Raw genomic sequence first — 69799 nt, 5'->3', positions numbered from 1 at the left:
TGCTACCTGGATGTTACTGCTCTACTTTCCATCCCCTTATAGCATTACAGTAACCATGATCTATGTCCCTTGTGGCTTGAGTTCCCTGGGTTTATCAATGTGTCTTACATTTGGGATTGGAAAGAGATTGTGTTGGTGTTAAGAAATAGTTTGGACATTTGGATTTTTGTGTCTGATTATTTTCTGCATCAAATCTTGTAATGAGTGCCTAGCTGGTGGGGGCACAGAGCTAGGCAAGGTAAGTTTTGATATGCTGCAACCCCGTGTGAGTGCACCTTCATGTAAGCAATGTCTCTGAAATCACTGCCTACCTTATTGCTGACATCAATACTCAGATGGCATGGGAAGAATAGAGATGTCATGTCTCAACTTCTGGACGTGGAGGTCTTCTGAGAGCAATGGCTCAGGTGAAGCTGAGTTTGGTGATGGGAAGGGTTGAAGCCCCAGGTCCCCAGTCCTTATGCTCTAGCAGAGGCACAAAGTCTACAGTTGTTCTTCTCTTCGTGGGGATTTGGTTAGGAGCTCAGGTGGTGGCTTGGAGTCCTCAAGTGAGCATCCTCCTCTGGGCTTCTTTCTATTGCATCCCTGCACCAATGGATTTCCCTAAGGTAATTCTATAGTTTTCACTGGCACTGCTGCCCAGAGGATTGTGGATACCCCATCCACGGGTGGGATGGGGTCCTGGGCAGCCTGAGCTATTGGGGGTACCCAGCCCATGGCAGGGAGTTGGAACTTGATGATTTTTAATGCCCCTTCCAACCTAAGCCGTCCTATGATTCTGTGATGTGCTCTGTGGGTTCTTCTCATTTCTGCTTTCCATAATGATCGGACTAAGCATGATTAGGCACAAGTTTTACACAGTAGTCATTAAGATTTGTGCATATGCATTGTCGGATAACATCTGCTGGAAAGTAAATTACCATCATTTACCATACTGTACACTAGATTCTGAAGTTATAAACTAACAAGCAAAAGAATGGATCATAACTCTTGTCTTAACACTTTGTTTTGCAAATGCAATGGAAAATGCAGTGAATAACTTTGATTCCAAATGGTTAGAAGTGCTCGATCCTCAAGCCATATGCTCCTGCTCCTAACTGCTTCTTAATTACTCCCTTAGGGAGCAATCCATGTCTTTGCTGCACCTTCATGCAGTGGTCTTCTGCATGCCAGGTCTATTCCCAGTTTGGTTTTCTTTTGGTGTGGGTTTTTAGCACCCACCTTGTGTCATGCTGTACCACGTCAGTGCGAATCGTAGTAGAAATGGCTCACGTCACAACCAGACCACTTCACCACTGTTTCTGAATCACCTCAAAGTGAATTAACACTTGGCATGGGAAGAATAGAGATGTCATGTCTCAATTTCTGGACGTGGAGGTCTTCTGAGAGTAAGAATAAGTGCTTGGGGCCACTAAGGTAAAAGGAAAGTTGCATCTTTGGTTCATTCATGACAAACTTTCCCCTCTCTCATTCCCCTTTTTGGGGTGAATGAGCGTCTTTCAAAATTAAGTTACAGTGAAGAATGGCCCAGAAATATTTGTTCCTGTCTCTTACAAAGAAGCCACTGGGCAGTATCACCTTTCTCATGTGTGCCTTAGTGGATTCATTGTTCTCGTGGGGTTTTGAAGCAAAAGGAGAAATGGAGCCAGAAAAGCAAGCTGACGTAAAGAAATGAGCTAATGAAGTGAGATCACAAAGTGTGCAACCCCAGCCAGCGTTATCTTTCTCTCTAGTTACCTTGGTAACTGTGTAATGATATAATGTTGCTTGGTTTTGTATCCTTCAAGTGAAAGAAGCTCAAAGTACTCACCAGTGGCAAAAATATTGGTATGATATCGTATTCATCTACAAAACATCACAATTAACTTATGGATTCACTAGATACTGCATTGAAGGGGAAAATGTATCTTCCCTAAAGCCTGGATAAAATGACTTCTATTTTCCTATGAGCCAGCAATTTAGCACATCTTTTGATGGGATTTCTCAGGGCTGAATCAAAGGGATCACAACAGGACTACTTTTCTCAGTGGCATGGTTAGTTGAATCTCTGCATCCTTTCAGTGTCAGGCCTTACTGTTGATGATAATGTTGGTTGAAGGGAGATACGGACTCTGGTTCAATAGAAACTAGACTTCAACTAGATTTGCATGGGGATGGACTTCTGTGATGACGAGCTGAACAAAATACCAGTTCACAGTGGTGTAGAAGCAGCTCTGATGGATGATAAGCATTGACTGATGATGGATGTGAGTGTGGGCAGATTTGTCTCACCAGCTTTATGCCACTGGGGTGTTGTAGACTCACCAGAGGAGTCTTGAAATGGTGGGAGATGTGGCCACAGTGTCTTGAAATGGTGGGGGATGTGGCCACAGTGTCTTACTCTTCCCCCTGGTATTAAATATTGAGGAATTTCTTCTTGCAGAGGGTGAAGGAGAGTTCTACTGCATCCCAGTTACCTTCCTCATCGCTCCTCCAGCTCAATGGCTATTCAACACCTTTGGAAATGGTATCATGCCTATGGCTATGATATACACCCTCATTCATCCTTATGTGTAGGAAGCAGCCTAATTTGCTGCAGGAGGCTTTCTCAGAGGAGCTTTGTTCACAGGTACATAATACTAAATTGGAGGAAGGGGCTATCAGATCCCTTGTGCTAAAGGGATGAAGATGCGTGAGCCAGAGATGTGAATTAGCATTGGTAGATGTTAGCTACCTGCCCCTCAGCTTGCACTGAGTTCTGGAGGCCAGTGAGTGATAAACCCACCATTGAATGATGTTGAAAAGTCCCATGGGCATCTTTTGTAGATAAGCTCTGCAAGGAGTCATTCAAATTCCCATCATCCCTGGGACGCTGAAGTTGTAAGATGGTCCCAGAGCCATGGCAAAAGGGAAGTTTCCTTGGTCTCTTTATGTTACCTGCAGTGAACTATTAAAATGAAAGGTGCTACTTAAGCTGTGGCTTTTGCAGGGATGTCTACCAGCTGCTGGGATATCATCTTCCTCAACTTGCTGCACCTTCCTTTGCTCCTTCACACCTCATTTGGGGACTTTTTCATGCCACCCAATTCTAACTATTCTTCTCCCATGGTACTGGATTCACCCAGTGCTGGCTCCAGATTTGGCTACCTTGCTAAAAAGTGGAAGACAGTGTGACATCTGGGTCCTGCTGCCCATCTAAGTGGAGAGTAGGGTTTAAAAACAAACCACGTGGGTTAAAATAGCACTGGCAAGGTCAGATTGGAAGCATTGCCAGAATTTCATGAGCAAACCCTGAGAACTAGGTGCCAAACGCTGGGGTCATATGTGCCAAAGTTAAGTTTGCTGAGAGTTCTGGCTCACCAAACTCATGGAAATTTAACAGAACAAGTCCTAGCGCTACTAAACTGTCTACTCACTTGGACTTCTTGCATCAACTGTTATCTGCCTTTTAAAGCAGGAAATATAGCCATGTTATTGCAGGTAGAAGTATGTGGGTAGAGGCAGTAGCACTGATTCTGTGAAGTTTGCCAAGTCCCCTTCCCACTGCTCAGACACAGCCCTTTTTGCAGATAAGAGCCCATGGAAAGCAGTGAATGTGGATTAGACATCAGCAGAGTGCCTAAAGATGGTCTGTCTCTTTCAGATGAGAGCTGGGAGGGGAAAACAGGTGAATGGGCAGACGGGAGCAGGAGGATGCTCTGATGAGCAGGTTTTGCAGAGGTCCAGTTGTGTGCTCAGGGCTGTCCTATTGACAGTACGGCCCAACATGTCAATAAAAGGGAGGGAAGATGAAAAGCAATGCTGCATCTGAAATGGGCGAGAAAAGCTAAGACTGAGAATGTAAAGTGTTGGCTAGTCTGTGTCAGAAGTGAATGAAAGAGCCTACGTAGGGATGTGTGTATGCTACGGAACACACGTGTGTGCCTCCACCCTCTGCCTCTGTGCCATCTCCTTGAAACCTCAAAGCAGGTCTATGGAGGGAAAGTGCAGAAGATTCCTGCAGACTGTGACACGATTCCACTTACTGTCAATATCAGAGCCAGTCATTGCCGCAGGGTGAGGATCCGGGCCAGGACTGGGGCTGAGGACCATCAATGAGTTTCTGCTGCCATCCTGTGGCTGTCATCCGCGCTGCTTTATCTGAGCCTGGAACAACCTTACCAGTGCAGACGTCAAAGCAGGAGGATGGCCTCAAGTTGTGCCGGGGGAGGATCAGGTTGGATGTCAGGAAGCATTTCTTCCCAGAAAGAGCAGTGAGGCACTGCAGAGCTGCACGGGGAGGTGGGGAATCACCATCCCTGGAGGTGTTCAGAGCTGTGGAGATGTGGCACTGAGGGATGTGGGCATGGTGGGGTGGGCTGGGGTTGAACTCCGGGATCTGAGGGGTCCTTTCCAACCTTAATGATGCTCTCAAAACCCAACAAAATCACTCTGACAAATTATTAATTGCTATGTATTCAGGTCCCAGCACAGAAGTTTGCTCTGTTCTTCAGTATCAACACGTTTAAAGCCAGTCTCATTCAGGCACTGCTTGCAGGGTCCACATGTTCTCAGGTTGATGCAAGGACAGGGAGGCTCAGAGTCTGCAGGATTAAAAAAACAAGCTATATTTATGAATGGGAAAAGCTGGGGGGGGAACCTGGAATTTTGTTCTGGTTTGCCAAATGAAGAGGAGGAAGGTAGGAGAAGTGTTACCTGGAAGAGAACATGAACTTTGCCCTCTCAGGACATTTCCAGCCTTCCCGAGGGCTTCACCACCTTTCCAAGCCCTCTACAAGACTTCAGTCTTTGGCTCTACTGCTTCCTTTGAGTTGGGATGCTGCTCTCATAGCAGGCAGCTGATGCAACACTTTAGTGTCTGCTCTTAAAGCTTCTCTTGCATTTTAGCATCCTCGTTAGACACCCTGTAACTCTGAAATGGAGGAGCATTGCACAGGAGAATCTGTACTCTGCATCCCAGAATTATGCACTAGCTCCATTTCTGTTGCTTTTCAGGCAAAATTTATTAAAAAAATGGGCCTGGAAAAAATATTCAGGTAGAAAACAGTGCCTTTTCTTTATAAGGTGAGAGAAAGGGAGACGGGGGAGAGAAAAACAATAGGCAGCAGCAAAGGATGCTAGGAAGACAAAAAGCTGACAGAGTGTGTTTTTCTGAGTGAAACTGTTTCTCTGTGACTTTATTATCCAGATACATGTAAGGCCAATGGATAGACCTGAATTTTGCTGGTGAGTTTAAAATACGGATGCTAAGACACTGCAGGCACATCCCATAATAAGCTGGAGGATGCTTCTCCTCCCTTGCAAGAAGCTCCTTGTGGCACATGCATCTCTCTCAAACTCCTGGGTGGTGAAGAAACCTGCTTTAAAGGTGAAAAACAATTTGTGAGTCCTAATGGCAATGCAGAGGATGGCACGAGAGTTTGCTCCTTGCTCCCAGTGCTGGGTAGACTTTGCTGGAGCCATGCAGGGACAACAACCCTCATTCCTCACATGTTGTTTTCTTTCTTTCATTCCTTCCAAAATCAGTGAAATCCTCTTTTTTCTTTTTTTTTCTTCTTCTTTTTTTTTTCCCCCTATCCAAGGCAATGCAATACAGGACTGAAAGGCACCTTGAGATAGGTCTTCCAATCTGGCTAGCAAAGGCTTTCTTGGAATTAAGAAATAAGCGTTAGAAAAATCAAATTAAAAAGAGGACAATTTAGAAGAGTGTCCTAGATGCTTTCTGCCCACCAATGCCGAGGAACACTGCCAAAGCAAATTCTGTCTATCCAAAGAAAAAGGAGGCAGACACAATTGTTCTCTTCAGTGCCAGGCTTTAGGTCTTGAGAAAGCTGAGGCTGTATCAATTGCAAGCACAATTCCTGCATTTCTGGAGGGAATCTGTTGGTGTCAAAGCAATAAGAAGAAAACAAAGGTTTGGAGAAGAAAGCTTTGAAATGTTGTTTGTGAAAGATGCATCTGAGCCTTTAGATTCTGGCCACAAAAACTGAAGCAGAAATTTACCATCTGTTTGGGCTTTAGATGTTAAAAATCAGCCTCTTCCTGCTGGTAGAGTAGGTGTCCTCGTCTGTAAGGATGATGGGGTTGGCAAAAGCACAGATGGTATCTCAGTAATTCATCCACTTGCACCAGGGGACCTCCTCACATCCTGGTGACAACCGATGTCTCAAAATGGGAAGAAACTATAGGACCATAGGGCTGCAGAATCACTGAGGTTGGGAAAGACCTCTAATATCATCTAGCAATAAATCATTGTGGATTTGTCATGGATTATTTTTGGTGCAGAAATAAAAGCAGGCAGCGGGCTTCAGTATGCTGTATTGACTTGAATTGTTTGGGGAGGGGCATGCATCATCACTTCTAAAGTCCTTATGCACATCAAACACAGTGACCTCCTAAAGGAGCACTCTTCAGCTGAAGATTGTAGGGTCTGAGTGGGTGCCACAATATGCATATGTGATATCACAGCTTTCTCCTACTTTTAACCTCACTTTCTTCGTTTCCTTGCTTTTAAGTAGAAGAATATGCAACCTGATTGTGTCAGTGCAAGGTCAAGGCTTCGTATCGAGTTACAAAGATAAATACATTGGAGGAGGTTGGAGTTGTGCAACAAATATGATATGAGATTAGAGAGTGTGATTCATGTCGTGAGAGGAAAGGCTAATTCCTGTGCCATGGAGAAGAAAGATAACAAAAGTGGTATGTGTTGTATTTGTAAACAAATCTGTTCAACAAATTACTTAAGGTGGGAAAAGGTATATTGACCCAAACATGGGAAAGAAAGGACATGTAGGCTGGCTGTCAGCTGGAGCATTGATTTATGGCCAAGTGCATTATGAAAAGGCACTATGTGCTTGTAGAAGCTCATCTTTGGGGATGCTCCCACCTGTGCTCCAGAATACCTGCACAGCTTGGCTCGCATCACTTCACAGTGACAAGTTCCTGTTGTAACTCAAAGCCATCAAATGAAAGGTAACCAAGTTTGTTGTTTCTGGCAGCACCAAGATCCTCCCTGCAATGCTTTGTGCTCAAGAGAATGTCACTGTTCAGGAATGTATTTATCTGCACGTTTGGTTGCATCCATGCTTAGCATTTGTTGGTGTTAGTGAGACAAGATGCTGTAACTGTAATCTGTTTCTTGTCTTTTCTTGCCTGCAAAGGCCTCGGTCTGGGGTCCCAAAAGAGCTCATCTTCCTCCAGGGAACTGAGTTAAGTCTAACTCCAAACACACAGAGAAGAAGCATCAGCAATGGACTGGACAGATTTGTTCCTGAAGGTCTATCATGCCTTTCCTCCTCTTGTGAGCTGGCAGAAGCATTGTTTCTCTGTTGTGGGAATGGGAATGGGATGTGGCATGATGTTCACTCTTCTTGAGAGCTGATCTTGGCTGGTCCTGCACCAGAAGATGTGATGGTGGAGCTGGTGAGCCTGCAGGGGGATTTGTTCTTTGTTGTTCTCAACCTGGAGACCTTGAGAGTGTGAAGCAGTGGCTGCTGCTCTGACTGTTGGGAAAAGCAGAAATCATAGACTCACAGAATCACTGAAGTTGAAAAAGACTCCTGAGGTCACTAAGTCTAACCCCAACTCATCTCACCGCATCCCTCAGTGCCACATCTCCATGGTTCTTGAACATCACCAGGGAAGGTGATTTCTCTACCTTTCTGGGCAGCCTGTGCTGGTGCCTCACTGCTCTTTATAAGAACAAATGCTTTCTGATACCCAGCCTGAACCTTCTCAGTGTGAGACCATCACCTCTCATCCCATTGCTGTTACCTGGCAGAAGAGTCCAACCCCCACCTTGCCACAATCTCCTTTCTGAGAGTTGCAGTGAGCGATGAGGTCTCCCCTGAGATGTACCTCTGTCCTCCTGGGCTACAAACTCTTTCTTATCCTTTTTCTCTGAGTCACAACCCCTCCACCCATCCCTCCCTGTCTTCTTGCAAAATGCAGTCTAAATCAATTTCCTGGTGTGCCTGGTGCTTTGGGGTGAAGGTTGCTGTGGTGTCCCCAGTTGGAGGCAGCACAAGGAGCGATGTTTTGGTGTGGCATGTCTCCTCTGCTGGTGGCTGCCTTTCTCTCCTGCTAACACTCCTGAATCAAACTTACCCATGACTTCTATGGCTAAGTAACACCAGTAGAGTGTTTATATAGGTAAAGAAATGGAAAAGTCAAGTTTTGGACGTGTGTAACTAAAAAATAACAGGGAGATATGTTCGGCTGGACCAATGCATTTTACCTCAACCTCTTTCTTCCATCCTTTCCTTTGTCTTTCCTTTTCTCCTTTAAATCTATTTATGTTCCCATAAGTAAAGTTAGAAAGATTAATGCCATCTTGAAAAGAAAAGCAGAAAAGCTTTCACTTAGCAAAATGCAAATATGAAAGTTTGTCTTCCCTCTCCCAGATTACTTTTTAAAACCAGACTTTCAAGAAACACATTCCAAGCTAACCTGCAGTGGCAGTTCCAGTTCTGCTTTTCTAAGTAAGTTCATTTCTTGCGAAAATATGGAAGGATGGAGTCCCCCCACCTTGCTCCCCAGACCCGAGCCTTTTCCAAATAAGTTATACTACTGTGTGCATAGCCCTGAAAATGGTTCACTTACGTTCTATTTGGCCATACCTTGTTTCATAGAAGCATCCAAGGCCCATACCTCTTTCCCAGTTCATTTTTCGACCTCTCGCAGGTACTGCAAGTGCTGTCTCTGGCAGTTAATCTCATTTGCCATGTAGTTCAACAGGGCCAGAAAGGAGGGATGCACACAAAAGCATTATTAGCATCTTATTTGGCTCTTAATGGATAGAAACGATGCAAGATTCTTTTGGCACAGTGGTACTTTTTTTCCTCAAAAAAAAAAAAAAAGAAGAGGAAAAAGGACTTTAATTGAAGCCTGCAATGTTGTATAAATGGAAGATCTAAGTTTTAATTGAAAAATAATTATAACCACTTAATCATTTTAAATGAGGGCTGTAATTGCAGTCAGTTCATAATAGCCAAATACAGACACTTAGATTCCCGCAATAAAGCAGGGATGGTACAGCTTGATTTGCTAATAGCTCTTCCACTTCTCTCCTCTTTTGTCTCAAAGATTAATTCAGGCAAGGGCTATTAGTGCCGTTAATTGGTTCTGCAATTTAGACCTTGTGCTTGTGAATGAGTGACTGATGCAGACCTATCAGCCAATAATGTGAACACTTTGTCAATGTGTTTCTCATTGTCCAGCTGAACATCGCTTCCCCAGCAGCTCCTCTGCCACCCAGCCTCAGCTCCCCAGGGGGATCAAGAAGAGTGAGTCTCCTCTGGGGTGAGGGATTCACTTAGCTTTAGATAGGTCACCGAGATGTCTTTGAAGCTACGGCCGACTTATGAATAAAATAATTAAGCAGACAAGGCGTCCTCCTTGGCGGGGACGAATCCCGTATTCAGGAGAAATCTTGACTGCCGTGCTGGAGGAAGGAGATTCAATGGGACTGTGAAGTTGAAAGATGGAGAGCAGATGCTGGTGGTGAGAGAGGGCCATTAGCTCTGGGCAGGATCCAGGATTCTCCTTCTTCAGGGCAATAGTGATGGCTGAAGCCAGACTAACTTACTGTGGTCACAGTCGGAAGAACGAACTCTGCTCTGAAATGGGTGTTATTTTTCACCTGGGCATTGAGGGTGGTGAGGAAACTTGGTCTAACTGGAGAGGCAGCAGTCCCAGCATAAGCCCTTGGAAGAACACCTTCGAAAGCCTTTGAGCTCACGTATCCATTCTATGGGAGACAATGGATTGAGAAGAGAATGTGCTGCTTAGTCTGTACCAGAATTAAATGCAGCTTTAGGCCCAGAACAATTTTAACTGTGGGCCACCTTCTGGTCCTGACAGTTCTCCAGTGTGCAGGACCTTTGGGTCTATTTGGAGATGTAAGGTGGGGGAAAAAATCAAACAGCCACTTAATTTTCGTGGTGCACAACAAGGACATGAATATTCCTAGGCACATCTTTGTGCTTTCATATCTTTTGTAGCATCAGAAAACATTTACAAGTGGTGTGCTTCTGCAGAGTTCAGCTCTAGAGCACTTCTTTTTATTTGGAGAGGAGTTGCTGGGGGATCTTTGACCTTACGGAGATATTTTTATCTCTTGCAGTTTTTCATACTGGAGGTGACAATTATTCTGAAGTGGTTTAGATCATCATCCTTCTATTTTTTAGAAATAAACTTGTTGGTTTTACAGCTGAAATCTGAACAGACCCAGGGAAAAAACTGGGGCAAGCTTGGTTTTTCTGTCTCTTCTGTTAAGAGAATTACAAAAAGTGGAGAAAATCCACCCTTCATCCTTCTTTTGTTTTTCTTTTTCTGCTGGTGTTTTGATTCTGCTCCCTTAAAGTGATGAGAAGTGCCTGCCTTTCGTACCAAGCCGCCTCCTCCCTCTGTTCACTGGAAAATGGCTCAGCCCTCGCTAGGGTTTGGGAAAAAAATGCCTTCTAGAAATAGGATTTTATGGGAAACCCAAGTAGGGCAGGGCGTGCTTGATTTCAGTGCTGGGAATTCAAGGAGGAAGGGCTCAGATGAGAGGTGCAAGGAAAGGTGGGCAGGGATGGGGAAGCGGCAGCAGCAAGAGCCCAGAATGGTGGTGGATTCTGCTGATGATCTGGGAGAGAGTTGTGGATGGCACTTCAGAGCAAGAAACAGCCATTAAAGGTGCTGGTGAGCTTTGAGCAGGAAAATAAGTGGTACTCTCACATCAAGTCAGTAGGCTTAAGTTGGCTGAAGGAGTTCAGTCCTTCACTATTCTCATGGTGAAATAGATTTCATCACGGTCAGTAGATAAAGCTGTCCTTCTGCTTGCAGCGTTGTTCATTGTTTGTGAATGGTACTATCCACGCAGCTGCTATAAAGTGGCAGAGGCATTGAAACAGATGGAAGGATGGCTTAGCTAAGATCTACCCTTTTGCCTACGTTCAGGTTTTCTGTGAGTACACATTCTCCATCCGCACAGGTAGGTCAGATGCAAGGCAAATCTAGCTTTTATCCAATTTATTCAAAGCAATCTCCATCTGCCATGGGCCTTTCCTGTAGCCAGGCAATGTGGTTGTGACAAACACAGTGAGTGTATTTGCGCTCCAGTTTTAGGTTCTATATTTGGCTATGTGATACCAGAAAAGCTTTCTGTGATTAAGTCTGTTGACTGATACCAAGAGTAACTACAGCCACGACACGCAGCAGTTGAGGTGTGTCACCAGGGCTGGGTATTGCTAAGTCCAAAAAGGGCCTGGGAGAGGCAATTTTGAAAATGAGTGTGATTCACCAATGCTGTTCTGAAAACAAGGAAAGCAGAGCAATAAAATATTAAAACCAGTGGACTGTTGATGAGACAGAGACATCTTCTCTCTCCGTCTAGCTTGCAGTACTGCTTTTCATGCACAGTGTGGAACAAAATTCAGGACTTAGGATAAAAATGAGGTTTGAAACTCTGGGATGAACCATCCTAGATGACATCTACTTTATGGATGCTCTCCAAAGGCAGGACAGATCTTTATGGGAAGTAATGTGGTGTGGGAATGGACTGGACGGCATTTCAAGGTCCCTTTTAGCTCCACTTCTTCTACCAGGGCCTGCAAGTGCCTTGTATGAGCCTAGCACTGCCAAAGCAGGGCTTGTCCATCCACTCCTTTGCTGAAAGCAGCTCTCCTGAAACATCCCCAGCTTGCAAGTCATTGCCCATGGTAAGGTTAGGAAGGGAGTAGTGAAGGATACAGCAAAAGGTTCAAAAAAGACACTACCCAAAAAAAGCAGGTCTCTAGGACAGATCTTCAAGATGCTTTTGCCTTAAAGCAAGACCTAGTGCCATAGCTGCTTTATCCTGATTCTTCATCCATCTAGACAGGTCCAAATTCAGATTTGTATGAGAGGGAGAAAGCACTGAAGAATGAGAGTACACCTTTGGTTCTATCTTTTTATTCCTTTAGGTTGGTTGCCAGGCATGACCCTCCCTGTTCCTCTCACAGCAGCATGCAGGTTCGTTCACTCTTCGCTAGCTGCTGCCCTTCTCTGGGACCCAGCCTGACCTCACCACTCACTGAGCTCCATGTGAACATCTGCCCTTTGTGATACACTACCCTCTTTTACAAACTAGCCTTTGCTTAAAGCTTTTTGTGGAGCAGGAGGTCGTAGTCAGGCCCATGGCCATGCTGGGCAATGCAACATAGGGTACAGGTCCTTGGGAGCAGGTCTGATTTGTGTGGTGAGATGGCACATCTCCAGCCATGCTGAGCATGGTCCTGGCCACGGTGCTCCACAGCCACACAGAGCTCAGTTGAGAGCTTTGTCCTGCATGTATTTGCAAACATCCCCCCACTTGGTTTGGAAGCAGAAGAGGGTTAGGCTTTTGTATCTGTGGCATCTAACTGAAGTGTTTCTGCACCTGGCCTTCTGGGGCATGCAGGCGTTTCTGCAGAAGGCCCCCTTGGCTGTTTCAAAGGGACCCACCGGTCCTCATCTGCCCATGCTGTCTGCACCTCTGTTTCGATGTAGAAGGTAAACAGAGAGCGAGGCATTCACACCGTGTGCAACCAGCAGCCCTTGGTACCGGGCGAGGGAAGTTATCTCACCGAAACAGATAAAGGGAAAGGGTAGGTTTGTACGGTGCAGGCCAGGCCTCTCCTGACTCCCATCCATGACGTAGGCTGTGCCTCCAGCTAAAAGTCCCTTCTGCCCTGGCTGCCTGCCCCAGAGCCAGCTTGTGGAGGCTTGCGCGCACTGAGGACCTGCCTAGCGAGCAACCGGCACCATGTCTGTCACCATATGTCAGTCCATGGGCTTTGTGGTATCAGCCTTAGGAATAGGAGGAATCATTGCATCGACATGCATGGATCAGTGGAGCACCCAGGACCTGTACAACAACCCGGTGACGGCGGTGTTCAACTACCAGGGCCTGTGGCGCACGTGTGTCCGTGAGAGCTCCGGCTTCACTGAGTGCCGTGGTTACTTCACCATCCTGGGGCTGCCAGGTAGGACTTGTTTGTGCAGAGAACATCTGCCTCACATCGTGGTTGCCTGTTGCCGTGGTTGAGTGATGGGTGATATGCGGAGCAGAGAGGGGATCCCAGGTTTTAGCCTAAAGGGACTTGGGTTGATGGCTCTGTTTGGAAGACAGGTCCTCTGGAGGCACCTCAACTCCCATGGCCAGGCTGGGTTTTAGGAAGGCTTGTTACAGCTCACTGCAGTTTAGGTGTTGGGGCAATGCACTGGGGCTGACTTGGAGAGCACTCACATCCAGCTGAACAGTGCACACAGCTTCCCACCAGAAACACTAATGTCCTTGGGACTGGAAAATGCCCTTTTCAAGGAGCTGTATCACAATTTAACTCACTTTCTTCCTGTACGGGCTAACAACACCAGGTTGGATTTCTCATTAATTCTTCTTTGGTTACAGTTTTTCCTTCTGTGGGTATCATTCGCATCCCATTTGTGCCCAGAGAATCCAGGGCCGTGAGCAATTAGGTTATGACAGGACTGTCAGGATTTCCTTCTCACCTCAATACACCAAAGAAAGGGGCACTTGGGCTGTTCTATCCACCTGCTCTGTGCTTTGATATGTTAAGAATGAAGGGAAGAAGCCAATTACGTCAGCAGATACTGCAGAAGATCTACAAAATGGTATTTCCAAAGTAGGAACAAGCACCGTGCACAAAAATGGTTTGTTCACAGGCAGTCTATCTGTGCAAATCTAACCAGGATAACCCAGTGTGATTGTGTTCTGAGACATCAGCATGAGGTGTGCTTCATATATGGGGCTATCACCACATAATCCATCTCTGGATCCTTCTTCCCAATCAATTCCTGCCTGGAATCACCTGCACAGATGCTCAGGACCTTCAGGAGCTAGGGGCTCTGCCCTTCCCAAATCTTTTCCTAAGTGTTAGGATTCCCATTGAACTGTTTCTTATAGGGTCCACAGATCTACTGGTGAATCACTACATGGAATTTGCTGGGTATATTGTAGTCACTGATGGGAAGGAATTTTAAAAGCCCAGTGAATAAAGCACAAGTTTCAAATGGTGGGTGAGATCCTGAAGTTGCAGTAAAAACCCTCAGTGCTGTTGGAGGGATTCTTGCATTCCCCACCAGTGTGTAGTGTGTAAATATTTATGGGCTTTTGTCCCAGAGAACTGGTTTCTGCAACCACTGCTGGCAGCACTGCCCTACAAAATGAGGTGTTTTTTTTCTTTCTTTTTAATGAGCAGGGCTAGCTCTTTCTTCTGAAGTCACTCCATGTTCTCCCCCCTTTCCCCTCCTGTTATATATCACCTGACACCGCCAGTCTCTGGAGAAGCTGGTGCAAAAATAAGCTCCATGCTGCTGGGCTCCATCCCCTGCATTCATCTGCTCCTATGGGCATCTCGTCCCTCTCTCCACCAGCAAAGGACAGCTGTATCCCAGTCAGACAGGGACAGAAAATGATGCTAAAGATCAAATTTGCTAAGAAATTATTTAAGAGGATTGTCAAGTTGTTTATTTTAACCATGCTGTACCTTGATCTCCATTAAACGCTCCTTGCTAACCTCACCATAGTTAATGGTTTGTCAGCATTTCCATTATAAACCCCTATTTATTATTCTGACAATGGCAATTTATATTGGGAACAATAGTGCTGGAGTGAATAAAAATAATAGGACTCCAGCAGAGCAACGAGGTGACCTGAGTACATCGATGAAGTTTTGGTTCCTGAAGAATTCTTTTTTCAATCCCTCCCTCCCATAGCAAAGATTAAACTTGCCTTGCCCGTCATCTATCTTCAATTTAGTTGGGAATTTTAATTTCAAATAGATTGAGGAAAAATCAAGATAATAGATGAAAATGAGAAATAACACGGGTACTTTATGGCTCTTTGCCTTTGCTGCTTGGCTATAAACAGTCAGTCTCTGGTGAAATATGTCGCTTGAGATCTAAGCCTGTTTGTTCTGATGTTGCTTTCCCTTATTTATTTATTTATTTTTGCTGCTTGCTTTGGTGTGTGGGCAGTCCTTACTGTGATTGTCTGGAGGACATGATCTGAATTTGAACATAAAGTAATAGGGAAATAGTAGCAGCAGAGCGCTGGTGAAGCTGATTATTTCACCTATTGCTGAAGTCACACTTTCTGGAAAAAGAAGAGTTTTTCTTCAGTTGCTTACAAGTTTATTAAGCAACAGTAATCTGGTCAGTAATCTTTCTCTTGTTTGTCCCTGTCTCTTTTTTCCAGACCCCTTCAGCTAGAGCTGTTTGGCCATTTCTGAAAGGGTGTCTTGTTCTTGAGGCAAAGCCCCTTCTGACCTCGCAGGAAGGCTGAGATATCTCTTGACTCTGGAACAAATGGCTGTTGACTTAAAAAATAAGACTAGTTCAGTTTTTCCAAAAGCAAACTTTGAGTTTGAGGCACCCCATTAAACTTCTGTAGCTGGTAACTCTTTGTGACCATGTGTGCTTTCATGTCGGGATTTCCGCATCCTTTCAAAGTTCATTTGGACTTGTTATAAACTCTATGCTATCAAGGGGCTTTTTGTGTCTTGAATTTGTTTCCAATTAATGACATTCTGATAAGGTTTTCTTTTTTCATATACGCAATCAACGCACATTTTTTGACATAGCCCTTGCAAAAACCTTGCTCTATTTTTTTTTTTTTTTATTCTTTGGAAATTGGGCAGCTCACTGGCCAAGGAAACTGCAGCTCCTCTCCCTGGAATTGCTTTCTGCTGGACATTCGTTTGGATGGGGACTGCTAATTGCTGTGTCACAGTTCTCCACTGCCAACGGCCATGGTGAAGTCCCTCCAAAGCTCTACTTGCTGCTTTAAATTCTTCAGCCCAATTGGTTCATCTCCACTTTTTGAAATATCTGCCAGCAACCATCATAACCAGCTTCACACACAGAGAAGTTTAGGTGTCCCCTTTTCTCGCTGATTTTCAGGAAGGCCAGTCAGCCCTTCTTCTGCCATAGACAGGTGGGTCACATACTTTTGGAGGCTGTGGTCATCAGAAAAATGGCAGGACAGAAAGAAAAGGGTAGGTTTGCTTTGTTTCGTTCTGAACAAGCTGGAACTGACTGGCAGGGTGTGAGCTATATTTGCAAATTTTAAAGTAAATATGAGCTGTAGGTGATCTTTAGGGGAGAGGCAGTGATAACATTCAGGAGTCGCAATGGGCCCAGTGAACACTTTTGAGATAATCCAGGGCTGACGCCTGGGTAGATAAAGCAAGAATGAGCTGAAGAGGGGAGTGGTCAAAAAGTAGCCTTCCTTTTCCTAGTTTGGTATCCCTCTGTGAGCGTCCCCATATATTCTGAGTGGGGGAAAAAACGTTCTTCATTTCTTGATGGGAAGCTTGGTCTTTACAAGAGAAGTCTCTCCATCGTGTCCCCTCCTCAGATACTGCTCATCATTACTACGTGGCACAGCCAGCCCTCTGATCCAAGTATTAAGCCATTGTGCTGGAAACTGAAAAATAGCTCATACTTGGATGGTGCTGTGTTGAGCCAGGAGTTGGATTCCATGATCCTTGTGAGTCCCTTCCAAATTAGGATTTTCTGTGCTTCTATGTCTCTAAGGAAGTCCGTGCTCTGAGTCTTTCACCTTTCAACCACTGGCTGTAGACATCTATCAAGAGTGGCTGGAGGTGTGTATCAGGTTGTGGTAAAGACACTGAGACATGCTCTACAGCTTCCTGTCACCCAACCATTCCTCAGGCTGTGCACTGAGCCGACAGTTCAGATAAAACCATCAGGTTATAGGATCACAGAATGGCTTAGGTTTGAAGGAAACTTAAAGCCCTTTAAGTTCCAACCCCTACCATGGGGTCGGGCTGTCCAGCACCCCATCCAACCTGGCCTTGAGCACCTTCAGGGATGGGACAACCATAACTTTTTTGAGCAGCTTGCTCCAGTTCTTGCCTGTCATTGGGCTGAGTGCTGGGAAAATGGCACCATGAGTTTCTTGCAAAGGGAATTTTTTCCCTGTCATGAATAGCACAGAAACAGGCACATTACATTTGGAGAAAATGAGCCAGGAAAACAGGCTTATGGCTTTTTTGTCTATAATTTTGCTACAAACAACCACTAAGGAAAGTGTTTGTGAGAGCATTGTGTCCCCGGTGTTTAGGAGCACAGTGTTAATCAGAGCATGAGAAATGGCAAGCAGCTAACATTGGGCTGGCTGGATAGCAACTTAGGCAATACGCTTAGCAATGAGCAAATAGAAACCTCTCCAAAAAGCAAAAATCCTTCAAACACAGCAGTGTCTGGAGTGTTGAGCATGGCTGAGCATTCATCTGTTACTCAGCTCAAGGCTACAGCACAAACCTTGTTACCGAAGACGCTTGCTCAGCTCCATTTTCTGAGGGAGAACATGCAAGAATCTGAGAGAAAATGTGTAATCCTGCTCTGATTAGAGCTCTTCAGAGCCATGAAGAGCCATTTGGGCCCTCAAAAGCAGAGGCAGATGGGGTTCATCCAGGCATTTTTGCACAACTAGAGGCTATTGGGGATAGTTCTGTGGTGCTCCTCTGTTCCAAGTAATTTTGAAGCCCCTAAGTGGTGGTGGTGTGATGATGATGAGAAATAGCATTCCCCCATCTGCTGGAGAAAACTGCATCCCCAGGGGAAGGTTAGTGAGCCAGCACTGCCTGGTGGCACACCCTGAGGAGAGGACACAAACAGGGACAAGCTGATGGACTGCAGGGAGTGGGAGATGGGGCCTAGGGATGTGTAATGGTGGACAGAAGGAGAAAATTTTCTTGTTGGCTCAAATTGCCACTTCAGCTGCACGCAGCTGAAACCAGCAGAAAGGGTCAGAGGAAGGAGTGGTTGCTCCCCTCCCAGCAAAGCAAACACAGGGACATGGTGTGCAGGAAGGCCATTCCACCAAGGAACTGGAGCTTTCCCTGGGAAAAATGCTGGAAAACATTATTGGTCCTTTGCATTTCCCCCACTTTTTTTCACCCAATCCAAAGGTTATCTTTAACTGTGACCAGCCCTGAGCAATCCTTCAGACCTGCTGGGGAGCAGAGGGATTGGGTTTACAGCCCCTTTAGGTTGATTCTCAGGAATGGGGACAGCAGGATGAAAGGGCATCTCCTTCCCATCCCCACCTGCCACAAGCTGGGGTGGTGAGTTGGCTACACTACTTGTTTTAGCCCTCATTGTCCTTCTGGCTTCCAGCTGCTCCCAGCCTGATTTTTTGTAATGAGTTAATCCATACAAGGTGTGCCTTTGAATGTGCCCTCTCCTTTGCTGAGAAAGAGCAGCTCCTATCATCCCTGGTTCTTGAGTGCTCATTTCTATGTTTTTTCATTCATGCTATCATTTTTGCTGGTAACTTCTGACCTTTAGGTGTGATGGATATAGCTCCTCCCCTGCTATAAATTTGCTATAAATTTAGTAGAAATTACTAAATTCAAATAAGATTTCTGGGAGAAATGACATCTTTTTCCTGACTTGAGAGCTTTTGTGGCTGTGATTTAGAGCTCTGTGTGGGATGTGAGTTGAGTTTTGGCTGCTACAGAAGGAGCTACCAGAGAGAGCATTCCTGTCTGCTGTCTAGCCCTCTGCTGTTCCCGAAAGCAAAAGAATCATGTCATCATTCTCCAGAAGGCAGAAGCAATAGCCAATGTGTAATTACTTTAGTATAGCTCAGCTATTCACAGAAATCAGCTTGTCCTCCCTTCCTTGTGGCTTTCATGCAGCTCCATACTCAGGCAGCTGTATTGATGGTGTCTATGGCACGGAGTGCTGTAGACCTGGATAAAGGAGAAATGTGTTTCTAGGCTGGGGCTGAAGTAAGTCTCTCAGAGCAAAGTTTTGGATCAGAAGGGATGAATGTGAAGTTTGAAGGGTCTTTGTACCTCACTGAGCTCCACTGGCAGCGGAGTGTGATATCTCACTATTACTGTGGATACGTATTAGAACCCTGAGCCCAGCACTTCTTGACTGTGTGAAAAGTGAATCATTTTCTAATTCTTCCATCTCCGGCCCCATTTTCCAGGACTACTGCTCTAGGTTGTGTAGACAAGCACCTTCCCTGTGTTCTTCCTTCCTCTTTTCCCCATATGGATTTCCGTGGGATTGAGTGATGAGTGCTGAGGACATGGATGAGAGGAGATGAATGCAGGAGCTTTGCTGGGTCACTTGGGGTTCTTGACTGGGTGTCATGGGCAGCACTTGAGGTGGCCCCAGTGATGCTCACAGAGGGTGCAAGGAGCAACAACATCTCTGTCCCCTGGGTCAAGCCAGTATCCCTGTGTCCTCCCATGAGCTCACTGCCATTGTCCCTGTCTACCACTGTGCGTGGATAATAAGACACAGAGCAGTCCCTATCTCGTTCCAGTGGCAGATTTACCACTCCACTGCCAAAGCAGAGAGCCAAGAAGGTGGCAGCCAGGGCTATAGGCGCAGAGCTCTCCCAGCAGTGCTCTCCTTTCCTCTGCCCCTCTCAGTGTGCTCACACCATTCCAAGCACTCAGCAAGAGCCCAAGAGGCAGTGGAGGGTTTTGGTGGGGCACAGCTCATGCTCCAAGTGCGTTTCCCAACACTTGACCGAGCGTGGCCGCTTAGCCAGGGAAGGACAAGCACTTCTAAAGGACAAAGTCTCCTATCTCAGGCCCTGCCAGCACAAACCGACTCTGTGAGAGTGAAACTGGACTATCTTGCAAAAACACTTTGAGCAAACACACCGCTCAATGGAAAGCATCTGATAAGGGCTGCCGCACTTCTGGCGGTGCGGGCAGGAGGACCTCGGTGCTCCCATTAGGTCTTCGGCTTCGCTGGGGCTGTCTCACTCCTCTCACTGGGGGAGACGCCATGTCCACGACCCTCTGCCAAGTGATGGGGTTCCTTGTCTCGTCGCTGGGTGTTGTAGGGTGCATCATGTCCACTGCCATGGATATGTGGAGCACGCAGGACTTGTACGACAACCCGGTGACGGCTGTCTTCCAATATCAGGGACTGTGGAGGAGCTGCGTGCGGCAGAGCTCTGGCTTTACAGAATGCCGGCCGTATTTCACCATTCTTGGGCTGCCAGGTAGGGCAAAAATGCACCAGGTTGAACCCAGGAGCTGTTCTGCACCCAAAAACAGGAAGAGCTGCCTTAAAGCACTTTGCAAGGAATAAAATTTCTGGGCTACTCAGTGTATAAGCATAAAAATATGTATTTGCTACTGAAATAATAGCCTTGCTCGGTGCAGATTACGACTCAGAGTGTATGTAGGTGATCTCTGGATGAGTGCCGTGGGGTTTGGCTGTTACTGATGTGAGGATACTGAGACCTGTGGATATTCTGTCCCTTTGAATTGAAGCAGAAGGAAAGGAGCTGTGTGCAGTTCTTGCGTTGTTATCAGAATGATGTGTTCTATGAAAACCAACTGAAATATTTTTTTAATAACAAAATCACAGAAGAAGTCTGCCTCTGGGTGGAACAGGAAGGGCAAGGAGCGGAGAGGTGTGTTAAGATTTTACAGTGACCTTTATAGTGGTTGTAGTAGTATGTTGTAGAAGGGTACTACTTTCTATGTTGCTTGCTACTTCCTCAGTGTCATGTAAAAAAGGAGCTGTTTTCCCATTCCACTGCCCTTGAGGGTATCCTGTGCTCCTGAGCTGGTCTTCTGCCATGGCAGCAATCAGCTTGGTTTGCCATGCCTTCCCATGACCTACTGCACCTGTACCCTGCCAGTGAGCAGTGAATGCAGATCTGAGAGTGGTTTTCACTCTTGGTGCAAGTAAGCACCGTTATATGAGGGCCTTTTGCATCTACTGAGTGGTGTAAAAGAAAACAGAATGCAGGCTCTCAGTCCCATATCCTGATGGCTCAAATGCTTTGTTGAAGACGAGGGCATTGAAGGCGGTTGTCCATATTCTAGTTTTGTTTTTTCTTTTTTTATTTTTTTTAAAGTTCTACAGCAATAAGGAAACGTGCATGATGATCACAGGCATTACCTACTGTGCCATAGAGCTATCTCTTTTATTATCTTTCTGTGTTTAGTTGATGAGGACCTTAAAACATAAATAAGAAATGGCTCAGGTTGAATTTGGTTAACTTAAAAAACCTTATTTTTTTCCAGTGTTTCAATATTCCATTGATTATAACCTGTCATAAACTTATTTTTCTGCCTTTGTATTCTGCATTAGTGATTGGCGATGTTAGTTTTGTTGACCTTAAGGTGCTTTTCACCTCTCCTACTCACAACAATACTGGGAGAAAAGACAGCTCTTCATTTCCACTTGGGACTGAAAAACATATATTCCAAATTGCACGTTTACTTCAGTCAGCAGACTTGGGTTGATACTATTTTCTGTGCACACTTTCTCTTTGTGTGGAAATTGAGTGTGCAAAAATAAGCAATCATATTTGTCCAAGTATCATGCACAGTTGTTTCATCTCATGCAAAATGCGTATGTAAAGAGAGGCAGGTCATTTCCATGCTTGGTTCTAACGTAGAGCAGTATGTTAACTCATGCTCCTGGTGCAAATTTTTTCCTTAGACTCTTATTTTGTTTGTCTGAGCCCTTCCACTCCTTCCTTCTATCGGAGGTCACTGCCCTTCGAAAGCAGCTCTGCTTGGAGGACTTCTGATGGCTGCCAGAATCCACTTGAAATTACTGTGCTCTCATTACGAAAGGCTCTCACTTTTGGTCCCATGATCCAGGTGAAGGGATCTTAATGCCACAGCAGAGCTGGGAGCACCCTCTTTTCCTTCCCATCCCTTCAACAGAGATGATGTACACATGAGCCTCGTGGCACTGATGTCTTCCATTGAGGAGACACTGCCAATTGCTTTGCACTGTGTTGTGCCCCTGCTGTGTCCCTCTCTCCTTCCTTTTTACATCTGCAGATTGCCCATTTTCAATTGCAATCCATCACACTTGGTCTCTGATGCTCCAGAAGTCCTGTCTCTGCAGGATGTGCTTGACCTGCCCATTCTGCCCTTCCAGGCACTCAAAGCACTGGGAATATCTCTATTGGGAGCCCATGATATCTGTGAGGTTTTGGCTTAAGATCACCTCTTCTTTAAGGGTTCAGACTGCCGCAGTGATGGTAGGTAGAGACCATAAGGTCTGTTGGAAACAGCTCAGGAGCATAAGACTGTCTTAGGGACAGATCCTGAGAGCTACAAGGACCTTCCATCAGGATCCATTGCGTCTATTCTGCTTTGTCAGCTTCTACTGGCCATCCTGAAACCAAAGCAATTGGAAAGAACTGTAAAGTGACTGTAAAGACAAACGAGTATTGTGATTTTCTTCTCTTTACAGCTTTCTGTTCTGCATCAGGTGCTGCACGAACACCTTTTGAGGGCTGATAAGGCATATCCGCCAGCTTCTTGTTCTCCAATGAATAATAACTAGTGAGCTCACACCTGGGGGCTGATGAATGGGAGATTGAAAACCCCAAGCTCGTTAGCACTCCTTATCAGCTGATAAGGGCAAATTGAGTCATAAGAGCAGCAGCCCCAGTGGGACTGCTAGATGGGAAAAAGTAACGTAGTTCCAGTTAGTGGTTGGTTCTCCATTCATTTTGGCACCAGCATGGTTTTGCTCAGGCTCCTCCATAAGCAGGGAGGTACTGCAGCACCCACCTTGCCATCCTAGATAGAGTTTATAAACGTTTCCCTTCTCCATCCTTTTGTAAGGCCAATAGGTCTGCTCCCTGCTCTCCTGCACCAGCTCATCCTGCTCCAGCTGGGGAATCTGATATGGTACACCTGGGTGCTGCTGTCCTGTCCAGCCCAGTAAAAAGGGTGATAGGCAGGGTTATCACAGGTACTGGGGATGTGTTGTCTGCCCCTCTCTATCACACATAAGCTTTCATCATCTTTCCTGAATGGGTATGGATTATCAAAGCTGAACCCCAGGGTCATGAGAGCTTGTTGGAGGCTGCAAAGTATTCTGTCCAACTCACAACAGCCCTTGAATTAGTCTTGACAACACTCTCCTGGTGCTCTGCCAGCACTGTCACTGTCACCTTTCTGTCTCTGCCAGGCAGGGAAGAGCTGAATTGTAGGCAAGTTGAGATATGTGCCACCTTATTAGAAAACTGCCCTGCCTGGTCTTTTTCCTTCATTTCTTCATTTCATTGGTGGTTGTTGCCTTTGGTCTGGTGGTCAGTAGCGTTCATGAGCACGACACATCAGCATCACAGCTTGCCTTCAGCTAAGCAATACCATTTGGACGCTTTGGTCATTGCCAAAGTATTGTTGCTATCCCTTGATCTACATGCAGTGTTTTTCAGGGTGATTTTTTTCTTCTCTCGTGCCATCTATTTTACTGTGAAGGAGGAAAATTTGGAACTCTACTTCACAGGGTGGTTGAAAATACCATGGAGAGCTGGGTGGAGCTGTCTGAGCTCATTGCGGCTTGGGGAAAACACGTGCTTTCTCAGTCAGTTCAGTTACGAAACAATTCCTGCTTTTTAAAAAGGGTCAACCAAGCAACAATACAGCAATAGTGTGGCATATGTTACAGGTGCAGCAGAGATGCACTTCAATACAGGGACAGGCAAAACAAACAAATCCTTATATATTAAAACAATAAGGTTTCTATTCCACTTTGAAATGCAGGGAGAAACTTGTGACTTTTCCAACAATATGGTTTGAGGCTCCTTCAGTGTTTAAATAAAGGGCCTGATATTATTCTGCAATGTTAAATATCCATTCTCACACTGAGAATTAATAGGAATATCAGCATTGCTTTAGCAGGGCTCTGTTGTGATAGGACAAGGGAAAATGGTTTCAAACTATAAGAGGGGAGGTTTAGACTGGATATAAAGAAGACTTTTACACTCACCAAGGGTGGTGAGGCACTGGCAAAAGTTGCCCAGAGGGGTGATGGATGCCCCAACCCTGGAGACACCCAAGGTCAGGCTGTTGGGGCTCTGAGCACCTGATGGAGCTGTAGGTGTCCCTGTTCATTGCAGGGGAGCTGGACTAAGTGGCTTTTAAGTCATCAACTCTAATGATTCTATGATCTTAAGATAACTTAGGCTTTCTTTTTTTTTTTTTTAAATAAATGGCCTCTTTTCCACGGGATGGTCTTAGCTTTCAGCAAGTCAAAGTATGTTAATGCTATTTTTATTCCTTTAGCATTTTTATTTTTATTTAAAAATAGTCTTTAAAAGCCTCCCAGTCTCCAACGAGTCTCACTTCACTTGTTCACCATGGCTCTCGTTGATTTGTTTTGCAGCAATGTTTCAGGCTGTGAGGGCCCTTATGATCGTGGGCATTGTCCTGGGCATCCTTGGCCTCTTTGTGTGCATTTTTGCTATGAAGTGCATCCGAATTGGCACTATGGAGGACTCTGCAAAAGCCAATATGACTCTGACCTCTGGCATCATGTTTATTATTGCTGGTAAGTAAGTTGTGTCTTCCATACACAAAAAGTACTGCCTGAAATTGAGGACTGAGCAAGGCTTCATGCCCCTCTGGTTACAGGCCTTTCTGCTGGTATGAGTTGGAATTTTGTAGTGTAAAGTTTCATCCTTACTTCTGGAAGGTGAAAGTGTAGAAATTGTTGCAGAAATGCAAACACGCTGTGCATCTCAAAGAACCAAGTTTTGTGCTATGTGGTTCTCACACCATCTTTCTGTTCAACCCCAGGTCTGTGTGCCATCACTGGAGTGTCTGTGTTTGCAAACATGCTGGTCACAAACTTCTGGATGTCCACAACCAACATGTACCAGGGAATGCAGAATGTCCAGAATAGGTAGGTGCTCATCTGGCTCAGGGTGAGCCAAAGGAAAAACAAACACTGGGTGCTTGTTATTCTGGTCCCAGGACATGGAAGATTCAATGAGCCTCTGAGCTCAAGATAAGGATAACTTGTCCAAGAAAACTGACTGGGATGCCTGCAATTATGCAGCTCGAGAAGGGATTGGGGATCCCATGAAGGATCACTCTGCAGGTGGAGTTGTGTTCGTGGGAACTTCTGCAGGGCCAGAAGGAGAGAGAGAATTTTCAGTGTGTTTCAGAAGAACCACTGTCACAGCACTAATCAGACACATTGCTGTTTTGTAGGTACACCTTTGGCTCAGCCCTTTTTGTTGGCTGGGTGGCGGGCGGCTTGGCCCTCGTAGGAGGAGTCATGATGTGCCTTGCTTGCAAAGGAATGATTCCAGAAGAATCCCGGTAAGTCTGGCTGTGGTGGATACAGGGAGGTGCTATGTGAAGCCTTGGATGTCAGGACAGCAGGCGTCCATCACATCATAAGACAGGTCTAAGCATAATGCCCTCATTGCAAATGTTATTGTGATGATACATTTGCTTGCACTGTGTAATTGGTCACAAGTGGCCATTTCTCTTCCTTAACTGCATGACTTGAAAACAAATAGAGAGTAGGAGAGATTGCCCTTAACATCCAATAAACTATTCTAACATTTGTAATGCTCTGGCCAAGTTGGCCCTACTAACTGCAGCTTTGACTGCAGATGGTGTAACAGATCACCATAAAGTGAAGACTGCGTCAGCTGAGTTATGATTTACTTCATGTAGGGCTTTGGACACCTGCACAGTTGGTAGTAAGTCATTCACTCAGATGAGGATTTACTCAAGAAAGCATAAGTTTATGAGAACATACGAAAGAGAGTCATAGAGTCATAGAATCACAAGGTTGGAAAGGAACTACAAGATCATCCAGTCCAACCATCCATGGATGGTTGGCTCTGGGCACCAAGTGATGACACACTATGAAGTTACCTGAAATCCATCAGCAAATGGGAACAGAAGGTGCAACACTGGGTAGTCACAGGGCCTCCAGTGGCTAATGCCATCTTTCCTGTCTTTCAGTTACAAGGCGGTGTCCTACAACGCATCAGGACGGAATATCTCCTACAGAACAGGACCGTATAAGGCTGGTTCAGGGTACGAACCTGACACGAAGACTAGGAAGGGTCCAGGGTATGAAGAAGCTCCTCGGAACGAGGATGCAGGACGCCCGTACCCTTCAAAATACGACTACGTCTAGTAGACTTCCTAGGCTTGAGATGTGCTGTGTTTTATAGAATGTTTTTCACTTTAGACACAAAAAGTATACGCAAATAAGGCAGTCTGTAAATAGGATTTTGTTTTCTATTGTTTTTCCCCTCCTCAAAAACGGTACCCTAACCACGTTTCTTTTATTCTTCTGCCTGTTGGCATACCCATCGTGAGGAGGCCTGTAACAAAAGTAATGTCTTTTTCTGTTCTCAGAATACAATTGTTTCCTCATGTTTTACATATAAACTCTGGCAGTCGGGACCAGGATTCTGCCTTGTGCCATCTTCTATTTCTTCAAATAGGTTTAAATTCTCATTATTGATGACCCTGATAGAGTTTGTAGTCCAAACACAGTCACTTGGATGTCTGTGGCTAAAAAGTACATAGTGATGTTGCATACAAAAAAGCCTTCAGAAATCAAGAAGTTGAATCACACACATTATGAAAAGCAGAAATTACGATATGGAAGTCTTATGTATTATTTTGTTGTGTATTGTAAGAAAACTCAGCTGTGTCCCTTTGGCTACAGCCAGTGTATGCAGAACCAGCAGCCATGGCATTTTCCTCCCTGGCAGTGTTTCTAGTCAGCCTCACCTTTATTTTCTGGTGGTACTACAGTGCTGATCTGCTGTGGTATTTAATCTGATTTATGTTACTTAGACATTTGCCGTTTCCCGTGATACCTAAGTGTATTTATTTCTTCTGATCTCATTGGGGAATATATATAATCCATTGTTATTCCTATGCTAGATATTTGATACAATAGCTGAAAACCACTGTGTGTGACCAGAGTTCCTGCAGATGTCATCATTAATGAAACCAGGAGAATTTCTCATTTAGAATTAATTAGAGTTACAATTGAGCAGGAATCCCAGGGAGCATTAGATGTGAAACTCTGCACTAACATCTTTCTTGTGTTAATTCTTCTCCAAATGATGTGAAGATTAAGTCCTTAGTAAGACACTGCCTCTTCTAGCCAACCTGCAAGAGAGGATGTTTATTGGAAGGGGTCAGAGGAAGAGACACCAGAGCTCTAGGAAAACATCTTGGAGCAAAGGGCACTGAGAGATAAATTAGGGAAAAACAGGTGTCTGAGACCTCAAAAGTAGCCTTTTTGATAGACTTCTGCAATTTCTGCTCTTGTCCCTCTTGTAACAACAGTAAGTTGCCAGGAATTTGCTGGCAGGTTTGATTTGGGTTGTTCACATTCGGAAGGCATCATAGATAGAGCCATTCCCCCAAAGTATGACCTCTGCTAGGTTTCCCTCTCCAGCTAGCATCTCCCGTGCCTTGTGGGACAGCAGAGTGGGCTGTCCTGCTCAACACCATTACTCCTGGTGAGCACAGTCCATGCCCATCAGCTCTCCATGCCCATCAGCCCTCCATCATTGCATGGAGTCATCTCCAGCACAGGTCCAGGAGAAGAGGGGAGTCTGAATCTCAAGCAGCTCAGCAAGAGGTGGTGGGAGTGACACGGGCAGCATGATCAATGTGTGGAGAGATGGGAAGAGCTTCTACCCAACAGAACCCCAGCAGGACTCTGGTCCTTGCTGCTACCTGGGTAAATAACTGCCTCTGCCTCTGCTGTTGCCAGTGTTGACTCCTATTCAGAGCAGAGTACTTGTTTTATGGATATGTTTTGAAAGGAGACCGATTCAGTTGTGCAGAGGTAAATCCTGTCCTCATTAAAAATACTTACTCTTTTAAGTGGATTTTTCCCTTTTTCACATTATAGACTTAGCTTTTTTTGCCTTTTATTTGCATGCTGGATTTTTTGTCTTATTTTGTTGGTTGCTTTTTTTTTTTACTTGAATATTAAAAATAGAAAATGACTTTATGACCTCAAATTGCTGTTTTCAGTTTGTCATGAACAAAAGCTGACAGCTTTGCTGCTCAGCTAAACTTGTACTATGTAGGATAGTTGGTCAACATCTGCCCAACTTCAAGGGAGTAATTAAACACTTCTAAATACCTCATTGTTCATAGGAGGCCAAAAAAATGGTTGGCATGCTCTCACTCATGCCAGCTTCTACTGGAAAGGGGCTGAAAAGCACAAGAATGTTAAATTTAGATAGGAGACTCTTAAGTGGTGGTTAGGTGGAGGTACACAAGGTAACGAAAAATGCAGAATAACCAGGGGGGGAAAAAAAAAAACAAAACTTTTCTCACTAAAGGAAAGAAAGGCACACGTGTAAAATTACAAGGATGCAACTTTGAAAGTTAGATTTAATTTTTATGCAATGCAGATACTCTGGCAAATACACCGAGCTGACTATATCTCAGCCTCACTTAGATGTGAGCAAGCATACTGATGACAAGATTGCAGGTAGGAGCACTATGTGGAGTGACAGAGAGCTGAGACACAGCCGGTTCCTCTGATTCCTGCCCTCAGTAGATGTCTAATCTTTCAGCACCAGTTTTCATTTCCTTACCCTGGCTGAAAACAGTATCAAAAATGTTAATACAGTGAACTCTGCTGGATAAATCAAATCCTGAAGATGAGACTCCATGTATCCATGTGCCTATTTGTTATGGAGCAGCACCCACTATGATGGAAGCTCCCTCTCACTCCTGAGCTGGCCAGGAGGGACCTGGTTTCTTGGGGGTACCACCATGAGTGGTGATCTTTGTGCAATGAGGGAGAACCAGCACCCATAGCCACGGAGCTGCCTCTGCTCAGCAGAAATCCCTCGGGGTTTTGCTGCCTTAGAAGGTGGACCCAAATTTCTCCCTCCGAGCTGATCTGTCTCCTGGAAGCACTGTGTCTGAAGCCATCTGCTAAGGGAAAGCTCTCGGTGTTTGGTGAGAACAAAGTTCCAGTTCCCCACCTTTCCTGTTCAAACTGACTGGCTAAATACATACATACATACATATATATATACGTATATATATATGTGCTGAACATTTTCTATTCTTGGGCTTTGAGTATGAAGGGACATCCAAAAACCCTCGAGAATGACCCCCGCATTGTCATCCATGTGTAAAAGGATGCAAAATCCTCCTCCAAGTGCTCAGCTCTATGGGAACTGTTGAGTCATGGCCTGACCCACTGATTGAGCACCTGGGGAAAGGAGCTGGTCAGCCCTGGGGGCACAGGTGAAGGCAATTCAGCTGTGTGACCGGCAGGGGTGGAGCCTGGCTGCACCTCTCTTAGACCTCATTTAAGGGCTGACTCTTTAAGGGTCTCTCTCTGGAGATTCTTCCTTAGTGGAGTTTTTCCCTGTGAGCTGAGATCTTCAGAGATGGGTGAGCAGTCTTTTTTTCCTTCCCTTGTAACACCTTTCTACTGAGTTAGTCCCTCTGTCATTATACCTCTTATATTACCTATCCATTGTGTTGATCTAATTGTTGCACCAACCCATGGTGCTGAGCGCACACCGTGTGGAGGGAGGAATGGCCAGTCCAGAGGCAGCTTGTGGCCTCCCACCCAAAGCTTATTTGTAGAGCAGGAGGATACTTCCCCTCAAGAATGTGAATTTAGGCTGTGAGACACAGCAGCACGTGCAAAACTGAGCGGCACTCTGCTCTTGTCCTCCCAGAAACAACAGAGAGGTTTGCTCTGCAAGAGCCTTTGGTTAAGTAAAGCCTAGTGATAACTGGAGCCCAACTCCTCCATACCTCTCTGCCAAATTATCACGGCATTCTAGAATCATTAAGATTAGAAAAGACCCCTCAGATTCCCAAGTCCAACCCCAGCCCATCCTGCTGTGTTGCTGCCCACATCCCCACAGCTCTGAACACCTCCAGGGATGGTGATTCCCTATCTCCCTGTGCAGCTGTGCAGTGCCTCACTGCTCTTTCTGAGGAGGAACATTTCCTAATACCCAACCTTATAGTAATCCAGAGGGGGAAGATCTCCTGCCAATTATTATGCCTTTACTGAGAGTAAGGCATGGGACAAAGGATGCATTTTGCTAGAGATGCAGAGGTGGTTGGTGATGTGAGTGTGCACATACTCAGAAATGGTTTTGTTTCCATAAACTTCATCATCTTGTGAAAGTGTTCTCTCTCAGAGCAGCTAATTAAATATAGGCTTGTCTAATAAAGCAGATGCTGAAAGGCTGTGTGTATTATCTGCCAGCAGAGCTCTGTATAGCTTCTTTCTGAGCTTCAGCAACACTTATAAGTATATGAGAGCATGGCAGATTTGCATGGACTTTGACCACGGGAAGCCAAGACCCATATCTGAAGCTACAAATTGGACTATGAGATAAGAACTCTCCTGAAACCTATATGCAATTAAAAGCCCAATCTTCCTTCCTATAGTGACAAGGTTATTGCTTTTATATAGCTGAACAGAGATGAATGAGTCTACGGATTAATAACACTAAGATTTATGACACTGTGCTTGCCCCGAATATTATGGGAGAATAGCGCTCTGGGTGAGATATTACGACTGAATAAATTTGATAGGATTTTTCCTTTCCTTTATTTTTTTTCAGCTTTGTGTTATTTAGGATAGTTGTGTTGCATTCACACCGTTAGTGCTGTGGTTTGGTTCTCAGCTAATTGTTCCACGTGCATTCATGCTTTACAAGGGGGTTATTAATAAATGGAGTCCCACAAAGACAAATGCCATTGAGGAAAAACAAAACACAAAGTGTATGATTTGAAGAGCATTATCACTCCAGTGCCACCAAGCTCCTGGCAAAGGTTGGCCACTTCTGTGTATTTGTGCTGCACTTCCCTTTGGAAGGGGTTGTGCCTGCTCCCCAAAGTACCTGCTGTCTGGAAGCAGCTTTTCTAAACCCTACCTCAGGTTCCTTTTGGACCCTGCAGTATGCTATGGCAATGTGAAAATCCTGTTTTTGGAGGGGAACCTTGTGAGAATTGAAGGGATGGGAGGTATGGAGGTGGAGTGGGGTGGTGGGTCAGGGCAGGGGGCTGCTTGCACTGGACAAAAGCACAGCTGCAGCCTACAGCTGGGCAGGATTTGACCTGAGGAGGAGGTGCAAAGGATGGAGAGGGAGGGGTGCATGTGGATGCTCTGCAAGGTGCTGCTGGAGGGCGGGATGCTGTGGTTTGCACAGCTGCAGGCAGCAGCCTCCCCATTGTTTTCACTGTTAACAAAGTCACATTGGTTCATGGCATTGTAGCATCTCATCCTTACAAGGCAGAGGAAATGAATTTTGGAGTCAGCCTTTGTCTTGCTGTCGCTTTCCCACAGGAGAAGCTGAATTTGTTTCTGTAATGCAATCACAAAGAGATCTTTGTGCGGAGGAATTGTCAGAACACCTGTCTGCCTATTGAAACCAGAGCCCCCACTTGTACATGTGGCATTCCCCGCTGCTGCTGCACGCTTCTGCTACCTTGGTTTCTGTTGGTTTTCTTTTACATCTACCTGCTTGGGAGCATCCCTTCTGCTCCATGGGTTTGGCAGTGTGCAGTATGGAGTGAGTGCATGGCAGTACCAATGGGCATGTTGGGTCCCCACCAGTGCAGCCCAGTTTGGCACCAGCAAGAAAAGGTAGGGAAGGACACTGCTCTAAAGGGGCTGCAAAGATGGTTTTGGTTGCTTTTTAAATAATTTTTTAATTTTTTAATTTTTTAATTTTTTAATTTTTTAATTTTTTAATTTTTTAATTTTTTAATTTTTTAATTTTTTAATTTTTTAATTTTTTTTTAATTTTTTCTGGGGGAGAGGTACTGGGCAGAACTTTGGCTCTTCCTTCTGCTTGCTCTCTGGGGCAGAAAATAACTTTCCCCATCAGTTCTGAATGAAATAAGCACAGCCCATGGGTACGTGGGCCAGTTTTCCTACCAACCCTTGCATGGGAGCAAAGGTTCACCTGACCTGCAGCTATTTCACAGCAAAAAAAGGCTCATTCCTTCCTCTGAGACACCAATCTCATTTCTCTGAATGAGGTGAAAACATCCCAGCTTGATTTAATTCATTAAAGCCTCGCTCACTACAATCAACACTCACCCAAAAGAAACCCATTTGTTAAAAAATTGAAATAACACATCTGGCAATAGCATTGTAACAAATAATACAGACCAAGTACTGCTCTTACTTCAACTTGAAAGACTAAAATGGGAACGTTTCCCTCCAAATGTATGCAGCCACAGACTGACTGTATGGGAGTGCATAGGCACATAGCTGATGCGTACAGCCCTGGGGACACCTGCACTCACAAAATGTGTGGAGTGTTTTTATGTGTTGGAGCAGACTGTTATCTGGCAGGCACTTCTGCCATTTGATGAACTTAAAGGAATTCACCCTGTTCTGCTCAGCCCAGCTGGGCTTCCTTATTCCTACCATTTAAATGCGCTTGCAAATGTTTGCAGCTAGTAACAGGAAATTATATATGTTTGAGTTGAAGGTGGAATGTGCTGGAAAACAGGAGCAGCTGAGCAAGTGTATTTTTCAAACAATGAAAAAGCAAGAATGCTAGAAAAGTACAAAACTGGGAAACTCGCTTCATTTTTCCAGCCTTGCTCAGTGTTGTGTATGTCCAAATTGTCATCTATTGGTTCATGGTTCCCACTGATTCAAGAAGGGGAGGAGGGACTGCAGGTGGGGCTCTGAAGGCTCCTGGAACTGTAAGATGCTGTTTGCAGCTCGTTTGTGGTCTTGTGGCACCATCCAGTGGCTGCTGGCAGAGGACTCCCACTTCCTCGTTAGCACCAAGTGTTTGCACCGTGCTTGGCTGAACGGTAACCAAAGTGCTGGTCCCTTGTGTGTCACCAGCCACTGGGACTGGTGGTCAGGTCCTCCAGAAAGGCCTCTGGGTCACTGCAGGCACCTGCATGATGGGCACAGGGAGGGTGAAAGAAACAGCAGGGCTGGATGCTTAACTCATGTTTGCAAAGTTGGCAAAACCCGGCAGCATCAGGATGTCCCACAGAAGATCTTTTCTCTATTTCTGTGGCTTGTAAATCTTCTTTTTTTACTTTGGTGAAGGCCCACAACTTCATCCTCGCTGTAATAAGAACAACTGGGAGAGGAGCCAATGGCCAAGTTTACGTCGCTGTTATTCTGAACTCCTTGCACATGGTCTACTTTGTGGTACTGCTAATGGGTATGAAGAAGCTGTATGGAAATTATGTCCAAGAACAATCCTGCGGCCATTCACGTGAGATACCTGGAGCTTATTGGTGGGTTGGCTGGCTGGCTCTGGGGGATGTTGAGCTCAGGGATGGGATTTCATCCCACTGGCTGGTCTCTGTGTTTTCACATCCAGATGTCTCTCCAAGGGCTTCCCTTTCATGGACACAGCCGTCCCTGCATGGAATAGAACAGGTTAGATGAAGACTTGGAGATGACACAGCTCGATTGGAAAGGATGCAATGGCCAGCTGCCTAGGGGTGGCCCCACTGGATAAGGGAACAGCATCCCATGGCCATCAGTGGGTGGCCGAGAAGGGTACCCACAGCTGGCATTGAGAGAGAACAGGTCATCTCACCTGGGATTATGGAGAGTTGTCGAGGCAAAGGAATGCTGGGCTTTTTGAGTTGCCTGACTCTCCTCATCACCACTTGGATCAGCTCGTTCCTTAGGTGGAGGAGACCAGGACTGTTCTTAACCTTCTGCTGCTGCTGAAGCCTGAGCACAGCCTGGAGGTGTTGGTAGGTCTGGGTGGAGATCCCCTTTGCAACCTAAAACACAGGGGGGGTTGAGAGGCCCAACGCTGTGAGTATTCACCTGCACTGTCTGCATCTCACAAGCATCTTGTGAACCCCACACAAGCCCTACCCACACCCCATTGTTTCCCCATGGTAACACTCCTATCCCACCCACAATCCATCCATGAGTCTTTAGCTATCTTTTGCCCTTGCAGCAGCTCTGCTAGGTGCTAGGTGGTGGTATTGCATTGCAGCACAGCAAGGTGTAGGAGGTACTGTTTAATATGCTCAGCATGAAAAGGACTCGGCCAGTGAAAGTCCCCTTGCAGTCCCTGTGACAGAGGCTGTTGTGCCCTCACGCACCCTCCTTCCCTGAAGAGAGGAAGCCCTGGATGGTTTTAGCGTATAAAAGGCTCCTTGTGATAAAGGCTTGCTGGGTATTTATTAATAAATAGTCTCACAGGTGCAAGCACAGCAGTTTATTCCCCATGCTACGAGCTGGTTCTGCCTCCATCCTCTCATTTGCCTCTTAGGGTATGAGTGCTCCAGGCAGGGGTTGCTTCGCTGCTACTTTTGGTTGCTCCAAAAAAATAATCTGTTCAGAGCAGTCTTTGTATCCCCCCCCCATGGCTGACACTGCAAATGCTGGCAGTGAAAGCACAGGCTTACCCTGCTGATCCCCATGCTCTCCAGTCTTTCCTCCAGTGCTTCCTCCAGGATGCGCCGAAACTTCTTCAGCAGGTTTGGTTTTCTCCACAGAGCTTCCAGCAGCCGCTTCTTCCCACTCTGAGCATCATCTGCTGTGTCTGGGCGTAGCAGAGCATGGGCTGTGCCCCAGGAAGGTGGCTGGCCCTTATCTCCTCTGAGAATGTGGGTTCTACCAGTCCCATAGCCCAAGCTACCCAAGAGCAGGCTTCTGAGTTCTCTCAGCAGATCACATCCCTCTATCAAGGACACTTTTCTTCTCTAACTTCCATTTCCCAGACACAACTTTTCTGAAATCCCACCCACAGCGATCAGCTGCCAGAGTCAACTTTCTGGGGTGAAGCATCCAACCCAGGGTTAGTCATGGTGCTGTCATACTTGGCCTGGAGGTGACCAGCAACATAATCCTCTTTACCCCCATCCCAGCAGTTTCATCCCAGTGTTCCCTATATAAAAGTAGTTACACCTCCAATACCCACCTCCTGAGGACTCTTCAGAAACCACTGCTCTGGTCACCTGCTGGGTCACTGCAGGAATGAAAACAGCCTGTGAATGGCAGGGGAGATAAAGCTCCAGTGCAGAAGTGAGCTCCAACACCACCTTGTTTTGCTAAATGGAAAGCACAGAAATAGCTGTTCCTATAGGGATCCGGGAATGGCCCAATTCCAGTGCCTTGGAGAGCATCCTTGAGGGAAACCCTGTGGTGCTCAGAAGCAGCACTGAAGCCACCACCTGGAGCAGGTCAGAGCCATTCCCTGGGAGGGTGGGTGATGTGCTCCATGGATATCTGCTAACAGCCATCCGTGTTTAAAGGCCTTTCTTTTTGTTTTTCTGAGGAGCGGTGGGAGCTGAGAAGTCTCCAGTCTTTCTCCCTAGAACCTGATTATAGAAAACCAAGGCTGCAAAGAAGAAACCACAGCATGTCTCAGCTCCTTATTTTCATGCAAATAACCACTGGTATCATTTTTGAGGAGGCAAGGTCATTGCTGAGATTCTTGATTGAAATCTCATTCCTTCGGGGCATGGCTACAATGCAAAACCAGCTCAAGAAGCAGGTGGTTTTCTGCTGTGCCCGCTGCTGCTGCTGGCAATCAGGGGGCTGCGAGGTGCCCACCCATGGCTTCGTGTGAGAAGACACACAGCCAGCTCCCCAAGGAGGTCCCTACAACACAATCTTGTTATGGGAGAATGAGGCGTAGGTATGCTCCGAACAACTGCTAGCTATGAAAAATTTATTCAGACTCAGATTGATTCACTTTTAAAAAGCAGTCATTACCTTTGGGCTTATTTGCAGACAGCAGCTTGGTCTGTAAAGAAGAAGAGAGATCACAAGGGAAATGCCCAGGCCTTTTCTGAGCGAGGCGCCAAGGTGTTGGCACAGCTGCCCAAGGAGATGGGGAGTCACCATCCCTGCAGGTGTTCCAGAACCATGGAGATGTGGTACTGAAGGATACGATCAGTGGGCAGTTCTTACAGGCATGGGTACCTGATTGCCCTTGTGCTTGGAGAAATCCAGCTTTCCCTTGGTCCTGAAGGACATCTGCCATTGTAAAGGCGGTGCCCTTCCCAACCCACCCAACACTCAAAGGTGTTGCCATGTCAAAGCCTTTTTTTTACGGGGCAGAAAGGCAGCTGATGCATGGCAAAATGTTTATTTGGTGCTTTAAATGCTTTTCCATGCGGTGAGCTGCCACAGATCTCCAGTTAGGATGCATGATTTGGGATCATGGCATGCCCTGGCACCTTCCTGGTCCCATTTCTGGGCTCACTGCTACCCAAGCTGACACCAGACATGCCCAAAGCAGGTGCACACAAAGGTGATGGGTGGGATGGGCAAGGGCATGAGCTCACCTGCACTGCTGTCCTTTCCAGCTCAGAGTCATCGTCCTGCAGGGTCCCCAGGCTAGACACCACTGCTGCTCTGGCCTGTAGCTCCTGCAGCTTCTGCAGTGTGGAGGGAAGGAACTGTTTGTCCCAGTGGGTTTCAGGAAATTCTGCATTCCTCCCAGGCCCACCTTGGCTAGCTGCTACCTCTGACTCCAAAATGTATGCATGCCCCAGGACAACACGGGACACTTTGGGCTGTGAACCTGTAGGGCCACCTGGACCTGGTGAGGCAGCAAGGCACATCCCCTCACTGTCCCCCAGCTCACCCCTTCCATAGCACTGCTCCTGCTGGCAGCATCCTGCAGCTCACTGAAGAAGAGCTGCCTCAGGCCATCCATCTTTACATGCAGCTTCATCCTCTCCTCCTCTTTCCATCTTTCAAAATCTCTCCTGTCCTCCGCTTCCTGCTGATGAGCTCTCTTCTCTTCCTAAGGGAGTGGAAAATGGGAGCAGGAGATGTATGGAGCAGCAGTGCACAGGTTGGGTGAGGGTTAGGACACTGCGCATAGGAAGCGATAGGAAGTTTGGGGAGCAAATATTCTGAAGAAGTGAGCACAGATCTCACAATTAAGTATTCTTCTGCACCGTTTTTCACCTGTGCTGTCTCATCACATCTCTTCCTTCCTTCCTGCCATACCTGCTCCCTGCGCAGCTTCTCTGCCTCCTTCCCTGCTGCCAGCTGCTGTTGCATCTCACGCAGTTTCGCCTTCAGCTCCTCAACCTCCTCCTCCATACGCTCCACCTTCTTGGCCTCTGCAAAGCCAGGGGAGCAGAGCCACTGTGAGCGAGGGTGAGATCTGCCTGCTCCAGCAGCACCCTGCAAAAGCACCAAGCAAAGTCACTGTGGGGTGTAGGGCTGTAGGAGAAGCTGGCTGAGCTGCAGGTACATTCATGAGACGTGCAAACACAAACACCCTACCCAATGGGAAGGCAGTGAGCAGCGATCATCCATAAATGTTCACAGAAACACAGAAGAAATACTAAATTGTAGGGAATCACCCCCAGTGCTCACCCTCCTCCGGGTGCTGGCACTGCATGTGGGTTTGCAGGAGGGCATTGCTCATGAAGGCTTTGTCACAGAGGTGGCACTGGGGAGGAGAAGGGTCAAAAAAAGCACTTGGGTCACAGAAAGGGGCTTCCCTGTGTTCCTGGCATGGCAAAGCTTTGCTGCTATAAAAGCAGAGGGTGAGACCTCAAGAGAGGCAGCTATTGTGCTGGAGGTACACAGGTGTCAGGAGTGTCTTCTGGCAGAAGCCTAAGGGGAAGACCTTAGGGTTCTAGGGTTAGGGTTAGGGTTAGAGTATGGGATGAGGCACAAGCCATGGCTTTCCCCAAAGACCAGAAAACAGAGTAGCAGTGCAGTGCTGCCTGTAGCAGGCTGTGCTCCAGCCTCAAGTTCTTGCAGGCTGTGTGAACCTGAGCCACCTAGTTTGGGTGGATTTTACAATCTGGGAGCAAATGAGAAGACTCATTCATCAACGACGTGGACAAGGAGGCACGACCAGCAGCTTTCTGCTGAAAAGGTGCAAAAACCTCAGTGGCAGGATAAAAACCTAAATGGGCACCAAAACCAACAGCCTCCAAAAGTCCATCACTGGGCCACAGGATATCCCAAGTCACCCTGGCACAGGTATCTCACAGGACACGTGAATCTTTGGGATCTCCCAAGCCAGCCATCTTAACCCCTCCTCCACACACCTTGCAGTAGCCACTGGGTCTGGCTTGCAGGAGGAGCTGGGTAGCCACCAGCTTCTTCCACCTCCTGCTCTCTTCCTTCTCACCCCGGAGCCGCGCTGCCTGCTCCGATGCCAGGCCCTGGGCACGAGCCAGCTGTGCACGGGCATCCTGCAGGTGCTGGGCATGCGCAGCCAAGCTGTCGGCCAGGTGCTGCTGGCAGTGCAGCAGGTACTCAATGCTCAGCTGGGCCAACCTCAGCACCGTCAGCAGCACAGGGTCGGCCGGCTGCCTGCAGTGGGGACACCGCTCCCCATCCACGTTACAGAAGGTGATGTTGGAGATGTGCTCCTGCAGCACAGCCACGTCCCCCTCCCGTGCCACTCGCTCCACATCCACAGCGCTGAGGCGATGCCGATCCATGGCAAGGCGACGGGGCTGGAAGCAGAAGGTGTTGGGTGGGATGGTGAGTGCTGGGGGTGCTGTCAGCATTGCCATGGCTGGAAAGGGCTGGAAGGAAGAAGGGATGCATTAAGACTGAGCGCGCTGATCCTCCAGCTCCAGAGCTGTAGTGAGAGGCAGTTGTGTCTAATCCTGCCTGGGTGCAAACACAGAACATGTTTTCCTCCCCATTCTCCCCATTTGCAGCTGCTATCTACTGCTTTTGCCAAATTCTGATGGAAGGGAGGGGAGAGGAGGGGAAGGGGAAGGGGAAGGGGAAGGGGAAGGGAAGGGAAGGGAAGGGAAGGGAAGGGAAGGGAAGGGAAGGGAAGGGAAGGGAAGGGAAGGGAAGGGAAGGGAAGGAGGAGGAAGGGAAGGGAAGGGAAGGGAAGGGGAAGGGGAAGGGAAGGGAAGGGAAGGGGAAGGGGAAGGGAAGGGATGGGAGGGGGGGGAGGGAAAGGGAGGGGAAGGGCAGGGAAGGGAAGGGAAGGGAAGGGCAGGGAAGGGAAGGGAAGGGAAGGGAAGGGAAGGGAAGGGAAGGGAAGGGAAGGGAAGGGAAGGGAAGGGAAGAAGAAAAGGGGAAAGGGAAGGGAAGGGGAAGGGGAAGGAGAAGGATTCCAGTTTATTTACCATCTGCTTTTGGTAAGGGAAAGTTTTCAGAAAACTGCCACTCTTTAAAATAAAGTGTTGTGAATGAGTCTGTAAATCCCTTTACCCAAACACTGGAATTCACGTGTTTTAGGGTAGTCCCATGCTTATACCATTAGCAGCACTGCAGCGTCAAACAACCTGATTCCTTGCATCAGACAAAGAGGATATGCCTGAGTAGGAATGTATGTATACATATATATATAGAGGTCTAAATATAGCCCTGACTCATAGCTGCAAATTGCGTAGATCTGCATGGGAGCAGCACACAGCTCCTGTAGGTGAGGCTCTGTTGCATGAATTAACCTCTGCTAAACCAGACCAAGTTTCTGCACCACTGGAAATGTGGAAAGGTGACCAAGCAACAGCAGTGACCACAATACCCCCACCCCAGGTATTTCCCTGTTCCTGGAACACTTTACAATCCTCCAACGATCCCCTAACCGCAGGCTGTGTTACACAACCTTGTTAATATTAACAAGGGTTTCACACACCAAAGGAGCAGTGTTTAACCAGGACCTGCTGCTTAGCAGCGTGCCTGGGATTGCCCCACTGCCTGTTTCAGGCATGCCTGATGGGTTTTCCTTCCTCCTCATACAAAATGCCAGATACGAGGTCTCCAATGGTGCAACCACTGCAGCAAACCAGTAACCCAGCTCTGAAGGTTTATTTTCCTTCAGTTCTTTCTTGAATTTGCCTGGGATGGCTGCCCAGCTGGTGTAAAAGTATTCTGACTTCCATGCTGCAATGCAACGTAGCACCCACTGATATGATGGACCTGCTGGTCAGAACTGCCCTCACCATCCCCAGTGGAAGCAATGTGTTGACACTCATCCACTACGACTCAAATTGTGCGTGCTGGATGAAGAAGACACCAGCCATAAGGGATGCAAATCCATCCCCGAGGTAGCAGCTAGGGCCACACAGCCAAGCTTACACAGTCAGTGCATTTACATGCACCATTTCCATTCCACTGTGCAAAAGCCAACTCCATCATAGTGCTGATGGAGACAGCTCTCAAAAAGATTGCCGTCCCAGCTCATGGCTGCTGGACCAGGCTATTGCTTGGTTCTCTTCCCTACAATTCTCATCCTTTGGCAAGGAATTCTCTCCCTCTATCCTCCTCCACCCTTCCTGAACTCTTAGGTGCCAGCATCTGTCTGCTCTCTGCTGGCACTGGGAGATGCAGGGTCAGGGGACCCAGCCGCTGCTGATGCCCTCTGGAGCAGCTCCCCCCCACTCCTCCAGACCTTGCCCACAGGCAGCATTTACTTCCCTCCCTTCGTCAGCCTCTCCTCCTGCAGGAAAGCGGCTAAGCAGAGCCTCGGAAATGTTTTTCGCGTGAGCTAACGAGCTGAGAGCTGGAGCAGCACGTCCCCCACTGCCGCTCCTCCCGTCCCATAAGTAGGAGTTTGAAAAGTCAGGGCAGAAAAATGCCAAAAAAAAAAAAAAAAAAAAAAAAGGCAAATACTCACTTGTTGCTAGAGACAGAGAGAGAAACTGAGGAGCAGGGACAAGGGTAGGGACAAGAATGGGATCAGAACAGCGAGAAGCAGCCCGGAGCAACGAGAGACTGCTTGAATCCTTGCAGACAGGGAGGATTTCCGTGCTGTAACCCTACACTCCTCCCCTGCTCCCCCCCATCTTGTGACACTTAAAACCAGGGAGAAAAAGCAGCCTCCGATGCCCAAATTGGGCAAAACTCTGCGTCTGTGGGCAGCGCCGTGAAACCCACTGCCCTGTGCTGAGCTGTGTGAGCTGCACCTCAGGAAAGGGAGCAGCAAAATGTCCCCCATGGCCTCTGCTGGCCCTCAGCATGGACTCAGAGTGCACTGATTGAGTTCAAATGGGCCCTCAGTGTGCACTGATTGAGTTGAGTGCTCACTGGAGGATGGGGCTGAGCCCATGGGGTTGGATGGAGACCCAAACCCACCATCCAAATGCATAAACCCCAAGTGTGCGGAGAGCTTTCTTCTCCCTATCGGTCCTGCTGCCACTTCTAGCTGCAGAAAGCAGGCTGCAGATTGCAGCATGCTCATTAGCTGCTGTGTTTACAGAAGATAGCATTGTACAGATGGCAAACATTCTACGACGGGCAAGCCATCCGCCCCCGCCTCTCTGCTCCCAACCTAAAAACAGCTGCTCAGACAGACGCAGAAGAGATTTGCAAGCTGGGAGTTGGGTGGATTTGCATTACTCTTATGGGAAGAAAATAAACGTCAGTGCAAGAGAATGCATTGCTTTCCTGAAGAATATAAGGTCGCTGGGTGCTCTGATGGGATTAGATGGGGTCTCCCTTATTCTGTTCCCCTCTGGATGGCCCCAAGAATGGGGCAGCATGGAGGGAGCTCAGAGAGGCTGATGGGGAGATGTGCCCATGGGAATCCTGGCTTTGGGCAATAGTTCCACGTGGGAACCAGCACCTTCAGGGTGAGCGGGATGCCAGTGAGAGGGAAGGAGACAAAAATGCAAAGTGGGAACCTAAAAGAGATATGAGGAAGAAATAGGTGACAGCTATGAGGAAGAAAAAGGTGACCTTCCTAACACCTCCTGAAAGGGCTTTCTAGGGCTGTTATTCTCCATTTTACTGGTAACAGAAACCCATTATTTCAATGGGATATGGGAGTGCCAGTAGGCAAGTCCCATCAGTTCTTGGTGCCTCAGCACCTCCTCTTCAGGAGATGCAACACTTTGCAGCCAGAGCTGACTACAGAGCCTGGGGAAGGGCAGCCTCATTCTGAAGGAGCCAAAGAAGATGTGTGAGAGTGCAAATATGTCAAAAAAAGGGAATCTTTTTCCAGGGGAAAGCAAGCTCAGAGGTTGTGGTGGTTTACTATCCATTTTATTTTAACTTGCACTGATATGTCCCTCTCGAAAATGGAGGGTATAAAGTTCATGTGAGAAAAGCTCAGATTAACGAGAAGACAGTAGTTTGGGCTACTCTTCATTAGCAGTTACTGTCCTCCATCCCCTGCCATCCAATCCCCGTGCATTACACCTGCTTGGAGGCCTCAGCCCACCCCAAGGCCCATTGTGCTGGCAACTTGTCTGATGTGTAGCCAACAATTCTGTCAAGAGGAGCATCTGAAATCCATCCTAGGAAGGCAGCAGGTCTTTTTACGAGCACCTCCTTTCACAAAGCTCAGAGAAAGGTCCACAAGTCCCTTTGACTCATTAAGGTTTGGTTCACGAGCACCTCTAAAGAAATAAAACCAAATTTCCTAAACCTCTCACGCAAAAGTGTTGTTATGATGTCTCTGCAGGCTGCATCCAATGCGTATGTTCCTTAGCAGCCTAAAGGAGCATGGGCAGTGGTTATGCAAAGGTCTTTTGACTGCAGAGCCAGCTGCTGACACCAACGGGGCCAGTCTGGAAGAATCACTCCTTCCTTCTTCCTACACATCACACAGAGTCCTCATAGCTTGTGAAGACCCTGAGCTCCGCGTTTTGGATCAGGTCCTCATAAGTGCTGGGGCAGTAGGTTTTGTACAGCTTTTCAGCCAGCGAGTTGCTCCCAGCAACCACAGCTTTGCGGTTGCGGTTCATGAAGTTCCACAAGTGCAGAGCGTAGGAGTGGTTGAAGTCAGGGACTTTGTCCCATACATCGTAGTAGCGGCTCCAGGCTGGGTACGGGATGGGATAGAAACGCTGTGGGTTTAAGAAGGAGATGTTCTGACAGCTGTGATCCTCAACGCCTTTGAAATCTGTGAGATTGCAGATGGCTTTAAGCATCCTCGTCATTAAAAAGGGCCCCTGGTTCCCCCAGATGTTCCCATTGTACTTGAGAACAAAATTCTCCATGCAGTCCCAAATAAATTTGTGATGGGCAGGGAAACCAAAGATCCCGTTGCTGGAAAACCTTGACTTCTGTGCTGCCAGGAAGCTTCCCTCGGGGATGGGCCTGATGGAGATGACATCTGTGTCCATGTAGATGCCTCCATACTTCCAAATGAGGGCCAGTCTGCTGGCGTCAGAGCTGACATGGACCCAGTTCTTCTCCTCTTCGGGGTCTACCTGCAGTCAGAAAGGCAAGACAGTGATGCTTGGAGAATGACCACCCATCCACCCATCAGGATATGAACTGCACCATAAAACACTCCTACATTAGCAGTCCCCGTGCCTTCAAATGTCACTGATTGCCTTTCCTTCCTCCAGCTATTGAATTTTATTGGAAAAAAAAAAAAAGATAATAGTGCAGTGTAGAGCAATGCTTTGTTAATGTAAGTGAACATTTCACTTTGTGTTTTTTGAAAACTCACAGTGTTAAACCAATGATGCCATGAATCATTGCTTGCTGTATTACTGAACCTGAAACCACTTTAAATGTTCCCTTCCTTATCACTCTCAGATCTTCCAAACATGCCTGCAGGTTTCCATAGACTTTATTAGTTTGGGGAGCTATTTCTTCCTCAGGAAAAGGAAGAGTTTGAAGGAAATCCAGCTTCATCACTTGTCCTGCAGGGAGATGGAGCCAAACAAACCTGACAAAAGCTTATTACAAGTGGTTTGCCAGGAGCTTGTTTTCAGGGTGGAGCTTGCGAGATCTCACCTTGGGTTTGGACATTGCGGTTACAAAAACTGAAATCTCTCTCACATCTAATCTCCTGTGGGCTGTATCAGTGTGTGGCAGCCTTAATAAGTGCTCAGAGGACTCGGGCGGACTAGCTTCTGTTGAGTAAGATTATTAAGTGCTGTTTTATCAAAACACATGTGCAATCTATTTTTACCAACGCTCTGTTTGCCAAAAATCTGATTCTCCAGATAGTGGGAAATTGCTGATATTATGTTCAGTAAATAGATAGATGAATACATTGCAAAACATGGCAAAAATAAACACATTCTGAACCAGAACAATGAAAGTGGCTGGTTTCTCATTGCCAAGCCTGCGCTCCTCCCTTCATTTCAAGCCTTCTGTAGAGTTTTCCCACCATCATTTCAATGTTTCCTTACTTCCCCCTCGTCACGACCCTCACCTCGTTGTACCACTGCAGAAGAGGGGTCTCCTGGAAGACATTTTCCATCTGGAGAGGAAAAAGGAAGACATTCTTCATAGAAGATAAAAGCGAGAAGGCCGTGTAGCTGGAGTTTGAGTCCAACACGGTGTCATTTGTCAGCCCCTTCATGAAGAGGATGATGGGCCTGTCCTGGTAGATCCTGGCAGCAGACTCCACGGAGCAGGACACCAGTGGTGGTGGTTCCAGGCGCTCTGTCGTCTCCAGGAAGATGATGCTTCTGCCCAGGTTGAGGACCTGCTCAGGTGTCAGGAATTGCTTGGGCATAGGCATACAGGAGAAGAAGCAGCCGGATAGCAAGGAGATCTCGTACAAAATGCCGGAGACGAAGAAGAAGCAGAGGCATATGTGGATTTTCTTCAACATTCTTGTTTTCCCTTGGGCTTTGAAGTGATGCCTCAGACATATATGCTAAGGAGAAACAGGGAAAAGCAAAAATATGTATCTGTGTTATGGCTTAGCAGGACTGGGAGTTGTTGGACTAGCTTTGGAAAGTGTGGCATGAAGGTAGCATAATCATGCCTTTACTCTTAGCAGGAAGGCAGCATAGTGATACTCATGCCTTTCCCCCATAGCACTGTTCCTGGAGGTGTTCAGGAGCTGTGGAGATGTGGCACTGAGGGACAGACCTTGTCAGTGGGCATGGTGGGGATGGGTTGTCATTTGCTCCTGATGATCTCAGTGATCTTTTCCAACCTTAATGATTCTATGATTGTATGAAGCCAGCAGTGTGATACTCATGCCTTTCCCTAGGACAAACCTGACATGAAACCTCGCAGTGCAGTGGGCTCTGCCTGAGGGATGAAGTGCTTGTAGCTTCAACTCCTCACCCCCAACCAGAAACTGGGGACTTGGAGAAGTCATGAAAAAGGGACACATGCTTACATCTCGTGGCACAGCCATGCAGTTGTTGAGTTGGAAAAGACCAAGCGTGAGATGGGATGAGATTTTGGCACCTCACCCTGGGGTTGGCTAGTGTAGTGAATGGTTCTCAAGCTTTGGAACATCATGCCAACATGTGCTTGTCCATAAGTAGGTGTCCTTGGGATGTCAGAACCGTAAACCCGAGGTGTGGTGGAGTTAAGTATCTCAGGGGACTATGAGTGCCAGCAATGGGGAAACCATAATTATAGCTTTGGACGTCTCAGCCAAAGGGAACATGAGCACATAGGAACTAAAGTCTCTCCCAGTCTACTCACACCTCAACTTTTATCCCAAAGCTGTGAGGGACTCAGATCCCGCAGGGATGAAGGAACCAGCAGAAGGCAGATAGAGGACAGAAAGCACACAGCTTTGTGCAAGCAAAGAGTTAGAAGATACCTGGATTATAGTTCTGATAAATCCACATTTCCAGCTTGTTCGTTGGCCATCAGGCCTCCTGGAAGCCCAGCTCCTGGAGGAAGACACCCAAACTGTCTGGATCATGCAAGGAGACTTCTGAAGGCAGCAGATGGATGCTCAGAGAAAAAGTGGCTTTACTTTCTCAGCCCAAGAGATGGTGTGAGGCCAATGGGGCCCACCTAAAAGGACAAAGAATGGACAGGTTTTGGACATCTCCAGCCTGCATCAGCACGGCCCTGCTCTTCAATCCTAGTCTCACTGCAGCACAAGCCCGTACTGCACCAGGGAGCTCTGGCTGGTGAGATGCAAGATTGAACCTTCGCTGAACTGCATCTACAGGCTCACAGTGTAGGGAAATCCCTCCTGAGATGACACCAGGCTGCGTGGGAGCAGCCACATCTGCTCTGTGGGGACCAGCTATCACCCTGGAGCCAGGGTCTGATGGAAGGAAGCTGCATTGAATGACAACTCAGACCAAGTGATCTCCTGAATGTGTTTGAAGACTGATTAATTAAAAGGAATGGTAGGAAATGAGACTGTGTGCTTGGTTAGTTAATAAGACGCATTACCATGTCACCCAGCCGGAATATAGATAAGTCTGCTGTGTAGAGAACCCCATGGAAATTCCCCTGGAAGCACTGAGCTTGAAGCTGTGACAGCTCTCGCTCCATTTTTCAGAGCTACATCTCATCAAATTAAATATTAAAGCAATGGCTGCTCCCATAAGTATGGCTTTCCGTGCTGCATAGCAAATTTTGCTGTTTCCCATTGCCAATGCATAGAAAATAGAAGGTTGCTTTTTTTTTTTTTTTTTTTTTCTTGCTATACTCCAGGTTCCTGCAACAGCACAGGAAAAAACACCAGGAGTGAAGCAGTGAGATGCTGCAATCACCAGCATGGTTGTGGGGATAATCTTCTGGCCAAGTCCAGCAAGTTTGCAGCCTGCAGGGGAGGAGATGCTGTTTTTTCTTTAATGAATGTTTTTCCCTTCTTTTTCTGACTTCCTCCTCTTGCACAGGGGCTCTGCAGAGGAGACCAATCCCCACCTCCAGGGCCTCTCTGCAGATAGGGAATGTGGACGGAAGACAAGGAGCAGAGAGCAAACACAAAGGTTCGGAAACGACGTGTTCCTGAGCCTGCTGATAAAGCCAGCGGAGCTACAATGCTGGATTTCCTTCCACATTCCCCTCCTGCCTCTCTCAGACAGATTTTGACATATTTCTAGTCACTTGAATATAAAACAGGAGACGTTTAGCAGCTCTCTCACCAGCCTTGGCTTGGTCAGAATTTCAAACTCTTCTTCCTATTATTTTCCCCTCCAAATCCCAGTTTAGACCCAAACCATGCACGCATGTCTGCTGTTTCCATGCAGTCTGGAGACTGATGCTCCCTCTCATCCTTTGCAATGTTAAAAATCTCAATGCCAGTCTGCTGGCTTTGGTTTTGATGAGAAATGGGACCACCTGGACTTTCCCATTACTTGTTGAGCATTTCCTCTCCGATGGCCTCGAGATCCAACATCTCCTGTCTGAACGAGGAGCCCAGCAGAGCCGTGGTCGTTCAAATTTAAAACAGTCCAGAAGGCATTTTATTTGCAAATTGTGGAGGGAGAATAAGTAGACCCTCCAACAGCTATCAGCTCCGTGTACAACATTGTGCGGAGCGACGCCAATCTTCATCGTCTCATTCTGGGAAATTGTTTTGCTTGGTTGGTTTTCCGAAACCCACTCTGTGGCGAGTTAGAATTCTCATCACATTTGACCTGGAGGCTGCTGTTATCAAAATGTTCACTTCTCAGCTCAAGTTAAAAGGACTGCAGAGCCGCGCGTTAAAAATAAATCCCAGCCATTGAATAGATTACCCTGCTGAGTGGGCTGCTTTTCGGCTGCAGCAGACGGCACGCTGGCTTGATGGCCCTTCTTGTAAAGATATTTCTTTTCTCCAGGCAATTGCAGCATTTCAAGTGCGGGATGAAAACGGTTGGGAGACTACAAGTGAGATTAGGAGAAGTGCCGCGTGCTACAGCACGGCTCCAGCTGTGTGATAACTCCTCTGCCATGCCCACAGGACACGTGTAGCAGGAGGGTGCAGTGGGATTTTGGGGCTTCCTCTGAGAGTCAGTGAGTTTTGCACCCAGCCGACAAGGTGGCCATCCTTATTCCTCCAGGTGGGGAATAACTGTGTGCCATTCAGTGCTGATGCACTCATGGCATTGCTTGGGCTTGCACTCCCGTGTCTTTGCAGAAGCTGAGCAAATTGCAGCTGCAATCAAGTCAGTGCCTGTGCGTGCACTTCAAAGGCAGTTCCCCTCCTGATTTAACACCAGGCACGTGTGGAAACCTGTATCAAATGGAAGTCCTATAGAAGAATATACCATATTCATTGCAGACTAATTAATGCAGATGTTCCAACTTCTAGCAGTGCACACAAGTAAAGGCGCTTCCTCCCACACCACTTTTCCCTCTTTCCAATTCCCCAACCTGGCATGTTTATAGATAAATCAAAACTCACCTTTTGGCTGGAATAATCCAGCAAAGCCCTTGGTCCTCTGGGAAGCAAAGCCGAGCTGGAGCAGGCAGGAAGGTGCTGGAGGAGCTGCAGTGCCTCTCCTCTATCTTTTCCTGTGCCAGGGCTCGGAGCAGCCTCATAGCTTGCTCTTTACCTGCTCTGGTGTTTGCATTCTTGGTGCTCTGAGATAACACTGAGGAAGGAGCTGGGGCTGATCTCAGAGGCACAGGCACACAGCAGCAGGCAGCGCCCTGCTGGGGTCCCCAGGGATGGGGGACAGAGCCAAGCAGCCTCCAAAACCCTGACTGCCTGCACCCTGTGGAGCACTGCTTTATTCCCAATTGCCTGGAAGGGAGGTGGCTTACATCATATTTAGCTTTTTCTCTCTTTATATCCAAAACTGCCTTTATGGAAGATACTTTGCATTGTAGTTTAGGTCTTTGCCCTACAATAAAGAAGGAGTGTCCCAGAGTAGTGTGCAATGCTATTGTCTTGCTTGGAAGTTCTCACAACAGTGCCCTTCACAAATACATCCCAAATAGCACCCTGTGTCCTGAGCAATGTTCCAACACAGATTGGGTCTATTTAATCCAGGCCAGGCTGGATGGGGCCCTGGGAAGCCTGATCTGGTGGGAGACACCAGACCACAGCAGGGGTTGGAACTGAAAGGGCCGTAGAGTCCCTTCCCACCCAAACTGTCCTGTGATCCTATGAATCCAAATAGCAATTCACCAGCAGCCCCGCACCCATAGGGCTGGACTCGCTGCATGTTAACTTGTAGTGGAAATGTGAAGGGTCAGCCAAACCATGGTCACCTCAAAGCCCGAACAAAAAGGCTGCGGGGTTTGATGTTGCTTAATGCACTGCTTTTAAATTGCATTGCAATGCATTGCTTTTAGGAGCTGGACTTGATCTTTACGGGTCCTTTCCAACTTGGGATAGTCTGTGATTCTAAACGCACAGGCTAGTTTGCACCGAGCATGGCTGTGTTTACCAAATATCATCAGAGACCTCAGAAAACACTCTGGGAGGAGTGCAGCAATGACTTGGCTCTTAATAGCCATCTTGTGCTGGGTCAGCAGGATTTATAAGGGAGCCACAAAGTCTAATAGAACCCCTAGGCAGATCCCTCCTGCAGCAACCTACTGTGGTCAGTGCAAGGAATCTAGAGCACTCTGCTGGGATGCAGACCCCCAGAAGTGGCTCTTTGCAGCATCCCTCCTGCTCACTCCTTTTCGCTCTTCTCCTTTGATTTTTGGCGAGGCTGTAGCTTCAGGGCAGAGTTACTAGCGAGGCAGGACGCTCAGTGTGCCTTCACATGGTGTAGAAGGATTTGGGATGAATGACCCAAGGTCCTTCCCCTGTAAAGGCTGAAATATTGTCACAGAGGCAATCATATAAACACAGCAAACCCACACAGCTGCCACCCAGAAAACCACTTTTCTCCACCATCAGCAAGCCCCAAGTGCTAAGAAACCACTGAGAAGTGCTCAGCTGAGCATCTCTGCCATTTGTGGGGGCACAAGACAGCAAGAAGCCAGCTTGCCTTCTGCAACCCTCCACTGAGGAGGCCAGGGCGTGCCTCTCGCTGGGTGCAAAGGGCCCAGCCTCCCCTGGCTGTGTTTGCACTCCCACGTGCAAACAGCCTGCTGCAGGCGGCTGCCAGGGATGTGGAAGCATTAATGCTGCCGCGGCCGTGCAGAACAAACAGTTCCATGGAAAGCTGGCAAGATATCCCAGGCTTAATCAGCAGATAGCACCCAAGAGAGCAAGCGGGAGGGCTCGGCTCACAAAGAAGTCCCTGGGAATGACGTAGGATGAGCCTCCGTGCCTGACACACCTCGGCTCTCCCCAGGAACCCTCTCCTTTGGCAAACACTTCACTCAGATCCATCTCTTGCAGTGAGGGATTAGGATGGTGTATGCTGCATGCTCTTCCCAGGATGAATGTGTCCATCCATCCCTTCCTGATGCATAGTGCTGAGCCTACAGTACGAGCTGATGCATAAATACAGGGGCGGAGACGCCATCTGGTACAAAAAGCTTCAGCCCAGCTTTTACCATGAAAGCGTCCCCTTGCCACACCATCACCCATCACTTCCATGTGCCACCAGCCCCCTGGCCTGAGAATTTGCTACAGACTGTAGGCTGGTGAAGCACATGCCTCCAGACTATGAGAATGGACAGGGTTGGAAGGGACCTGATGTCTCCCTGACGGCCACTTGGTCCAACCCCCTGCAAGTGCTGCCAACATAGAGCATGTTGCTCATGGTGCCAAATACACGGGTGCATCCTGAAGCATGAAAAGGAAGATGTGAAGAAAAATCACTTGGCTGCTTGGTGGGAAAAATTGAAAGAACACTTCAAGGCAGAAATGGGGTTATTTGTCCTAAAGGGTTCTTCTGCTTGCCCCCTGCACCTCTGTGGATGAACATCAGCATTTGGCTGAGCTCTAATCTCATGAAGGAGCATCTTTATCCCAGAAAACTGCTTTTAGTGGCTGGATTCATCCTGACACTTAGCAATATGCTGGATGAATGGAGGCAAAGATGCTCTCACATGGATGCCAGCATCTCACTGGGTCTCTGTTCTCCTTCTCTGGGTTGCCATGGGTCAGACACAACTATGCTGATCTCACCTGTGTCCCATCAACCTGGCATGTGAGTTGGGGCCCTGATAGCCAGGCAGAGATGAAATACTAAACATAGGCAGGGGTCAAATCCTGGTTCTGTTCTGCGTTGCCCTCTAGAGGAGTGTGGTTTTTGCTCCCCTGTGTGGAGAGCTCTGAAAAATGAGGATCTGCAGGCAGAAGTCGGTCCAGGTCCCATGCATCCCCAAGGGCTTGGTGGCATATGCTTTGCAGCGGGGATGGTGCCCAACCAAGGCAGCCTAGCTTTTTGCTCTGGAACCTTCCAAGTCTCCATCTTCTCTATAGCAGAGATCTTGTGGGGATTGCTCTCCTGAACAATCTTGCAGACAGCAATCCTAAAAAACTCACCCACGCTCCAGCCTAAGGGCTTTGGTGTTCCTCTAGAGTCCTTAAAACACTACAGCATTTCCATACACTCTGCATTGCCCAGAGCAGGTTATTAAATAAAGTAATAGCTCGCTTACTAAGCCTCACCAAAGGGCTGTTCAGCTCCATGCCTACGATCACTGCCAAGCATGGAGCTTAGTTAAGCTCCCTGGGGCTTATCAGCTGTTCATGCTTCCCATATCTCCCCTCTTTGATGCTGCAAAATGAACCAGCATATGCCACTGTTTACCAAATTGTCTCCAAAGACCTTTCTAGAAAATTCTAGCCCAGGTGATGACTATCTCAGGAGGTTATGAAAGATAAAAGTCAGGTGGTCCTCATTCTGTGGATAGACAGCGACTAGACCCCCATCATCTCATGTATTCATGTATTCTGTGTTGAGCAAATGCTTTTTCCCCTTGCCCGTTCTCCTTAGCCATCTAGGTAGCCCTCCACTACACCCATTCTGGTTTTCCAATGTGTTTCTTAACAGAGGTGTCCACAACTGGATGCAGTGTCCAGCTGTGGCCTTGAAAGAGGACCAAACCCTTCCTTCCCCCCAGTGCTTGATCTGGAGCAGGACCTTTTGAGAAACATAAGCTACAAAATAATGTTTTCTTAGTTATCCTACAATATATACATATATATATTAACAGCTGTTTCTTGGTGAAGAGCAAACTCAGTTGGTCCAGAGAAAAGTAATGCCATGCTGGGATTAATACTGGGAGGCAGCAAATGGAGAAGGAATGCAGGGGGCTGCATTGTGCCAAACTACATGAGATTGTAAAGCTATACTTCTGTGCTTAAGAGTTCCCATGTTTATATTTCTAACCTCTGTAATGTCCGTACAGCTTTAGGAAGAAAACAAGAGTAACAACTGAAAAGACAGCCACCATATCTGCAATAGGAGGTGCCTGATTTTACTTTAAGCTTTTTGCAGGCTGCACAGCTCGTGATAGCATCACTCCCTGCAAATACCTGTACATTATTACAGCCTTCCTCTGCTTTGATTTAGTCAACCTTTGCAATATTAATTTATACATTATCATTTGGTTTCCCGAAGTGCTAATAGGGTTTGCTGTATTGGACAGCCTTTTTAAAACCAAACTCAAAACCACAAAAAACCAAAGGTTTTGAAGGCTTAATGTTGTTAGTACCACACAGAGGGGAACAGTCTGGTTAGTGAGGGGTTCCTACGAATGCCTCTACATCACAGAAGCTTTTTGTGCTTGTGTTTGGAAAGCAAACACCATTAGAGTTCATGGGAAAATTATCTGCTATGGATTGTATTTCAGCTACCAAGATCCAGACTCTGCCAGCCTCTCAGTCCATACAGGGCAAGGTCCCACGAAGCAGAGCCCTCCAGCTCCTCTCCTGCACCCAAGTGAGGAGGTACAGAGCAAACCCACAGGTCCCTGTGCTGCAAGCATGGCTCTGCTGGACCCCACAGCACTCCCAGCCCTTAGAAATGCTGGGAAACAGGGAAGCTCCAGACACTGCTCCTCTAAGAAGCCAACTTCTGCATTACTAAGCCATCCTCCCAGGGCTTGTTCAAGTGCAGAGCGTTCATGAGATGAGTGCTCTCTTAGCGCCGTGGCTTGAGCAGGAAGGTCTTGTGTTGCCTCCTCCCTGTATAATACCAGAAGGCAACACCTGCACCCAGCATGAGCAGGCATGGCCTTTCCATCACCACTACCTGAGGTCAGATCCCACCAGCTGCAAGGCAGCAGTGACAGAATGCACATCTGGAACAGGAGTGCTGGCAGCCTGCAGCAGGAGCCTCTCGGCTTGATTTTATTACCATTTTATGGACAGCCAGCACCAAGAGCTTTCTATATTCATGAATTCATCAGATCTGTATTTCAAAAATAATAGATGTTGTTATTATTATTATTGGAATGAATTTCTCTATTATGTTCTGAGTGATTGTAACTACTTACTGCCTCCAGCACAGGAACCATCTAAATAATAATACTTCTGTAGTCGTTGCTACAGGGTGGGGTGTTGGTTTTTTTGTGGTTGTTTTAAGTGAGAAAAGTAATAACCAGAACAGCAGCAGCAATCATAAGAGAAATAGAGCCATTATGAGGTTGTGTATAAATACCAGGATTTTTTTTTTCAGGTAAAGCATGACTCATGCTTCTCCCTGAGATTTTTCTTGATTGCATGGAGTGCTGCCTCTAACAACAGCCTCACACTTTCTGCCTGCTTTATCCTATGTACGGAGGAAAGAAAGCAAAACAAATCTCAGCAGAATGACTTTCTGATCCACTGATTGCAAAGGAGGGTGGTTGAGTCTCTTTGCTCCAAGCCCCAGAGCTCCTCCACAAAGCCCTTATCAATGCCTGTTTGCCCAAGTGTGCCTCCTTCACTTGTGCCTATGATGTGTACTTTGGAGGTGGGGCTCCCACTGCCCTGAGCAACTTCAGAACTGCAGGTTTTTCTCCTCAAAAGCTAGTCCATAATGTGCTGTGCATTGGCAAAGAGCAAAGATGAACCGACTGACCATAAATTATGCACTCGCAAGCTAAATCTAGATAGCTAGTGGATAGAGCATAACAGCCGTGATAGATGGCTTTCCTCCAGCCAGCAGACAGCCTGGGGACTGGAAAACAAAGCAGAAGGGGCTGCAGAGCTGCCCGGGAGGCTCTCCAGGAAAAGTCCTAGCATGGACCGCTCTCCCTTGCCATCATAGCAGGGTTTATGGACAAAGTTACAAATCCCTCTTCACCCGAGTTTTTGGGTTCCCTATTACAATTAGCAAGTGCCAGGCTCCATCCTGACCTCCCTTTTCATGTGACCCATATGGTGCTGCCATCCAAAGAGCTTCCACAGCGTTCTGTACAATATGCGCTGTCAGCGTATTTTGACATGAGTCCAATAGCATGGATTCAAAAAAGATGGGATCCCACCATGCCAAAATACAACATTTGGTTGAGCATCTGCCAGAGCCTAACTAGCAGACTGTTGGGAATGTTGCATTTTCCTTTTTCTCTCTTTCTTTCTCTCTTTTTTCTGTCCTTCCTTCTTTCGTTCCTTCTTTCTTTCCTTCTTTCTCTCCTTCTCTCCTTCTTTCATTCTTTCTATTTTACTATTATTATACTTGAAGTGCAGGAAGGCAAAGAGGATGGATCATGGGAGATTCTCACAGTAATACTATGTGACCGAGTACCCATTCATTGCAGGGTCAGCTAGGAGGGGCATTCATCACAAACAGACAAAAATTAAACTTTTGATCACAGTGTGATAGTAAGTTGCTTTACCAAGGCCCTACAACACCCTTAACATATCCCTATTCAGATCTCAGGTATTTTCCCCTACGATATGCTGGAATGATTCTGCAAGACACAGACCCTGGGTCTGTCACAACAGGAACCAGTCCCTTCCACACAACCTTCAGCTCAGTGATGCTACGTTATTTGAAAATAAAATATTCAAATATACATTATTTGATAATAAAAGTTACACATACATTTTGGTGGCTGAAATCCACATGGAACTTTGTGCTATACTTTAGATTCAGAAACCCTCGATTTCACTGAATCACAGAATAATCAAGGTTGGAAAAGACCTCTAAGATCCCCAAGTCCAGCTCAACCCAGCCCACCATGCCCACTGGCTGTGTCCCTAAGGGCCACATCTCCACAGTTCTTGAATCCCTCCAGGGACAGTGATTCTCCCACCCCACTGTGCAGCTGTGCCATTTTCGTGAAGGCTCATTGACTCACTTTGGGATGTTGTATGGGAACTGTTGAGTCCTGGCCTGAACCACTGATTGAACACCTGGGGTAAGGACCTGGTTCAGCCCTGGGAGCACAGGTGAAGGCAGTTGGGGTGGAGCCTGGCTGCACCTCCCTTAGAACCCATTTAAGGGCTGACTGCCACTAGGGAAGGATCTCTTTCTGGAAATTTCTACTTTGTGGAGTTTCCCCTGAGAACCTTGATCCTTGGAGATGGGTGAGCGATCTTTTTCTCTTCCCTTGTAGCACTTTTCCATCACGTTGATCTTTCCAGTTCTTAAAGATGTCCTTCGTGGAAGTAGGTTTTCCTCTTGAGGTAATCCATCTCGCTGCCTAGAGGAGGGTTAACATGGCATCAACAAAGCAACGGGTGAGGAAATCCTGGAGAAAGTCTGAGGGAAATTCATGCCACCTCCTTTCTTGATGTTGCACACACAGATATCAGTAACTGGAGAGCCCTGAAGAAACTACAGCCATATCTGAGGTTATGAAAGTGATGTCTCAGCTCTCGTTGGGTTTGGCATCTTCTCCTTAAATGCTCCTGCTTGTCCCAGAGCATTTTCTGAACAATAATCCCAATCCCAACCTACTTTTACAGGCTTTCCCTATAGTCATCAGTATCACTTACCCACACAATTAGCCATAGCGCAGTTTCACAAGGACTGTGACTGGAGAGAGGACTTGGCTTCAGTCTTGGTTTTAATAGAAAGTTTGTCCACTAAACAGTAACTTTGTCTTGATGAACTGAGAGCTGGCTCAATTTACGTTTTTTTTTTTTAAGCTCTGAGAAAGCTTGTGCTGATACGAGATGCTGAGATAAGCTCCAAATCTCCTTGGTAGGGAGAGTGGGTGGAGAGATGATAAAACCAGGAGGTCAGCAAAATGAGATGTAGCCTTCCACTCACTTTGTAGATGACTGGGTGTGGCCATGTACATGTAAAAGGGGGAATGATTTTTTTTTTTTTAAAAGAACATCATACATAAAGGTATGGAAATTTATACTATGAAAGCAGGGCTAGGGTGAAGAGTAATCAGAGCATCTTCCCAAAATTACACAATTTAAAGTGACATTGACTGGGGAGTGGGGGCAGACATTCTCTAGAATAAGAAGAAGGGAATGAAAGCATTCATATGGGCAATGGCAGCTGGAATCTGGGGTGCACTGAGATGGAGCCTGAGGGGTCAGAGAATTCTACCTCCTGCATGGAGACGATGGGACAAGAGTGTGCAGAGGGGAAAGCAGTGATTTCTAATGAGCCTTGCAGGTCAGGAAGCACTGATTGAACCCCCGAAAGGATTATGAGAAAAGTAAAGGAAGATAAGGAAAATAAAAAGCATGAGCTTGCCAGCTATGGATGTGTTAACCCATTTTTAGTTATACACGAGATCGTAGGACAAATTCTGAAGGAAACATTAATTAAAGGCACTGAGAAAAAATGAGATAAAGTGCAACACAGGTTTACCAAAGGCAGTTTGTGCCAGACCGTGCTGACATCTTCCTTTGATAAGATAATTGGTTTTCCAGACAAGGGAAATTTGGTAGATCTAATCTATCTACAGTTCAATAAAGCATTTGATATGGTGCCACATGGGAAATTATTAGTGAAGCTTGAGAAAATGAGAATTAACGGAAGGACTCAAAGCAGAGTGCAGGGGCTGGCATGGGGACAGCCGTGGGGTTGGTGTGGGACTGCTGGTGGGCATCTGAAAGTGCCATCGTGACACCAGCCCTGATAGAGACCCCTCAGGCCCAAGGCTGGTGCAGGGCAGTGGGTCTTGCTGACTTACTTGGCTCTCTTTGCATCTCGACTCATGAGCATTTGGGGCTCACGACCTTGAGCTCTGGGGTGGGAGCATCACTGCAGACTCTGTAGGGATGCTCTCACACCATGAGATGGCAATGTTGCTCCACCAAAAAGCATCTCTCTTCTCTTCCAGCACCAGTTAGCGGCGTCTGGACACGTTTCAGTACGTACTCCAAGAAATATCAGTGAATGCAACTGTGAAGTGATGATGATGATGGCAGGAGCTATATCAGTCCCTGCATGGCTCAGGCAGTGTGGTTCTGGACCCCAGCCTCCATGTGTTGGGATGGGAACACGTGTGTGACATGGGAAGGGAGCATGCTGTGTCAAGTCAGCTAAGAAAGAAGGCATCACTTCAGATCTGGTCTAAATCACCATTCCCAGAATAATAATAATAATAAAAATTTAAATGGAATTACACAAAGTTGCTCAGGGTAAGTGTGAATGGGTGCATATGTATGTGTGGCAGAGAGATGAGAAGACAATTTTATATAGAAATAAAATCTGCTTATCCCTTCCCTGTATTTTTAGTTTAAATTACACCCAAATCTGATCAATTTGGCTGAAATGAGCCCTTAATCCTAATAAATCTTGATCATCTTTTGAGACCTTGGGAAGCAGCAGAGAATGTGTTTGCGTAAAGCATTAACACCTTGATTGCAGCTACCTTGTCATGTATCCTACTCACAGGTGTGTAGAAATGCAGCTGTTAATGTCAAATGAGATACTGGAGAGAGACAAAGGAATGCTTTTGCCTGCTTTGTCCCCACACATCGTCTCTGATGGGATTCACATTCTCAAATGGGAAGACACGTGCTTCCACCTGTGCTGCAGCAGAGATTTAGCTCGGGATAAAATTCTCAGTTTTCTTTAAATCTTCGGAGGGAAAAACAGAGCCTCAATCTGCTCGTTATTCCTCAAACTTAGAACAATCCTGTCAATTTAAATACGTTTTCAGGGGGATTTATAAATACCGAGCTTGGCAAAGGGTGTTGTTTCAGAGAAATGCTGCTCCAAATTAGCCTGGTGGTGAAAATCAAGATGTAGTCATTTGAATACAGGCACAATTATTTCTCCCAGCTGGGAGTTTGTTGGGGGGGCTTTCTGTCATAACCTGCCTGTTGTCCTTTGGGTTCATGGTGATGCTGAGAGCTGCCCGTGCTGTGTGAGCTTTTCTCTCCCTGGTGGGAGAGAAAAGGTGCGGAGGGATCCTGAAGGTGGTAGCATTGCTATTGCAAACTGAGAGCAGCAGTGAGAGCATCTGAAAGAAAGGATGGTACTGAAGATGCCCTGCAGAGATTGGCTCAGGCAGAGCATTCTTGCAACTGGGTTTGAAAATAGGAATGAAATGAGCAGTGCTAAACTTCCTATACTGGGAAATAAAGCAGTGAAAAGAGAATGGAAGTTATCTTTGCAGCGTGCTCTGCAACCCGGTGCTTAACAGTGCAGGTCAGCTGGGTGGGAAGCTGTGTTCAGATCTTTCTACTCTTGAAAATCTGCACGTTGGCTGTAGGGAGTGTGCTCTTGTGGGTTCTTAATGCCTACAGATGCATGGGAGTGGGGTTTCTCTTCTGGGATGCACTTGAATGAATGCACTGATCTCACAGTCTTGAGCAGTCTGGCCTCCAGCTTCTGCATGTTTTTCTGTAGGACAAGCCTTTGGAGCTCCACCCTACAGCACCTTGTTATTCCTGGAGCACTGCATAGATCCTGAACGTGGTTGTACAGACACCTCTCCAGTTGCCAGCATTTTCCATGTGAGGGCCTTGCTATGACTAAACACAGTTTTATAACTCCCATGACATCCAGCTATAAATAAGAAGATCAAAGCCTTGACCCTTGGAAACTAACTGTGACCCCATCATTGAGCATCCGTGCCTCAAAGACTGTATTAAGATGGAAGGGAACATAAATCTAGGAGGAACTAATGAAGACCCCCAGGGCCATCCTTCTCTATAGCTGTCTTGTTAACATGATCTAGGAAAGACAGGGGGCCCTTAAATAAAAAAAAAACAAAACAAAAGCAAACAGAGGTAATAAGTGACTCATCAAAGTCAGGCACAGACAGAATATTGTCGAGGAGGTGCTGCATCATGGGATGAAGTATTGCACAGCACAACTTTACAACCAAACCTCGCTGCCGAAGGGGGCTGGGGAGCAGTTAGCCCTCTAAAGCTTGGGCAGCCTTCATGGCCCACGGAAATATGTGCCATTCTTACAGGCAATGGAAGGTCCCATCCAGTCACCCATCCCTCTTCTTACTGACAAGAACATGCAGACCCCTGCAGGTGGGACTCAAAGCCTTTTGCTGAGGAAGGTGGTGATGACAACCATGATGGAGGATGGGGTGGCTGTGCCAGGACAATGCTCCTGGTGGGGATGCTCCTTGCAGGAAGCTCGGGCAAAAAGAACCATCTGCCTGCGGGAACAGCAGGGCAGGACTGGATGCTGCACCAAGCTTCAGGTCCCTAGGCTTGCATGTCCTTGCTCTTAACCTTACAAAATGACTGGCAGATGGATGGGAAAATTGCACACAACGACAGAGTCGGCTAATGATTTTAAAACTGTTTCCAAGCCTGATGCTTCATCACAGTTCTCAGATGCTACGGAAGAGAATTGCACTGGCTTTCCAGGTAATGCAGATGCTGATTTCCCCTAAAATTGTATTTTGGCTGCTCACGATGACTAGGTGTCCCAGCTGCCACTGAGGATCCCAACGGCACCAGGAGCCAGGTGGGCTCCCATTGTGCCCATCCGCCAATGTGCCAGGAACAGATTAAATCTCACATCAGAGACCTCGGGAGCCCTGGTAGCAGCCTGTGTCCCTCACTAATCCTATTCTCTATTAATTTGTTATCCCATTAACACCTTGCACATTTCTTTCTCTCACCACTGTGCTATCCTTAGAGACTGCTGGGGATCCTGTAATATGCTATTTTGTTGTTACGAGTGTAAGCCAGCAAACTCTCCTCATCTTAGCCTAGAAATCCCTTGATAGAAAGAAAGAAAACTGCTGCTTTGTTTCTTTCAATCAATACTATCCATTAAGATCTGTGTCTAACAGCTCCGAGTCCAAGTGAATAACAGAATGAGCTACCTCCTGCTCTCTTAAACCTTTGGAAACAGTAAATGCTCCTCTGAAAAGAACAATTTGATATTGCAGCCCTGTCTGGACCAGGCGGGGGGCAGCTTTCTTCTCTGAGGTTTGAAAACAAAATTGCTGACGATTTTCATAGAGAACCAGAGGGCAGATAGAAGCATGGAGGGAGCCAAAATGGGAGTGGGTGAGATGTCAGCTGGGGTCAGCCTGCCCCCCCAATGTCTGTATACCAGTGTGTCAGAATGCACAGGGAGCATGAGGCATAAAATCCCCAGATCGAGCTGTTGGTGATGGAATCTGTGCAATTTTATGTATTTGTGAGCAGTTCTGTGCATCCACAGCTCCAGTGCCGCTGGGGCACAGCGAGAGCAAAAGAGCTCAGCCAAAGCCCTGGAGCCCCATTTACAGGGCATCGTGGTCAGATATCTTCTCCTCTTTCCCTTCTGGATGTCTGAGTTGTCCAGGCAGTTGTCCTTGTGCCTATTAATACTGGTGCAATCAATACCGAGCAATCAAAAGCAGCATTGATGCTGGTGCTTCTTTTCTCTTGGGGGACTGGAAGCAAAATTTCAGCTGCAAGCAGGGAACTTGGCTTTGAAAGAGCGAGTCTGCAGGTTATGGTGGCAAACCTTTTGGGGAATCCCATAAGGAAACCATATATGCAGCCCCCAAGTGCATTGGCAGAGAAACTCCTGGCAGAGGTAGGCAAATACACTCTGTGCAGGCATTTGCAACAGCGCATGTCTCCCTGTTGATATTTAAGAGAGAAAATCCAGCTAGATTTGGGCTAAAAGAGTGATGACAAATGGTGAGAGCTTGGTCCCTAGGAAAACACCCCTGAAGCGGAACTTGCTGCAGCATTTTGCAAAGCATGGAGCAATGAAATGGTTCTCCTTCCCCACCTGACACCCAGGGTGCATGCCACTGAGTTAGCAGTAACTGAAAGTGCTCCGGGAATGTGATCTGTGTTCATCATTGATTTGAAGGTTCATCGGTTCGCCTCAACGTGATCAATACTTTATTATTCCACCGATCGATCCCTGCTTTGTTTGTGAACTTTACCCAATTGATATACATTAAGAAGTTTAGCAGCATTGATAAGGTTTAAATCAGGAGCTGTAGGTGGAGGAGAAGAGGCTGCGTGTGGCACTGTGGGTACAAGCACAGCAAGTGGGTGCATCTCTATGGGCACATGTCAACGGCTCCGTGGTCACTGAATGCCTGCTTAGAGGCAGATCTTGTGCTGGAGTGAGCTCAGGGCTGGGGGGATCCTGGCTAGGAGTCTGACAAAGGAGCAAAATGTCTCTGGGTGAGTCAGAATTGCTGCACTCGGAACCCGAACCCATGCAGTGGCCATGGGAAGGGGTCATGGAGCTCTCACTGCTTTGCCCCTGTGAGCAGGAGCACACTGCTCTGCTTGGTGTTCCCCTGGACATCCTGGGATGCAGAAAGCACTTGGAAAAGATGTAGCTGGGAAGTGTAATCTGGTAGTTTGCTTCATGGCAAGGCATAAATGACCCAACATGAGGAATTTTGCTGCTGCGAGGCAAGCAGCCCCCAGGCCATGCCCAATGGGTTTGGGTTTCACAGGGTGTATGTTCATCTTTCTCACTATCCCCTCTGCAAACCCAGCATTGTCTTTGTTCCCAGGGTTCGTAGAATCATAGAGCACTGAGGTTGGAGAAGATCTTCAAGATCATCCTCTCCAACCATTGGCATTCCACATGGGGAGCACTCTGTGACTCCCAGCCTTACAAGAAGAACATGGTTTTCCCTTGACTCTGATGAAGTGCCCCATCCCCTTCTGCACAGTCCATTTCTGACTTGGAAGGGATCACAGAGCCTGTCCTCATAGCATGCTGATACACAGCATGCTTAAATCCCAGCCCTGTGCCATTCTCCTGCATAGTCATCTCCTGGAACATCCTCTTCCCTTTTCCTCTGATGATTATTGAAGCAGGAATGAAAAACATCAAGTGGCTTTAGGAAAATAAAACATCTATATTATATGTATTACTGAAAGCGTCCTGATTAAAAGCAATTTTATAGCAGGATGCAAACTGCAGCCGGAGTCAGCATCCGAGTTGCTGGCCCCTGCTCACACCAAACTCCTTGTATATTATTCACAGTTGTAAATTGCTTTGAGATTTCTGGAAGTGGATAAAGCCCCATTTCTCTGCAGTCCTTTTAAACATCCCCGTGTAAAATCTATTAACATTCAAAGGGATGCATGGGGATGAAAGGCTGGGGAAAAAAACATTGCTAAGAGTATGCAATGCCCCAAGCCTCATGCAATTTTACCTGAAAATGAAGCTTTTGTCAGTGTCTTTTCTCCATAGGGCTTTTCCATTCCCCGATGTAATCTGAACGTTTTACTATTTGTGTCATTACTGAACAAAAGGGTGAAAATGTGATTTTTTTTTTTTAAATTAAAGGGTTGTTCCCCCCCTAATAGAAATGGTAAAAGAATATCAAATTATGACCTGACAAGGCACACTTGTGAAAGAGAATCACCAGAGTACAGCAGATCTATATCTTATCTCTCTATGAAATTGCATGTCTATGCAGCATCATTGTAACAGGTTTCAGCTGGGCATAAATTCGTAGCATTGCAGGGTCTAAATAGGAAGCTGGTTGGAGCCTAAATTGCGAGTGAACTACGTGCAAAGCCATTTCAATACTAATGAGTCAGTAGCTACATAGCCACAGAATATCAGCAAGGGGATGGGGTGGTGGGGAGGTGTTCTTCCCTTGGCACAGCCCTTAGAGCTGAGCCCCGATTTGGAACTGGGGCAGGGATGGGAAGAAGATGTGGTTCTGCTTGTCGTCATGCCTAGAGCCTCTTCAGCCCATGTTGGGGCAGGAGATGGGCCCAGTGTTCCTTCTCCACCCCGTGAAGAAGGAACAGATCACGCTTTTTCACACCTTAAAAGCAAGAAGAAACATATCAAATCCAAGAGAACCCTTTTCTTATTCTAGTTAGGAGCCCAATCTTCTCATCAACACTACCTTGGACAGAGCGCTTTATTTTTTTGCCTAGACGACGTGGAACATCTTCAAAGAGCCCAGCACCCACTGGAAGAGCACGGTGCTGATTTACCACACGTGAAATCAATGCTGCCTGCTCCCAGCGCCATCTCAAGTCCCAGCATATTTCTAATTGGTGGGTTTTGTTTTCATTCGCCTTTCCTGATGTATCCTTCGAGTAATTCATTCAGAGAGGAGATATTTTAAGCAAATATTTTTTCGAATGATGGTTGGATTACTTGCTGTAGTGTTCATAAATAGCTGTTCTCGATAACAAGGTTGCATATAGGGTTTAATGGAGAGAGCTGTTGATTTATGGTAGCATTAAGCATGTACGTGAACTTACATTTGAGACTGATAAATACGAGTCCTTAATATGCACATGCATCATTTTTATGTTCCTTTTGCAAAGAGGTTTTGAGTTGTGTGCGCATTATAAAATTACACAGAAAAGAATGCCTGTAGTCTGCACGGGAGCCGTGGCCGCTGAGTGGTAATGAAATATACATTTTCTGGTATGCTGTGTGCAGGTTTGCTGTGGGAGCAGTATAAAATTTATGACATCCTGAGCTATTCGTTTTCACGGCTTTCAAGAGCTTGGGCCTTGTAAACGCTGTTACCAATAGCAGTCGGAGCAGTTGTTCGTTTGCTGCTTTAATTGCTTTCTTAATGACCACGTTTTATTGTTATTGTAATTAGTAAATTAGACCGTTTTCTGATGCTGGGCTCTTTTTCTCCCCAGTTCCAGCCTGTTTTCTGTTGGTGAGCTCTCTTCTTGCCCTCTGTGCCCTACTTCAATAGGTGAATTCTGGGGGTGCGGACGATGTCTCCGAGATAACTGAACTCCTGCCATCTATTGGAAGCTGCAGGAGGAGGGGAGAGGTTCCAGCCACTGCTGCAAGATCCAGCCATGGGGCTGGGGAGCCAACCTGCCTAACACTCCCTGCAACAGCTTTCCTGAGGTGAGAGTAAAAAGGAAGTTTGCTCTCTTTGACTCACAGCAGGGTTGCAAATGATGTTAATTGGGAGGAGTGTGTTGCTATATGGGAAGGCGGCTGTTAGAGTCACTCCCTGCCCATCCATCTGCTCCTCTCTGAAACACTGCTATTGCATTTTGGTTCCACTCTTTCTCTCACTATTTCTTTGTTTCTCCCTTGTTTATCTCTCTCCCCTCTTGGTTTGGTGCAGTGATGTGCATTCTCCCCTCCCATCCCGCTTCTCCCTGTGCCACCACATCTGGCCTGGCATCATCCTGCTCCAGAGATAACACTCCCAGGTGAAGATCTCACCTGAATAAGGAACCAACATTGCTCTCCCTTCCAGGGCACTCAGCTCACCCCCATTCCCACAGCACTTTCCATGGATACAAAGAGATGCTTTCTTGCTCCAGCAAAGGCTCTGCTGGATTGGCAGGAGGTGAGTAAGGCATTTGTTGCTGCACCATGTGAAACTGGATAAATGCTGAGAAGTGAAAATACTATTGCCTGAGTCATACCTTTTTTTTTTTTTTTTTTCCTAAGCTTTCCTTCTGCTGCCACTCTTAAAAAACAACAACAATAACAAAACAACTCTATGAGAATCTACATGATTTTCCTCAGGATTTTCAGGTTAAGATTAACGTGCTCTCTTTAATGCCACAAAGTGTTTTGTTGTGCTTTCTGATCATCAGACCTACAACACGTGGACCACACCACTGCTGCCCTTTTAGGGACAATAACAGGGGCTTAGGAATGCGTGTCTCCCCATAAGTCCCATTTCCTGAGGTGCATGGGGAGCCCAAAGCGGCTTCCAGAGGCAGGACAGAATGGAAAGTGAATCTGCACCTTTCTCCTTGTGCTGGTTCAGGGTAAGGAAGTTTCCCTGGCTAGCTTGGAGGAAGGGTGCCTGGGCAGTGTGACCCTGAGCTCTCCCACCTTCCTGTCTTGTGCTTCTGTGTTTGCCAGGTCGTAGAATCATAGAATGGCTTGGGTTGGAAGGGACATCAAAATTCGTCAGGTCTTATCATAGAATCATAGAGTAATTTGAGTTGAAAGAGATCTTTAAATGTCATCAAGTCCAACACCTCCTCAATGAGCATGGACACCTACAGCTCCGTCAGGTGCTCAGAGCCCCCCCAGGCCTGAATTTGAATGTCCCAGGGGTGGGGCACCAACCACCTCTCTGGGTGACCTGTGCCAGTGCCTCACTACCTTTATTGTCAAAAACTTCTTTATATCCAATTAAATCTCCCCTCTTTTAGTTTGAAAACATCTCCCCTTGGTTTCAAACTTCTCCCCTCTAACCCTGCCTTTCATTTTTTGAATTATTCCCAAGCTCTGTGATTGTGGAATTATTTCCGTGTGCCTCAGCCTTGACTTGGTTTTCATATCTTGCCCCAGGCAATATGGAAGTACCTGTGAAGTGCAACGGGTAAGTACATTTTTTCAGATCTTTTTCAGAAGTACATTATCCCAAAAATATATCATATTTTTTTAAAACCAAGGACTGGGTTCCAGCTCCCAAAATATAACACGGCTTGTCGTTTGAAGAGGACTTTGGAAATGAATGGAGCACTGATCACAATTAGTACAAAGTAATTTAAAATTATTTGAAGGGCTTTCATAACATGAAGTGTTCCAATAATTTGTAATTACTTAATGTTTCACCTGCTCCGAATCCCATTTACTTCCCAAATCAAGCCCTTGAAGGGATTTGAAGTGGCACATTTCAAAATGAACAGGGCAACCTGGAGGAGTTGCTAATTCTAGAAGCACTTGTGGCACTCTTGCATAACAACGAGTTTTTGTTGTTTTCAGATGCAATCCTCAAACGGTCACTTGAAGCTTTTCTCTCCAGGGAGGTGGGAAAGGCTTGGGCTAAAGTGGGCTGTCTGAGGGCAAGCAGGAAGGCATTGTATGGCAACCCATGGGAGCAGAGGTCAGTGTGGGCAACATGCACTGGGGACAGCCTCCAAAGGGGGAGGAGCAGATTAAACCCATGAAAAACAACGGAAAAGCACCAAAAAGGAATAGGAACATCCAGGCAGTGCCTTCTCAGAGCAATGTGAGCCCAGATGTTGCCCCAGAGCTCCCACATCCATCACCACCATGGGCAGGATGGGTTGGCATCTGGTCATCCCCTCGGGCACGGCAGCTCCAGGAGGCCACGGTGACACTGATCTCCCCAGGCTGCCCTCACGAACCCATCCTGCACATTTGGAGAACCTCTTCGCTGATTTCTTCTCCCCTTTCCTCCCATCCCTGGGGAGCAGGAGAGTGGGACTTGTGCAGAGAGATTATCTTGAAGAGTTTTCACTCTGATTTTGAGCATAATCAAAGGGTGAAGCTCACTTGAGGCTGTCAGTTGTTACTCAGCGATGCTGTGCAGACTGAGCTCATCTTCATTCAGCACAGCACACATTCCCCAGCTGCCCCTACTGCACAAGGCAGACCTCGGTTTTAACCTTTTGCTATACAGGGGGTCCCAAATCAGCAGAAACACCTAGCTGGAGCCAGCAGCAAATTTCCAAACTCAGGACTTGGTGGGCACCCAATCGACCATCAGCCAAGGAGAAGAGTAATGGTAATACTTGTTACATTGGCCAGCTGTGAAACACCTCTGGTAAATGGAGGACATTACATTGGATTGGACGCAGCCTTCATGGAAGATGCTGGTTCCAAAAAGTCTCTGCAGAGACGTTTTAGTAGTAGGTGTGATAAGAGTGTGGTCTTACTACTAGATCAGTTACTGTAAAAGAGAAAATTCAAGGTGATGCCTGGGCATGGCCAAAGCACACCTGGAAAGCTCCATCCATAGAGTTACAGCTGATACACACGCAGGAAAGGTCTGGGCACTACCTGCTTTCACAACCATAATCTGGCAACCCATAACCCTGAGGTATTGCCTTCTGCCTTAAGGGCAACCTCTGAACAAAGAGGCAACAGAAACCTACAGAGAAGCAGCTGGAGCTCAAGGATAATGCAGGGCTCATTGGCTCCCCAGCTGCAGCTAATTGGGAAGAGCTGCTATAAGAGAAGGGCAGTTCTGGGAGATGTGAGCAGGGCTAGGAACAGGTGGGAAGGAACAGGGATTTATACTTATGAGGATTTAATGGTGAGGGTGTTGGAAGTGAGAGAGAAAAGGGGAAGAGGGACAGCAGGCCTACGTAGATCCAATGTGCAGCACTCCAAGGGGAACAGAAGTGTCCCAACCCTGTCCTGGAGTGAGGATGTGGGTGTTGGATGGGGACACTGGTGTTTTGAGGCTGGGAAGGCTGCAGGGCAAGCTGAACAGCAAACAGGTGATATGAGCAGTATGCTGATGGAGGAGCAGCTTAGTGCTGGTGGAGACAGGGAAGGCTTCCCTCTGTCTGTCAGGTGCTGTGTGTCTGTCAGAAATGCTGCAGGGGCTGTCCCCATGGGGATGGGGCACCCACCAACAGCTAGGGGCTGCTGTGCAGCCATTTCCTTTGGAAGAGGGTTTTATAGGCAGGCCTGAGAAGAAAGCTGTAAAGGGAGCAAATGATTCTGCTCTGAAAACTTTATAGGGGATACGTGAATGCTACAGCTTTGTTTTTGCTGAATTTTAGAAAAAAAAAATGAAGCTGCTTGGCTTCAAAGTATATTCTGAGTAAAACTTCTTGCATCGTAAATTATTCTTAGAGAAACCTTACATCAAAGGAAGGAATCTGTGTTTCTAGCTTGAGCGGGAAGGGGAAAAATGCCCCTAATATATTCTCCAACTAAGTTTCAGAGCTCGAGTGAGAACGGGTGTTTTTTTGGTGAGTTCTTGCCTTAATTGAGCTTATCTGGTTGAGAGGTTCAAATGGCTGCTTGGAGGTACCAGGCTATGCACAATATCCTGCATTCCCTTACATCTTTGCAGGATAACATGGGCTTGCTCCCCCTTCAAAGTGCAACAGGTTCCTTAAAAAAAGAAAGAAAAGTTACAGAAATGCTATTTTTTGGGAATGCTCTGCTACAGAGCACTTCTCATTGTGTTCTAAATGTGTTAGTTAGGAGGGGAAATTTGCTCTTGCTACCTTTGGGTGTGAGAATAAACACGATGCTGCTTGGGGCAGGAACTTTGGGTTTTGATGGCATTGTGCAAGGAGTGGGCTGGGCTGCACGGGGATGCATCCCCACTTGCTGTGTGCTGGGGCTCTGCCCTTGGTGCTCCCTGTGCTCGTCTGAGAGCTGTGGCTCCTGCACATGGTTGATGGCTCTTGGCATTGGAAAGGAGCCTCTAGGCTTTGAGCTTTTCAGGGCTGGAAAAGCATAAATTATGGCAATCAAAGACTGTCTCATTCTCCATCTCCTCTCCTTCAACAAGAATAATGAAACCTAGCTGAGACGTAGAGTGCAAGCAAGCCGGTGGAGAAGTGCTGATGCTTTATGTCGTCCTGAACTGTGTTTGCAGTACTCTGTGGGTGGTATGTGGGCTTCCTCCTAGCTCGCTGTGCACAAGAGCAGAGAAAGGAAGAAGGGAATTGGCTTCAGGCATGTTTGTTTTTTACACTGCTCCTTTCACGGCATGCTGTTTTCTTCTGGAGCGCCTTCAGGAGCCCCTGTGTCTGCCCTGAAATGCAGCGTGGTTGGGAAGCCAGGGAACTTGTGCTGAGCCCATGCCTGAGCAGCATTGCTACAGAGAACTGAGAATTTGTCACCAAACACCAAATCGATGGGATAAACATAGAAATGGGTCACTTGAGACACAAATGTGCAGGGCAGGGCAGCAGCTCAGCAAACATAGCACAGGCAAGGGCTGGGAAAGCTGCTCCTGTGCTGATGAACCCAACGGTGGTATAATGCAGGAGAGTAAACTGCCATCTCTCGTTCCCAGCTCAAATGCAAAAGACTTAATGAGTGTGATGAGAGAGGGCAAATATTTACGCTGATGAGCTTGAGTAGGCAAATAAACCAGGCTTTTAGCAAATGAGGCAAACATTATGCACAGGCTCTATCTAATTTCAAGGAAAGTTTGTATTTTGGGCCTGGGACTCTAAAGCTGCTCTGTTCATTCAACAAACTTCCGCAAAATGTGTTGTCAAAGAGCATCAGAGACAAGGACATTCAATTAAGTCTCTGCAAACACCCACATTATTAGTAATCCCAAATTGGGATGGAGAAAGAAAAGGCTTCTCGTTAGCTTTGCAGTCACATTAGATTAAATTTGGCTTTGCTGGCAGGTTGAGACCAACTTTTCTTTTCTTGTTCAGGCGAAGGAACAGTGACTGCCTCACCTCTCTGTGCAGCTGAGCCAGTGCCCCACTTTTTCTGAGAAGAAATTATTCCTAATATCCAACCTGATCCTACCCTGGCACAACTCAAGGCCATCACTTCTTGTGTCTATGGGACGCTGCTGGGGCCAGGCAGGTCAGCCTGCTGCCTCCAGAGCTTCAGTTTTGAAGATCCCATCCCAAAGATCCTTCTTGCTCTATCCCAGATGGATGGTAGGTCAAGATACAGCTCAGCAGCATTTTGGCACAGGCAGCTCCTGCTTGCTGGGACTGCCCAAGCCTGCAGCCCAGAGTACAAACTATTGATCAGCAGGCATTACCAGCTCATTTAAACAGATGGGCTTTTAGGAGTGAATTAAAGGAAGTGTGGAACTAGAAAAGCATGAAAAATGTATATGATTCCTCAAGCTAATCACGGCAATAATGCATGTTTACTGACAAGGCTTTCTTCACGTAGTGAGCAACCTCTATTTATCCAATTTATCCATTTATCTGGAAAGCAGATATCACGGTAAACAGCAACTTGGAGGCAAGTCCACTGCCATAAATCAGCATTTTTCTGAGTGCCAAGGAGGACGACAAGCCTCGGTGTAAGAGCTCTGCATCACGAATGGAAATTACTCAGTGCTGACGCCTGAAAGGACACCAGCAGCCCTTACACTTTGTGCTGAATTTTACTTCGATTTCTACTTCATCTCCCAGGCTGTGAGTTAAAAATATTGTCTTCGCTTTGTGTTAAGGGAGGAGCATCTCCCAGCTGAGCCTCTCCATTGCTGGGAGGAAACGCTGGTATATTCCCATTACTTCTCGTGATATCCTTCACAGTCAAATCACTTCTGATTCTCCTCTCTTGGCTAAGAGACTTCAGTGCTTGTGAAGGCTCTCTGCATTGTGTTGTTCCGGTGAATTATTTTTCCTAGCCGCCAAAATGCGAAGAAATAGAGTGGATGAGGGGGAAAAAAAGAAATGAAGAAAAAATAAAGAAAATTCGACGTGGTTGCAAAAATATTTACTTTCTTTGTGTGAAAGGCATCTGTGTGCTTTAACGTTTCTCATTTCAATGGTGAAAAACAATTTCTTTTTGTAATTAAATGCTTAGATAGAGTCTACATCCAAATTTGCCTTCCATAAACGGGAAGGCAATTAATCTCTTGCATTAATGCTATTTGC

General features: G+C 46.8%; 3 protein-coding genes across 9 annotated transcripts; 1 reads left to right on the top strand and 2 right to left on the bottom strand.

The window, feature by feature from the left end:
* The first annotated feature begins 12745 nt into the window (after nucleotides 1-12745).
* Nucleotides 12746-28080, top strand: CLDN18 (claudin 18). 2 transcript variants are annotated; one of them, XM_003208965.4, is made up of 5 exons: nucleotides 12746-12965; nucleotides 24157-24321; nucleotides 24570-24675; nucleotides 24987-25097; nucleotides 25755-28080. In XM_003208965.4, the coding sequence occupies exons 1-5, from the start codon at nucleotides 12746-12748 to the stop codon at nucleotides 25930-25932; spliced, it is 780 nt and encodes a 259-aa protein (XP_003209013.2). In that variant the 3' UTR covers nucleotides 25933-28080. The 2 variants fall into 2 exon arrangements, with proteins under 2 accessions (XP_003209013.2, XP_031410901.2); XM_031555041.2 differs by lacking the exon at nucleotides 12746-12965 and adding an exon at nucleotides 19692-20005.
* Nucleotides 28081-30348: 2268 nt separating this feature from the next.
* Nucleotides 30349-40507, bottom strand: DZIP1L (DAZ interacting zinc finger protein 1 like). Of its 6 annotated transcripts, none has more exons than XM_031555040.2 (10): nucleotides 40340-40506; nucleotides 37800-38285; nucleotides 36739-36918; nucleotides 36368-36529; nucleotides 36066-36158; nucleotides 35491-35521; nucleotides 34694-34741; nucleotides 34179-34336; nucleotides 33350-33542; nucleotides 30349-33168 (listed from the first exon to the last, which is right to left on the bottom strand). In XM_031555040.2, exons 2-10 carry the CDS (start codon nucleotides 38271-38273, stop codon nucleotides 33077-33079), a joined length of 1431 nt encoding a protein of 476 aa, XP_031410900.2. In that variant the 5' UTR covers nucleotides 38274-38285; nucleotides 40340-40506; the 3' UTR covers nucleotides 30349-33076. The 6 variants fall into 6 exon arrangements, with proteins under 6 accessions (XP_031410900.2, XP_019474437.2, XP_085089087.1 ...); XM_019618892.3 differs by having other exon boundaries at nucleotides 34179-34315; XM_085232961.1 differs by lacking the exon at nucleotides 35491-35521 and having other exon boundaries at nucleotides 34694-34823; nucleotides 40340-40507.
* Nucleotides 40508-42266: 1759 nt separating this feature from the next.
* On the bottom strand, nucleotides 42267-45350 carry A4GNT (alpha-1,4-N-acetylglucosaminyltransferase). Its single transcript, XM_003208986.4, has 3 exons — nucleotides 45197-45350; nucleotides 43838-44287; nucleotides 42267-42878 (listed from the first exon to the last, which is right to left on the bottom strand). Exons 1-3 carry the CDS (start codon nucleotides 45299-45301, stop codon nucleotides 42267-42269), a joined length of 1167 nt encoding a protein of 388 aa, XP_003209034.2. The 5' UTR covers nucleotides 45302-45350.
* Between the last annotated feature and the right edge of the window lie 24449 nt (nucleotides 45351-69799).

Source organism: Meleagris gallopavo, chromosome 11, assembly GCF_905368555.1.
Source record: "Meleagris gallopavo chromosome 11, MGAL_WU_HG_1.1, whole genome shotgun sequence".
NCBI lineage: Eukaryota > Metazoa > Chordata > Aves > Galliformes > Phasianidae > Meleagris > Meleagris gallopavo.
This window is presented reverse-complemented; position numbering and strand designations above follow the sequence as displayed.

Coding starts and splice junctions, on each gene's coding strand:
- CLDN18 (XM_003208965.4), top strand. CDS start 12,746: ATGTCTGTCACCATATGTCAGTCCATGGGCTTTGTGGTATCAGCCTTA. Junction 12,966..24,156: donor CACCATCCTGGGGCTGCCAG/GTAGGACTTGTT, acceptor TTTGTTTTGCAG/CAATGTTTCAGGCTGTGAGG. Junction 24,676..24,986: donor ATGCAGAATGTCCAGAATAG/GTAGGTGCTCAT, acceptor GCTGTTTTGTAG/GTACACCTTTGGCTCAGCCC.
- DZIP1L (XM_085232961.1), bottom strand. CDS start 38,273: ATGGCAATGCTGACAGCACCCCCAGCACTCACCATCCCACCCAACACC. Junction 36,919..37,799: donor GACCCAGTGGCTACTGCAAG/GTGTGTGGAGGA, acceptor GTGCTTTTGCAG/GGTGCTGCTGGAGCAGGCAG. Junction 33,169..33,349: donor ACAACTCTCCATAATCCCAG/GTGAGATGACCT, acceptor TATTCCATGCAG/GGACGGCTGTGTCCATGAAA.
- A4GNT (XM_003208986.4), bottom strand. CDS start 45,301: ATGATCCAGACAGTTTGGGTGTCTTCCTCCAGGAGCTGGGCTTCCAGG. Junction 44,288..45,196: donor TTATCAGAACTATAATCCAG/GTATCTTCTAAC, acceptor GTTTCTCCTTAG/CATATATGTCTGAGGCATCA. Junction 42,879..43,837: donor TTCTGCAGTGGTACAACGAG/GTGAGGGTCGTG, acceptor TTCTGACTGCAG/GTAGACCCCGAAGAGGAGAA.